A 72,089-nucleotide genomic window follows, 5' to 3' on the forward strand; every position below is an offset into this window, starting at 1 on the left:
ATATATATATATAATATATATATATATATATATATATATATACATATTGCTACTTTTATAGATCTCTTCGTCTACCCAGTAATTAATTAATTAGTTTGATTTGGCAAACGGCAGCCATTTCCTCCAAATATCAGCTGATTTTTAGTAAACTCCAGCCAGAGGTAGGGAGTTCCTAAGTTGGGGGAAAATAGATTCTTGTCAGCTTTAGGGACGTATCTTAAGGGAAGGATGTAGGCAGACTGGTACTTCTTAGGCCTATATCTTAAGCTCTTTTTCCTGTGAACCTCTGCTGGCTGTATGTTCTGTTTCCAGGATTTGCCCTGCTCATGGGGGGTTAAGCTGACCCCCAACACCCAGGCAAGACACCTGCGAACTGCCCCAGTCGTCTCGAGACGTGACCCCGGACGGATGTTCAGCCAGCCAGCCTCCAAAACTTAAGCCTAACGGCGTACTGGCGCGCCCGAGCCCAGACCTAAGACAAAGCCGGGCGCCACATTTTCTACAAAGGTCCACACTGAACATTGCATCCAGGTACGTCTTGTGAAACAGCATATTGCCAGTCCCTTACAACCTATTATCTATTTGATCCCCATTTTCCAATTCAAACTCCCTTGCATTCCAAAAAAGAACTCATCCTTTGTTTCCTCTCACTGCCTCATGGCTCCGCATGCTTCCCTTGTGTGATCGTCCCAGACAAATGAAGTCATTGCATACCTCAGTGAAACATTACAGTTCCTTTGCCCCAGTGTTAGAGAACTAAATTAATACTAATTTGGGCAAGAAATCCTTTTTTCTTTAATATTATTTAATCTGGGATCCTTTTTCCAGATTCCCTGAGTCACGTGCCAAGTCTCTCTGCCCGCTAGTGTTGCATTACCGCAAAATTATGAAACCAGCTTTTTATGAATGGACGTTTTAGCCAGCTATCATTTGTGAGAGATATATGGGTCCCAACGTGGGGACACGCTGCATTTACTTTTCTCCAGGTCCAGTACGAGCCTCTTGTATATAAATAGCTGTAAAGTATTTAGCTGAGTTTATGGCGACCTGTTCCTCTAGAGTAAATTATCACTATAAATCCGTTTCACGGTAAGTTCAAGTAAATTCACCTTGTTCTCCCTTAACTTTTCCTGTTTACGTATCGGAGCCTCTCTCAAGGCCAGGCTCATACTTAAAAAAAAATATATATATATATATATATATATATATATATATATATATATATATATATATATATATATATATATATATATATATATATATATATTATGAGTGCGTAAGTACTCTACATACAAATTTATTTCTATTCATGAACGTTTGAGCTTTGCAGACGAATAATGTTCAACCTGTAAATAAAGAGAAACAATGATATATTCTTGCGACATGCATGTTTAAAACACATTTTACGCTCTGGTTAGGAATTAACACTTGTAGATTAGTCCAGCCTTGTGCTTGGTTGAACTTTATATGATTAGTGGAGACATTTTTAAATTCCCGCTGCCTATTGATCGGCGATCGAAGCACCACCAAACGGGAATCGTAAGAAGTGTTAGACAGGGCTACTGCTGGCTTGTGTTCACCTTCGAATTTTAACTTTGAAAAATTGACGTGATGAAATTAACGATTCTGGAATTAACGATAATTAACATGAGAAGGGTATTGCACCAAAGTGAAGAACACGCTAATAACATTTGAGCTGTAAAATTTGGGGATTGAATGCGATCTACCAGGGATATGGGCTTCTCTACCTTTCATTTGATTGTCTTTGGGAAGATTCTTTCATTATTTTTCTGTCATACTTTTCTCCTTGATGGCCATTTTTGATTTCTATAAATGAAAGTTATGCATTGTAAAAAATGTGCTATCGGTCTGCTTGACCGAGATTTCTAAAATATTCATTATTTCCATTATTTAATTGTGGTTCATGGATTGTGTGCAGTGTGCGGCATGTTGTGTGCAAGTGAAGGGTGGTTGAGCATACTTACCTGGCACAGGGGACACCATGATCACGAAGGTGGTTCCCCCAAGGTGAGGCTCACCATTGCACTCCGGTGGTGCTGACCCTTGCGATTGACCCAAATGTGGTCAACTCGGGTGCGCAATTTTTGGTAGCGAGGGACTGCGTTCGCGCTATCCCTCTAATAACCCTCATTATTGAAATGTGCAGTGAATGTATTGTGGTAATTGCTACAGCCCAACAAATTATGAAAAACCTCCCTGTGACCACTTCTTCCTTTCCCTTTGAAATCATACCCATCCCAAGGAAAGCCATCCTTCATTAGGAATACTGAAATCAGTTCTTAAGCTGATCTAGTAAACCTGGGTTTAGCATTCCAACTTCCCATTATCATATTGGTTAAGCATGTTACTTGCATATGTACTATACATTGTCTATGGTGGTTGTTATTTCTCTTATGCAGATTTGCAATTTCATATAAAATTCAAAACTTTTATTATGTTTTTGAAGCCAAGCAATCAGCTGAGGATGGCCCTTTCCCTGATACTTGTCATCCAGAAAGTATTCTTACAAAATTTGCATTTTGTTGTAGGGTTGTTGAGAAAGTTCTTGATGAACTTAATTGATAGCTGAGGTGGAGAAGATCCGGATGGTTTCTTACCTTGTGTGTGTGTGTTTTTTTTTTAATTTTTTTTATTAAGGTTTCCAGTGTGTTGTCTCCTAAGATTAGTAGATTCTATAGATTTTGATGTGAAAGTAGTATCTTTGCAGATGGTCACAAAATTAGTAATACAGTGCCTGTTCCACATAATGTCTTAAATGCGAAATGAAGTAACCAGTCTCTACAGAACAATTTCTATTCTCCCTGTGCTCTCCAAAGATGCTGATAAACTTATAGATTTTAGTGCAGCTTTCGACTTGGTAAATCAGAAGGCACTTATTCATAAACTTTAGAATTTGGGAGTGGGTGGGTATGTTTTAGTATGACTTCAAGAGTTCCTTACAGGCAGGCAGCAGCGAGTTGATGTTGATGGAATGTTTAGTGAGCCAAAACTTATTGTGTCTTGGGTTCCACAGGGTAGTGTTCTTGGTCCACTGTTATTTTTACTGTATACAAATGATATGATTGTTTTTTCTGTAAAACAAGATTGTTCAGTATACCGATGATGTAACAGTAGTGGGTGTAGTAAAGTCTCCATTTATGAGATATGAAGCTGCCGTTAGTCTGAACGGTGACATAAAACAGATTAGTAAACAGAGTAGTCTGTTGGCTATAAGGTTGAACTCTAGTGAAACGAAAACATTATTGCTTAGCAGATCTCGTACAGATTTTAAACCCCATCCTTCCTTCAGGTTTAACTATTCTGGGACTAACTTTTAACTCAAATATCTTGAGAAACATCTAATGAAAGTGTCAGCAAATACTGCACAAAAGTTAGGTATTGTGCGTAAGGCCTCATATATTTATAACAGTGATATAAGCAATGCAACCCGTTTAGGTCATCTGTGTCTCCTTTACTAGAGTACTGTTCTCTGGTGTGGATGTCTTCATCTGTCTGAGATTTATCTCTTGAAGATAGAGTGGTTTGTTTCAGTAGTAGTGTTTGTTTCCTAATATTAGCAGTTATGAATTGGACCATGGACAGTTGGTCTTTTAATTATTTGTCAGTTTTTGTAGTTGTATTTTAACAGATCTTTCACATCCAGGATTGACCTCTGATCTGCTTTTCCTGTCGAGAGGAACCAGGTTTGCAAAACAGTAGCACCCAAGGTCTATAGAATGAATACCTTGGAAGCACCAATATGCATGGAATGTGCCTCGCTGTCGAGCTTATTAGTCATAGAGTTCCTTTATTCTTCACACCTTTGGACTGTGGAAGAATGTCCCTTCGGATGTTGTGCAACTTCAAAAGTTCATGCAGAGATGCAATGCATTTGCTACGCTAATTCAATTCTCCTTACATTTCTATAATTTACTTACACTTTTATCTATTTATTAATTTATTCTTTTTTAATTGATCTCTCTTTGTATGTCCCTTAACCTATCGCACCTCCATAGGGGGTTAGTGCCGACAGTGCACCTCCATGGTGCGTTGTAGGCATTACAAGGTTTTTTGCAGCGTTCCCTCGGCCCCTAGCTCCATCCCCTTTCATACCTTTAGTGTTCCTCTGTGCATGTCTCTTCCATTTTACTTTCCAAATCTCCTAACAATTGTTTTCATGGTACAGCTTCAAAGTTTACTCGTTACACCTTTACCTCATTTTTTTTTACTCAATTTCCCATTCAGCATTTGGCCTTTGGGCTAGATTTTAGTCAACCTAGGTCAGTGAACTCTCTTAATATGCTTCTGTAGTAGATGTTCAATATTTGGAGACTTCGTTTGAAAAATTACATAATACAGCAGAATCGATGTGTGACACGCTTTTTAACTGTTAATTTTAGTGCGTATTAGAGTTTTTAGAGCCTTAGATCGACTTCTCATAAATCTCATTTTTCAGTAACTTATGCTGAAATTTCTTATACAGGTTCGTATGATTACGAAATTGATTAAGTCGTTCTGTAATGCTTGGATGTGCTCTTTAGTTTGCTAAAATCTATTAAGCACCGCGGCTATGATATCTTGGGGATGTAATAAGGATGAATAGAAATATCAGCACGTGTACGTGCGAATTCATTTCATTTCATGAATGTTTCGACTTTTCAGATACCTAATTAGTTTTCAATCTGTGAATATAGAGAAACAACGATTTCGTGCAGCATGCGTGTTTTATATTCTATTTAGGAGTCAACAACTTGATTTAGATTAGGCCAGCCTTGTGCTTGGTTGAACCTATTTATGCGATTGGGGATATTTAAAATTCCCGTTGCCTATGCATCAGGCGATCGAAGCACCACCAAACTGGCTTGTGTTCAACTTTGAATTGTAACTGAAAATTGTTAGGATAAAAATTAGCGATTCTGAAATTGACGAGGATCGAAAGGACAAGAGCATTGTACAGAGGTATATTGCACGCTGGAATAAAAAAGCTTGGTTGTAATATTTTGTTGATTGTTACGATTTAACGGGCTAATTCATCGTCTTTGTTTCTAAAGATTTCGAATTTGCTTTGGTTTTACAATGGATAGATTTAAGTACACCTACTGTTTTGTCAGTTCTTTCAGTTGGTTATACACAGTAGAACTGTCTGCCATAGTTAAAACCCTAGATATAGCATATCATTCAAGAGAAGTGTGTTAAGTATTCTGATTGTAAAAGTGCTCTGAAAAGCCTGAACAATTATAATTCATCCCATCCTTGAGTATGGAAGGCTCAGGGCGTGGCTATTCGCATTATATAGGTGTAGAAGAGAATCTTTTCGTTGGATTCCTGGTCACGTTGGGATCCTGGGGAATGAAGTAGGAGACAAAGAAGCAAAGAATGCTAGTTTAAAACTCATTATTTATATTATCCATTTTCACTCATTGTCATCATAGCGCAGAATGGCCCTGTGGGTCCAAGTGCTTGGCTTTATGCCTAAATCACATATTCCAGTAAAATAACACTAATCACAGAAAAATAATTTTATTTTACTTTATTTGTATTGCAGTAAAGAGATGCATTCTGTCTATGAAAATCAGTTATACAAGTTTAAGTCTAAACTGGCGGAATTCTCATATGCCTCGAAAAATGTTTCATTACACACACACACACACACACACACACACACACACACACACACAAACCATAGCGTGAGAGTTCACAACCTACATTGACTGCTGTATTTAAGCGTTTCATGTTTACTGTCACTTACAGCCAATTCTTTTACTTGACTAGATCCCGAAGGTGGGGTTAATTACATGCTTTATCAAATGTCGGGCCGCTGTTTCCCAAAGTGTCTCTCGAATGCCGCCGGCGTTCGGGAGTTAGCGCCGAAGTGGGAAAAAAGTTTTAAAAAAGAAATCACAGCACGCTTGGTTTTATGATTTAAGAGTTCATTTTTGGCTCCTTTTTTTTTTGTCATTGCCTGAAGTTTAGTATGCAACCATCAGAAATGAAAAAAAATATCATATATAAATATTGGAATATATGACAGCGCGAAAAAACAATTTCATTTATAATTGTATACAAATTGCGCTGTGAGCAAAATAGTTAAAGCTAATGAGTTGATTTTTATTTCGTTTATTGTACACTAAATTGCGATGATTTTGGTATATAACGAATTGTAAAACGATCAAAATAACACCCAGAAAATATTATCACAAAATGATGCATGAATTCATAACGAGCGGATGTAAAAATTAAGTTTTTTTCAAAAATTCACCATAAATCAAAATATTGTGCTAGAGACTTCCCGTTTGTTGCAAAATGATTGAATATTACTAGAATATATGAGTTTTAGCTTACAATTGCAGTTTTCAACCATTTTGGTCGAGTTAAAGTTGACCAAAGGTCGAATTTTTTCTATTTATCATGATTTACATGAAAATAATTCAAAACTGATAAAAGCTACAACCATGAGTTATTTTTTGTTGTATATTACATGAAAATGTGCACATTTTCATGCATAACAATTTGTGTAAGGCCTAATATAAAATGGTGCAAAAATTACGACAAGGTGACTCAAGCATTTCTGAGATTTTCGGCCGAGTTACCGCACGCAGAGGGAAGGAAAAACTTTTTCAAAAAATCACTATAAATCAAAATATTGTGCTAGAGACTTCCCGTTTGTTGCAAAATAAAGGTAATTGATTGAATATTACTAGACTCTAAGAGGTTTAGTTTACAATTGCATTTTTCGACCATTTCGGTTGAGTTAAAGTTGACCGAAGGTCAAATTTTTTCTATTTATCGTTATTTATATAAAAATATTTCAAAACGGATAAAAGCTACTACAATGAGTTATTTTTTGTTGGATTCTACATGAAACTGTGCACATTTTCCTGTATAACAATTTATGTAAGGTCTAATATAAAATGGTGCGAAAATTACGACAAGGTGACTCGTATTTCTGAGATTTACGGCCGAGTTACTGCGCGGGTTGGGAAGGAAAAAGTTTTTTTTTTTTTAAATTCACCATAAATCGAAATGTTGTGCTAGAGACTTCCCGTTTGTTGCAAAATGAAAGTAAATGATTGAATATAACTAGAATGTTAGATTTTTTGCTTACCAAAAAATACCAATATATATATATATATGTATATATATGATATCTATATATAGTATATATATATATATATATGAATATATATATATATATATATATATATTATATATATGATATATATATATAATATGTAGTATTTTTATTCTGGTACGAATACATAACTAAAGGAATGCAGGTAAAAAACTTTTTAATTTGGCAGAAAACAATATAATATACAAAACACCAATAAATACAGATATATAAAAACTTTTAATAAATATAAAACTAATATAAAATCAATGCAGAATACTCACTCGTGATCCTGACTCTTTGTTCTATTCTTGTTTTCTCCCTCCTCCATTGAAGAGTCTTTCATTTTTTCCTCTACATGACAAGGTACAGGTGGAAGAGGGAGACGCGCGCCATTACTACCGACGGGCCGCCATTTGCCGGTCAGCTGCGCCCTCCAGTGTCCCTTGGGTCGGCGCATTCAAATATGTGACCGCAGTGGGGTATTTGTGGTCACACTCCCTGTACTTGCAGCAAGTGCTATCTTGCAGGTGCGGCAGACGTACCGGGTGTCTCTTCTTATGCCATTCATATGGCACACCCGGCACTGTCTCTGGCTGCAGGCGACACACAGGGTCCACTATCTGACGGGAAGTCGGAATCTGATAGAGGGCGGCATCATCAAGGACGGCGGCAGCAGGGGTAGCATCATCAAGGGCGGCGGCAGCAGCGGCAGGTGCAGGATGACCGAGGTTGGCCCTCCTAACATCTGTCCTTTCCTCTAGGGGCAGATCTGGAGCTTGGGTCAGGGGGGCGGTGATGGAAGGCCACTCATCGGGATTGAAGTTTATGAGGCCATTCCAGGCCACCTCAAGAAACTGCATGTGGGACAACCTCTGGGGGTTGGAATTGTACTGCATGTGGGACAACCTCCGGGGGTTGGAATTGTACCCATAGTAGAGGATGTGGGCATTCTGGAGGGCTAACTGAAGGATGTATTTGAGGAGCTTCTGTGTCCACCTCCTGGTTCTCTTAGCGAAGGGATAATACTGGATGAGTTGATCAAAGAGATTAACTCCTCCCATGTGCCTGTTGTAGTGCCCAATGGCAGTAGGCCGCTGGACACGAAACTCCTCATACGTAACTCGGCCCTGCTGACGTATCTTCTTCCGCTGCACGATCTCTTCTTGGATGGGCTCCTAACTTATCGTAATCATGGGCACGAGTCGGACCCCCTTCCAAGAGATGACGAAGACATCTCCCTTCCGCCGCCACTCTGTCTCTCCTCTTGCCAGATGTTGCAGCTGACTAGCAAACCTCTTGAGGACATTCGGGGCCCCACGCACCAACTGAACGGTACCATTGATGTGCACACTGCTTCATACAGTTCCTGGGCCAGGGATACCGAGTTAAAATATTTATCCATCAACAGGTGATATCCCCGGTTACAGAAACGATCCACAAGACTAAAGACAGTGTCACGCAGCGTGGAGAAGACGTCGGAATACACCGAGAAGTCTACAATGTATCCAGTGTTGGACTGTGTAATAAAAAATAATTTTACACCATATTTCTTTGGCTTCTTGGGGTTGTACACTTTTATACTGAGACGTCCTTTGTAAGGCATCATCCCCTCATCCAAAGAAAGGTTCTTGGCAGGAACCACGAGAAACTGGCACCGTTCACAAATGTACTCCAACACTGGGCGGACTAAGATGAGGCGGTTGGGGTTATTCCGGGGTATGGCCCTTCAGTTAAAGGCGTTTAAATACCTGTCCAATGCCAGGAAACTATCATGGGCCATGACGCCGGGCACATTGGGCATACTTAAAAAAAAATTCTGCCTCCAATATTGCCTGACATCGGCAGCAGTCATCATTCCAAAAAAAAATGTGGAGGCCCAAAAAATGCGCTATGTCTGTGAGGTTGCAGCCCCGCCAGTGATACGACAATGTCGTCCGCAGTTTGTCACGGCAGTACCGAGCGTAATCCGTCGTCTCTGCAACCACGTATTCCAGCAATTCCCCGCGTCAGGAACAGCTGAATGAACCCCAGTGCAGTGAGAGGAACAGGTACGGTCAGTCCAGGTGCTGTTGTGAGTAGGTGCATGTTAGGTGGGGTGGGATCCTCCAACCACCCCTCATCACTTTCGGACAAATGGCCTTCACACAGGCTGGCGCGATGTCGCGACCTTCTACGGGCCCGAGCGCGCACGGCTTCGCACTCCCCCCCACCTGGCCCATTTCCCTTACTTTCACCCTCGTTCTCTGTTTCGTCTCCAACAACAAAACTCGGTGCCTCCTTCTCCTCCTCCTCACTCTCTCCCTCATATGCACTAAAACCACTAAATTCGAGCTCACTTTCAGGCTGTGGCTCCCGTATGGATATTGGGGGCAAATATTTGTTATCACTGACATCGGGCGTGATGTCCTCGTCACTAGATGACGAACTGCCATCAAAATGAGGACTTTCGAGCTGCTCTCAATTGAGCTCCAACAAGTACTCATCAATGTCCTTTTGTTGGAGGCCTCCCAAATGTTTACGAATGCCCCTCATGACACCCTGATGCTTCCTAGGGGCTGTAAAAAGCACTGGATGTTGTTATTGGACACTTTCGACCACACGAGGCCGCACAACATGGCATTGGAAAGCTGGGTCACCTTGGGTGCTTGGTCCCTCTCCAGCATCCAAGTCTAAAACTCGCATCACACGATCACTACCGACAGGCAATACGCGCCATTCACACTCCTGATGACATTGAGACATCTCTGTGAACGTCCTGTTACATCACAAATACTTTAACACCTGCAAAAGTTCTGCAAAACACGAATGCGGCAAAAGATCGCTCTCCGACGACGCATCGCTGATGCTTGCTGGTGCGAGAAGAACGCAGTTTGCCTATGCTTGGCTGGGTAACGCTTGTAAACAAAACAACAGCTTGATCCGTGAACTCCCAGCATCCCTCAAGGCGCGTGATTTCAAATTATTGCAAACTGGGCCTATAACTTTTTCTGCGAATATTTAAAAAAAACTTGTAGTCGACGTATCGTACGTCAATTAAGCACCCGACAGACAATTTTCGTCGATGTATAATACGTCCAATAGGCGTTTAAGGGTTAAGGAACACCAATATAATAATCATAATAATAGTAATAATAATAATGAAAATAAACAAGGAAGGGACTTATTCAGCTAATTTTTCTCCTTGACAAGGGATGTTTACAAGGGTTTATTTGATTTTTTCTCCTGTTCTAGTGAGTGATTCCTTATATTTTGATGACTTGCCTTTTCAGATGTGTTTGATAAATGGATATCGGATGTGACGAAAATGCCAACTTTTGTAAGTTTTAATTAATTAAAAAATTTCGTAAATAGGTCGATAACGGTGCATTCATTGGACTGTGGAACAATCTCCCTTAGGATGTTGTACAACTTTGAACTTATAAAGTTCATGCGGAGATGCAATGCATTGCTACCCTAATTCAAATTTCCTTACATTTCTATAATTTACTTACACTTTTATCTATTTATTAATTTATTTTGTCTTTTTTAATTGATCTCTTTTTGTATGTCCCTTAGCCTATCTCAGCTCCATAGGGGTTCAGTGCTGTCAGTGCACCTCCATGGTGCACTGTAGGCATTACAAGGTTCTTTGTAGCGTTCCTTCGGCCCCTAGCTCCATCCCCTTTCATACCTCTAGTGTTCCTCTGTTCATGTCTCTGTCTTCCAGTTTACTTTCCAAATGTTCGGAAAAAATTATATGAAGGTTATAAAAAATGGTGAGAAAACAAACATCAAAGTGAACATTGAATTTATTATTGAACATACAGGAAATTTAAAGCATAATATTATGCAGAATATAGATTAATATTAACGACACTTGATGCTGCCCCGATATCTAAGTAACTCTGGCACTAGTTCCTAACCTCCACACTCTGAATCGCTTATAACCAGTGAAAAGTTTATAAGATGCATCGAGCAATACCATTACCATGATGCCACTGCGCATAGCCTATAAAAGATATGAAACGTCTATCAGAAAATTGTATGTGAAATTATTGTATATGCAAGTGACTTAAAAGTTCAGAATAAGATTCAATAAAAAGATCTCAAAAGATATGATAAATGGCAAAGCAGAATATTAACAAGAGTAAATTCTTCCTGGTTACAAGTTCTATTTTTTACGGGATTAATGACTCGGCGCTAAAATTATTCATTCAATAACTTTAAATCTCGTAAAGTTTGCCAACATTTACTGAGACCTACCTCAAAGTTATCAAGCGCCTGCTTGCTCGATATAAGTCCACGAAGTTGAATCCCTCGGAAGTAATCCAGCAGTATGTGGTGGATGCCAAAGACTATGGTAGGGAAATGGAATCCCCGTCTTGGCCTCTCTTCCATGCTGCTACACAATCCATTATAAGGTTCCTCCGAAAACACACTCCCCTGGAGAATCATGCCCTCGTCTCTCCACTGCACTTTGGTGAAACTGGTGGTACTTAGCACTTCATTATTTCACAGCAATAAAAGTCCTTCAAGTAAAAAGAGTTCATTAGTAATGATCACACATCAGTTGGCAAGTTTCTAACGAAGGTTGAGTTTATCCATTTTCCCTTTAGTCAGGAGAACTGGTTCCTTGGAGGGTTAGGCAGATACTGCTTGGTAAGAATTCTTACCATTACTCGTTAACTTTGTTAACTAATTCAGGAAGAGCTAAATACTTTGAAATGGTCTCAAATGCCAGCACACAAAGTATTTACAGGTATTAAATAATTATTAACGTTATTTAAAGTTACGTTTGAGATCTTTTTATTTTCCAAGAGAGTTGGAAACCAAGGATTATGAAAAAAGGCAAAGTACTTTTTTTGTACTAAAAATAAACAAGATAAAGAAAACGAGAATACAAGGATTCTGAAGTTGGAAAGAAAAGATAAAAGCAATATATTAACACACCAAATCTCCTGACAATTGTTTTCATAGTGCAACTTCGAAGTTTCCTCCTGTTACGCTTCAACCCTTTTTATTCTCAATTTCCCATTGAGCATTTGGCCTTTGTGCTAAATTTTATATTCTATTCCATTTCAGTCAACCTAGGTCAGTGAACTGTCTTCTATATGCTTCTGTAGTAGATTTACAATATTTGGAGATAATGTTGTTTAAAAAATTGCATAATACAGTAGAATTAAAGTGTGACAGGCTTTTTAACCGTAATTTTTAGTGCGTTTCAGAGTTTTGAGAGCCTTAGATCGACTTCTCACGAATCTCATTTTTCAGAAACTTATGATGAAATTTCTTATACAGGTTCGTATAATGTTACTAAATCGAGGTAAGTCTTTCCGTAATGCTTCGATGTTCTCTAATGCGGCTTTGATATCTCGGGGATTTGATGAGGATGAATAGAAAATTATATCAGCACTTGTATGTACACATTGCATTTCATGTATGTTTCGACTTCAGATACCTAATCAGTTTTCAATCTGTGAATAGTATAGAGAAACAATGATATTGTCTTGCAGCATGCGTGATTACGTTCTAGTTAGGAATCAACACTTGCTTTAGATTAGGCCAGCGTTGTGCTTGGTTGAACCTATTTATGCGATTGGGGATATTTAAAATTCCCGCTGCCTATTCATCGGGCGATCGAAGCACCACCAAACGGGGATCATAAGAAATATTAGACAGGGCTACTACTATTGGCTTGTGTTCAGCTTTGAATTGTAACATGAAAAATTGTTAGGATAAAATTAGCTATTCAGAAACTGACGATGATCGAAAGGGCGAGAGCATTGTACAGAGGTATATTCCACGCCGAATAAAGCTTGGATGTAATATTTTTGGATTGATTGCGATATGGGCGTGTCTTCTGACTACCTTTTATATCACTGTCTTCGAAAGTTTCTTTTATTTATTTATTTTTTTGGTCCCTCTCTTTAGGCATATTTCAGATTTTGGAAAATGGAAATTATGAAAGTGTACATCATATGCCATCAATCTGCAGAATCAATATTTCTGAATTACGTATAAATACCATTATTTATTTTCTTTTGAGGGATTTTATTCAGTGCGTGGCGTGTAGTGTTGAAGTGAAGGTTGGTTGAGCATACTTACCTGGCACAGGGGATACCTTGATCACGAAGGCGGTTCCCCCAAGGTGAGGCTCACCATTGCACTCCGGTGGTGCTGACCCTTGCGATTGACCCAAATGTGGTCAACTCGGGTGCGCAATTTATGGTAGCGAGGGACTGCGTTCGCGCTTTCCCTCTAATAATCTTCATATCCCAAATTAATTGCAAGCAGTCCAAGCAACTCATTTTGGTAGTTGACTTGATTGCCCTTCAGAGGATTTCTTGTGACTTTTAAGTACTGGAAATTATATCAACACACCTCCCAAAAGCTAATTTATCGTCTTGTTTCTAAAGATTTAGAATTAACTTTTGTTTTACAATGGATAGATTTAAGTACACCTACTTTTGTGTTTTTCAGTTCTTTCAGTTGGTTATAATCTAAGCTGAAAGATTATAGTACTAATCCTTTTACAGATAATTTTTGTGATGTAAAGCTGCTTCAGTATATATAGCAGAACTACCTGCCATAGTTAAACCCCCAGATATAGCATATCATTCAAAAGAGAAGTGGTGTGTCAAATATTCAGATTGTAAAAGTGCTCTGAAAAGCCTGAACAATTATAATTCATCCCATCCTTGAGTATGGAAGGCTCAGGCGTGGCTATTTTGCATTTATGTAGGTGTAGAAGAGAATCTTTTTGTTGGATTCCCGGTCACGTTGGAATCCCGGAGAATGAAGAAGCAGATAGAGCAGCAAAGAATGCTATTTTAAACTCATTATTTATATAATTTCTATTTTCATTTATTGTCATCATACCCCAGAATTTTATTGTATTGAAGATAACACTAATCACAGAAATAATTTTAAAAATGTTATTGTATTGCAGTAAAAAGATACGTTCTGTCAGTGAAAATCAGTTATACAATTTAAGTCTAAATGGCTGATCATCTGCCTCGAAAAATGTCTCATTACACACACACACGCACACATACACACCCACACACACATACACACGCACGCGCACACACACACACACACACACACCATAGCGTGAGAGTTCACAACATACATCGACTGCTACATTTCCTGTTTACTGTCACTTATGGCTAATTCTTGTACTTGACTAGATCCTGAAGGTGGAGTTAATTACATGGTTGATTAAATTATGATGGTTTTTTAAGGATGCCTGTGAAGTCTTATTACTCTGTTTTGGACTTAACCCCACCATCAGGATCAGGTCGAGTGAAACATAATTTTCCAATGAAGGACCACTAATAATAATAATAATAATAATAATAATAATAATAATAATAATAATAATAATAATAATAATAATAATAATAATAATACTGTCGAGGTTTATGAAGACTTATATTCTCATAAATTATCTGTTAAATTTTATAGAAAAGTTGGTGTTTATGATTTCCATTTTAATCGAAATTATTAATGATGATTTATATACTAAAATTTCAGTGAAAGAATATGTATTGCAATATTTGATACTGGACACGTATGGCACCAGGGCAGTGACCTAAAACAACGGCCCAAGTTTCTTCCAAAATATTACGAATCCAAGCTGACTTTCCTGGTTACCCTTAATTACTGTATAATAATACTTGTCAAAATGCTTTCATCTGGTGTATTATTTGGAGAGATTTAGAATTGGGTCTTATTTTCCAATAGCTAGAATTATGTTTTTGAGATTGATAGATTTTGTAATAAATTTATATCTTCAAATTGATATAGTATGTAATGAATTTATATTTAAGCTGATAAACTACCCGAATATTATCCAAGTGACTGATGGCCATTCAACAAAATAAACAAAGCCAGCATAACTTGGATCGAGAATTGTCTCTGCAAGGCGAGTAACGGAGACTTCCAATATCGTTGTTGGAAGTAGATCTGAAATTCTGCAAATTGTCAGTATCATCATGTTGTTTTTAGTGGTGTTTTAAGACATACTGAACGGATTTGGTTCTACACCGTTTATGGAATTGGTAGGGTGACCATTTATTTGAGATGTGAAAAGGGGACACCCTTATAAATTAACAAGTACGTATATGTTAGGCATTAGCATAACCAATATATATATATATATATATATATATATATATAATATATATATATATATATATATATATTATGTGTGTGTGTGTGTGTGTGTGTGGTGTGTGTGTGTGTGTGTGTGTGTGTGTGTGTGTGTAACTGGATCACGAAAGTTTGGAACCTGATAAATCCATAATAAAAGGTATAAGCCACGTGAGAAAATAAACAATGTTGTTTATTTTCCCTCGTGGCTTATACCTTTATCTATACGTTATATATGTGTGTGTGTTAGAGTGTGAGTCCTGTGCATACAAATTTATTTCTATTCATGAACGTTTGAGCTTTGCAGACGAATAATGTTCAACCTGTAAATATAGAGAAACAATGATATATTCTTGCGACATACATGTTTAAAACACATTTTACGCTCTGGTTAGGAATCAACACTTGTAGATTAATCCAGCCTTGTGCTTGGTTGAACTTTATATGATTATTGGCGAGATTTTAAATTCCCGCTGCCTATTGATCGGCGATCGAAGCACCACCAAACGGGAATCGTAAGAAATGTTAGACAGGGCTACTGCTGGCTGGTGTTCAACTTCGAATTTTAACTTGAAAAATTGAAGGGATGAAATTAACGATTCTGGAATTGACGATAATTAACATGAGAAGGGTATTGCACCAAAGTGTAGAACACGCTAATAACATTTGAGCTGTAAAATTGGGTGATTGAATGCGATCTACCAGGGGTATGGGCTTGTCTCGATCTTATATTTTAATTGTTTTTGGAAGATTCTTTCATTATTTTTCCGTCGTACTTTTCTCTTTGATGGACATCTTAGATTTCTTTAAATGAAAGTTATGCATTGTAAAAAAATGTGCCATCGGTCTGCATGACTGAGAGTTCCAAAATATTCATTATTTCCATTATTTGATTGTGGTTCATGGATTGTGTGCAGTGTGCGGCATGTTGTGTGCAAGTGAGGGGTGGTTTAGCATACTTACCTGGCACAGGGGACACCGTGATCACGAAGGCGGTTCCCCCAAGGTGAGGCTCACCATTGCACTCCGGTGGTGCTGACCCTTGCGATTGACCCAAATGTGGTCAACTCGGGTGCGCAATTTTTGGTAGCGAGGGACTGCGTTCGCGCTATCCCTCTAATAATCCTCATTATTGAAATATGCAGTGAATGTATTGTGATAATTGCTACAGCCCAACAAATTATGAAAAACCTCCCTGTGACCACTTCTTCCCTGTCCTTTGAAATCGTACCCATCCCAAGGAAAGCCATTCTTCGTTAGGAATACTGAAATCAGTTCTTAAACTGACCTAGTAAACCTGGGTTTAGCATTCCAACTTCCCATTTTCGTATTGGTTAAGCATGTTACTTGTGTATGTACTATAGATTGTCTATGGTGGTTTTTATTTCTCTTATGCAGGTTTGCAATTTCATATACAATTCAAAATGTTTCATTAAGCTTTTGAAGCGAAGCAATCAGCTGAGGATGACCCTTACCCTGATACTTGTCATCCAGAAAGTATTCTTACAAAATTTGCATTTTGTTGTAGGGTTGTTGAGAAAGTTCTTGGTGAACTTAAATGATAGCTGGGGTGGAGAAGATCTGGATGGTTTCTTCCCTTGTTATTTTTTTTCTAAAGGTTTCCAGTGTCTTGTCTCCCAAGATTAGTAGATTCTATAGATTTTTGTGGACGTAGTATCTTTGCAAATGGTCACAAAATTAGTAATACAGTGCCTGTTCCACATACTGGCTTATGTTTCTACAGAACAATTTCTATTCTCCCTGTGCTCTCCAAAGATGCTGAAAAACTTATAGGTTTTAGTGCTGCTTTTGACTTGGTTAATCAGAAGGCACTTCTTATTCATAAACTTTAGAGTTTTGGAGTGGGTGGGTATGTTTTAGTATTACTTCAAGAGTTCCTTACAGGTAGGCAGCAGCGAGTTGATGTTGATGGGATGTTTAGTGAACCAAAACCTATTGTGTCTTGGGTTCCACAGGGTAGTGTTCTTGGTCCACTGTTATTTTTACTGTATACAAATTATATGATTTTTTTTTCTGGAAAACAAGATTGTTCAGTATACCAATGATATAACACTAGTGGGTGTAGTGAAGTCTCCATTTTATGAGATATGAAGCTGCCGTTAGTCTGAACCGTGACATAAAACAGATTAGTAAACAGAGTAGTCTGTTAGCTATAAGGTTGAACTCTAGTGAAACGAAAACATTATTGCTTAGCAGATCTCGTACAGATTTTAAACCCCATCCTTCCCTCAGGTTTAACTATTCTGGGAGTAACTTTTAACTCAAATGTCTTGAGAAACATCTAATGAAAGTGTCAGCAAATACTGCACTAAAGTTAGGTGTTGTGCGTAAGGCCTCATATATTTATAACAGTGATATAAGCAATGCAACCTGTTTAGGTCATCTGTCTCTCCTTTACTAGAGTACTGTTCTCTTGTGTGGATGTCTTCATCTGTCTGAGATTTATCTCTTGAAGATAGAGTGGTTTGTTGTAGTAGTAGTGTTTGTTTCCTAATATTAGAAGTTATGAATTGGACCATGGACAGTTGGTCTTTTAATTGTTTGTCAATTTTATTAGTTGTATTTTAACAGATCTTTTACATCCAGGATTGACCCCTGATCTGCTTTTCCTGCCGAGAGGAACCAGGTTTGCAAAACAGTAGCACCCAAGGTCTTCAAAAGTTCATGCAGAGATGCAATGCATTTGCTACGCTAATTCAATTCTCCTTACATTTCTATAATTTACTTACACTTTTATCTATTTATTAATTTATTCTTTTTTAATTGATCTCTCTTTGTATGTCCCTTAACTTATCGCACCTCCATAGGGGGTTAGTGCCGTCAGTGCACCTCCATGGTGCGCTGTAGGCATTACAAGGTTTTTTGCAGCATTCCCTCGGCCCCTAGCTCCATCCCCTTTCATACCTTTAGTGTTCCTCTGTGCATGTCTCTTCCATTTTACTTTCCAAATCTCCTAACAATTGTTTTCATGGTACAGCTTCAAAGTTACCTCCAGTTACACCTTTACCTCATTTTTTTTACTCAATTTCCCATTCAGCATTTGGCCTTTGGGCTAGATTTTAGTCAACCTAGGTCAGTGAACTCTCTTAATATGCTTCTGTAGTAGATGTTCAATATTTGGAGACGTCGTTTGAAAAATTACATAATACAGCAGAATCGATGTGTGACACGCTTTTTAACTGTTAATTTTAGTGCGTATTAGAGTTTTTAGAGCCTTAGATCGACTTCTCATAAATCTCATTTTTCAGTAACTTATGCTGAAATTTCTTATACAGGTTCGTATGATTACGAAATTGATTAAGTCGTTCTGTAATGCTTCGATGTGCTCTTTAGTTTGCTAAAATCTATTAAGCACCGCGGCTATGATATCTTGGGGATGTAATAAGGATGAATAGAAATATCAGCACGTGTACGTGCGAATTCATTTCATTTCATGAATGTTTCGACTTTTCAGATACCTAATTAGTTTTCAATCTGTGAATATAGAGAAACAACGATTTCGTGCAGCATGCGTGTTTATATTCTATTTAGGAGTCAACACTTGATTTAGATTAGGCCAGCCTTGTGCTTGGTTGAACCTATTTATGCGATTGGGGATATTTAAAATTCCCGTTGCCTATGCATCAGGCGATCGAAGCACCACCAAACTGGCTTGTGTTCAACTTTGAATTGTAACTTGAAAAATTGTTAGGATAAAATTAGCGATTCTGAAATTGACGAGGATCGAAATGACAAGAGCATTGTACAGAGGTATATTGCACGCTGAATAAAGCTTGGTTGTAATATTTGTTGATTGGTTACGATTTAACGGGCTAATTCATCGTCTGTTGTTTCTAAAGATTTCGAATTTGCTTTGGTTTTACAATGGATAGATTTAAGTACACCTACTTTTGTGTTTGTCAGTTCTTTCAGTTGGTTATACACAGTAGAACTGTCTGCCATAGTTAAAACCCTAGATATAGCATATCATTCAAAAGAGAAGTGGTGTGTCAAGTATTCAGATTGTAAAAGTGCTCTGAAAAGCCTGAACAATTATAATTCATCCCATCCTTGAGTATGGAAGGCTCAGGCGTGGTTATTTCGCATTTATGTAGGTGTAAAACAGAATCTTTTCGTTGGATTCCTGGTCACGTTGGAATCCTGGGGAATGAAGTAGGAGACAAAGAAGCAAAGAATGCTAGTTTAAACTCATTATTTATATTATCCATTTTCACTCATTGTCATCATAGCGCAGAATGGCCCTGTGGGTCCAAATGCTTGGGTTTATGCCTAAATCACATATTCCAGTAAAATAACACTAATCACAGAAATAATTTTATTTTACTTTATTTGTATTGCAGTAAAGAGATGCATTCTGTCTATGAAAATCAGTTATACAAGTTTAAGTCTAAACTGGCGGAATTCTCATATGCCTCGAAAAATGTTTCATTACACACACACACACACACACACACACACACCATAGCGTGAGAGTTCACAACCTACATTGACTGCTGTATTTTAGCGTTTCATGTTTACTGTCACTTACAGCTAATTCTTTTACATGATTAGGTCCAGAAGGTGGGGTTAATTACATGCTTTATCAAATGATGATCGGTTTTGAGGATGCTTGTGAAGTCTTATTACTCAGTTTTGGACATAACCCCACCTTCAGGATCAGGTCGAGTAATACATAATTTTCCAATGAACCCTTAAACGCACAGCCGCTTTTTCCCAAAAATCGCAACACACTTGGATTTTAAGATTAAGAGTTCATTTTTGGCTCTTTTTTTTGTCATTGCCTGAAGTTTAGTATGCAACCATCAGAAATGAAAAAAATATCATTATCATATATAAATATTGGAATATATGACAGCGCGAAAAAACAATTTTATTTATAATTGTATACAAGTCGCGCTGTGAGTAAAACGGTTAAAGCTAATGAGTTAAAATTGTTCGTTGTATTGTACACTAAATTGCGATGATTTTGGTATATAACAAATTGTAAAACGATCAAGGGAACACCAAGAAAATATTATCACAATATGATGCATGAATTCATAACGCGCGGACGTAAAAGTAAGTTTTTTTTTTTTTTAAATTCACCATAAACCGAAGTATTGTGCTAGAGACTTCCCGTTTGTTGCAAAATGAAGATAATTGATTGAATATTACTAGAATGTAAGAGGTTTAGCTTACAGTTGCAGTTTTCAACCATTTCGGTCGAGTTAAAGTTGACCAAAGGTCAAATTTTTTCTATTTATGTGATTTATATGAAAATATTTCAAAACTGATAAAAGCTACAACCATGAGTTATTTTTTTTTGTATTCTACATGAAATTGCGCACATTTTCATGTATAACAATTTATGTAAGGCCTAATATAAAATTGTGCGAAAATTACAACAAGGTGACTCAAGCATTTCTGAGATTTTCGGCAGAGTTACCACGTGCGGAGGGAAGGGAAAAAAAAAAATCACCATAAATCAAAATATTGTGCTAGAGACTTCCCATTTGTTGCAAAATGAAGGTAATTGAGTGAATATTACTAGACTGTAAGAGTTTTAGGTTACAATTGGATTTTTCAACCATTTCGATTGAGTTAAAGGTGACCAAAGGTAAAATTTTTTCTATTTATCTTGATTTATATGAAAATATTTCAAAGCTGATAAAAGCTACAACAATGAGTTATTTTTTGTAGGATTCTACATGACTTTGCGCACATTTTCATGTATACCACTTTATGTAAGGCCCAATATAAAACGGTGGGAAAATTACGATAAGGTGACTCAAGTATTTCTGAGATTTTCGGCGAAGTTACACAGCGCGGTGGGAAGGAAAAAGTTTTTTTTTTCAAAAATTCACCATAAATCGAAATATTGTGCTAGAGACTTCCCGTTTGTTGCAAATGAAGGTAAATTATTGAATATAACTAGAATGTTAGATATTTTGCTTACCAAAAAATACCAGTATATATATATAGTATATATATATATATATATATATATATATCTATATATATATATATATATATATAGTATTATATAATATATATATAATTAATAGATATATATATATCTATATATATATATATATATATATATATATTATATATGTATGTTTTTATTCTGGGTACGAATACATAACTAAAGGAATGCAGGTGAAAAACTTTTTTTTTTTTTTTTTACAGAAAACGAAATAATATGCAAAACACCAATAAATACAGATAATTAAAAACTTTTAATAAATATAAAACTAATATAGAATCAATGCAGAATACTCACTCGTAATCCTGACTCTGTTCTGTTCTTGTTTTCTCCCTCCTCCATTGAAGAGTTTTGCAAATTTTTCCTCTACATGAAGAGGTACAGGTGGAGGAGGGAGACGCGTGCCCTTACTGCCAACAGGCCTCCCTTCAGCGATCAGCTGCGCCCTCCATTGTCCCTTGGGTCAGCGCATTCTAATATATGACAGCAGTGTGGCATTTGCGGTCACACTCCCCGTACTTGCAGCAAAGTCCTACTTTGCAGGTGTCTCTTCTTATGCCATTCATATGGCACACCCGGCACCGTCTCTGCCTGCGCCCTTCTAGGAGCTCCAGTGTGTGATCCCCTGGCTGCAGCCCACACACAGGGTCCACTATCTGACCAGAAGTCGGAATCTGATAGAGAGCGGCATCATCAAGGACGGCGGCAGCAGGGGAAGCATCATCAAGGGCGTCGGCAGCAGGGGTGGCGGCAGTATATGAAGGCATTTCCGGCCACCTCGAGAAACTGCATGTGGGACAACCTCCGGGGGTTGGAATTGTACCCATAGTAGAGGATGTAGGCATTCTGGAGGGCCAACTGAAGGATGTATTTGAGGAGCTTCTGTGTCCACCTCCTGGTTTTCTTGGCGAAGGGATAATACTGGATGAGTTGATCAAAGAGATCAACTCCTCCCATGTGCCTGTTGTAGTGCCCAATGACAGTAGGCCGCTGGACACGAAACTCCGCATACGTAACTCGGCCCTGCCGACGTGTCTTCTTTTGTTGCACGATCTCTTCTTGGATGGGCTCCTGACTCCTCGTAATCATGGGAACGAGTCGGACCCCCTTCCAACAGATGACGAAGACATCTCCCTTCCGACGCCACTCTGTCTCTCCTCTTGCCAGATGTTGTGGCTGGCTAGCAAACCTCTTGAGGACATTTGGGGCCCCATGCACCAACTGAAGGGTACCATTGACATGCAGACCTGCTTCATACAGTTCTTGGGCCAGGGATACTAAGTTATAATAATTATCCATAAACAGGTGGTATCCCTGTTTACGTAAACGATCCTCAAGACCGAAGACAGTGTCATGCAGCGTGGAGAAGACCCCAGAATACACCAAGAAGTCGACGATGTATCCAGTGTTGTACCCCGTAGTAAATAATAATTTTACACCATATTTCTTTGGCTTCTTGGGGTTGTACACTTTTATACTGAGACGTCCTTTGTAAGGCTTCATCCCCTCATCCAAAGAAAGGTTCTTGGCAGGAACCACGAGAAATTGGCACCGTTCACGAATGTACTCCAACACTGGGCGGACTAAGATGAGGCCGTCAAGGTTATTCCAGGGTATGGCCCTTCGGTTGAATGTGTTTAAATACCTGTCCAACGCCGGGCACATTGGGCGTACTTAAAAAAAATTCCACCCCTAATATTGCCTGACTCCGGCAGCAGGCATCATTCCAAAAAAAATGTGGAGCCCCAAAAAATGCGCCATGTCCATGAGGTTGCAGCCCCGCCAGCGATACGACAACGTCGTCCGCAGTTCGTCACGGCAGTACTGAGCGTAATCCGTCGTCTCTGCAACCAGGTACTCCAGCAATTCCCGCATCAGGAACAGCTGAATGAACCCCAGTGCAGTGAGAGGAATTGGTACGGTCAGTCCAGGTGCTGCCGTGAATGGGTGCATGTTAGGTGGGATGGGGTACTCCAACCACCCCTCATCACTTTCGGACAAATGGCCTTCACCTAGGGTGGCGACCTTCAACGGGCCCGTGAGCGCACGGCTTTGCCCACACCCCCCCCCCCCCCCCCCCCCCACTGGCCCATCTTCCTCACTTTCTCCCTCGCTATTTGTTTTGTCCCTAACAACAAAACTCGGTGGCTCCTCCTCCTCCTCAGATTCTCCCTCATACGCACTAAAACCACTAAATTCGAGCTCACTTTCAGGCTTTGGCTCCCGTATGGATATTGGGGGCAGATACTCGTCATCACTGACATTGGGCGTGATGTCCTCGTCACTAGATGACCAACTGCCATCAAAATGAGGACTTTCGAGGTGCTCTCAATCGAGCTCCAACAAGTACTCATCAATGTCCTTTTGTTGGAGGCCTCCCAAATGTTTACGACTGCCCCTCAGGACACCCTGATGCTTCCTAGGGGTCGTAAAAGGCACAGGATGTGGTCGTTGGACACTTTCGGCCACATGAGGCCGCACAACACTGCATTGGAAAGCTGGGTCACCTTGGGTGCTTGGTCACTCTCCAGCATCCAAGTCTAAAACTCGCCTCACATGATCACTACCGACAGGGAATACGCGCAATTCACACTCCTGACGACGTTGGGACATATCTGTGAACGTCCTGTTACGTCACAAATACTTTAACACTCGCAAAAGTTCTGGAAAACATGAATGCGTCAAGAGATCGCTCTTGGACGACGAGTTGCTGATGCTTGCTGGTGCAAGAACGCAATTTGCACATGCGCGGCTGGGTAACACTTGTAAACAAAACAGCTTGATCCGTGAACTCCCAGCATCCTTCAAGGCGCATGATTTCAAATTTTTTGCAAACTAGGCCTATAACTATTTTTCCACGAATATTTAAAAAAACTAGTCGTAGTCGATGTATCGTACGTCAATCAAGCACCTGACAGACAATTTTCGTCGACGTGTAATACGTCCAATAGGCGTTTAAGGGTTAAGGAACACCAATGTAATAATCATAATAATAATAGTAATAATAATAATAAAAATAAACAAGGAGGGGACTTATTCAGCTAATTTTTCTCCTTGACTGGGGATGTTGACAAGGGTTTATTTGATTTTTTCTCCTGTTCTAGTGTGGGGTTCCTTATATTTTGATGACTTGCCTTTTCAGATGTGTTTGATAAATGGATATCGGATGTGACAAAAATGCCAACTTTTGTAAGTTTTAATTAATTTAAATTTTTTATAAATAGGTCGATAACGGTGCATTCATTGGACTTTGGAACAATCTCCCGTAGGATGTTGTATAACTTTGAACTTGTAAAGTTCATGCGGAAATGCAATGCATTGCTACCCTAATTCAAATTTCCTTACATTTCTATAATTTACTTACACTTTTATCTATTTATTAATTTATTTTGTCTTTTTTAATTGATCTCTTTTTGTATGTCCCTTAGCCTATCGCAGCGCCATAGGGGGTCAGTGCCGTCAGTGCACCTCCATGGTGCACTGTAGGCCTTACAAGGTTCTTTGTAGCATTCCTTCGGCCCCTAGCTCCATCCCCTTTCATACCTCTAGTGTTCCTCTGTTCATGTCTCTGTCTTCCAGTTTACTTTGCAAATGTTCGGAAAAAATTATATGAAGGTTATAAAAATGGTGAGAAAACAAACATCAAAGTGAACATTGAATTTATTATTGAACATACAGGAAATTTAAAGCATAATATTATGCAGAATATAGATTAATATTAACGACACTTGATGCTGCCCCGATATCTAAGTAACTCTGGCACTAGTTACCTAACCTCCACACTCCGAATCGCTTATAACCAGTGAAAAGTTTATAAGATGCATCGAGCAATACCATTACCATGATGCCACTGTGCATAGCCTATAAAAGATATGATACGTCTATCAGAAAATTGTATGTGAAATTATTGCATATGCAAGTGACTTAAAGTTCAGAATAAGATTCAATAAAAAGATCTCAAAAGATATGATAAATGGCAAAGCAAAATATTAACAAGAGTAAATTCTTTCTGGTTACAAGTTCTATTTTTTACAGGATTAATGACTCAGCGCTAAAATTATTCATTCAATAACTTTAAATCTCGTAAAGTTTGCCAACATTTACCGAGACCTACCTCAAAGATATCAAGCGCCTGCTTGCTCTATATAAATCCACGAAGTTGAATCCCTCGGAAGTAATCCAACAGTATGTGGTGGATGCCAAAGACTATGGTAGGGAAATGGAATCCCCGTCTTGGCCTCTCTTCCATGCTGCTACACAATCCATTATAAGGTTCCTCCAAAAACACACTCCCCTGGAGAATCATGCCCTCGTCTCTCCATTGCACTTTGGTGAAACTGGTGGTACTTAGCACTTCATTATTTCACAGCAATAAAAGTCCTTCAAGTAAAAAGAGTTCATTAGTAATGATCCCACATCAGTTGGCAAGTTTCTAACGAAGGTTGAGTTTATCCATTTTCCCTTTAGTCAGGAGAACTGGTTCCTTGGAGGGTTAGGCAGATACCGCTTGGTAAGAATTCTTACCCTTACTGTTAACTTTGTTAACTAATTCAGGAAGAGCTAAATACTTTGAAATGGTCCCAAATGCCAGTACACAAAGTATTTACAGGTATTAAATAATTATTAATGTTATTTAAAGTTACGTTTGAGATCTTTTTATTTTCCAAGAGAGTTGGAAACCAAGGATTATGAAAAGATGCTTAAAAGCCAAGGATTGTGAAAAAAGGCAAAGTACTTTTTTTGTACTAAAAATAAACAAGATAAAGAAAACGAGAATACAAGGATTCTGAAGTTGGAAAGAAAAGATAAAAACAATATATTTAACACACCAAATCTCCTGACAATTGTTTTTATAGTGCAACTTCGAAGTTTCCTCCTGTTACGCTTCAACTCTTTTTATTCTCAATTTCCCATTGAGCATTTGGCCTTTGTGCTAAATTTTATATTCCATTCCATTTCAGTCAACCTAGGTCAGTGAACTCTTTTCTATATGCTTCTGTAGTAGATTTACAATAGTTGGAGACAACGTTGTTTAAAAAATTACATAATACAGTAGAATCAATGTGTGACAGGCTTTTTAACTGTTATTTTTAGTGCGTTTCAGAGTTTTGAGAGCCTTAGATCGACTTCTCAAGAATCTCATTTTTTAGAAACTTATTAAGAAATTTCTTATACAGGTTCGTATAATGTTACTAAATCGGGGTAAGTCTTTCCGTAATGTTTCGATGTTCTCTAATGCGGCTTTGATATCTCGGGGATTTGATAAGGATGAATAGAAAAATATATCGGCACTTGTATGTACAAATTCATTGCATTTCATGAATGTTTCGACTTTTCAGATACCTAAGCAGTTTTCAATCTGTGAATAGTATAGAGAAACAATGATATTGTCTTGCAGCATGCGTGATTACGTTCTATTTAGGAATCAACACTTGCTTTAGATTAGGGCAGCCTTGTGCTTGGTTGAACCTATTTATGCGATTGGGGATATTTAAAATTCCCGCTGCCTATTCATCTGGCGATCGAAGCACCACCAAACGGGAATCGTAAGAAATATTAGACAGGGGTACTACTATTGGCTTGTGTTCAACTTTGATTGTAACATGAAAAATTGTTAGGATAAAATTAGCGATTTGGAAGTTAACGATGATCGAAATGACAAGAGCATTGTACAGAGGTATATTACACACTGAATAAAGCTTAGTTGTAATATTTGTGGATTGATTGCGATTTAACGGGGCTATGGGAGTGTCTCCTGACTACCTTTTATATCACTGTTTTCGAAAGTTTCTTTTATTTATTTTTTTGGTCCCCCTCTTTATGGATATTTCAGATTTTGGAAAATGGAAATTATGTAGTGTACAACATATGCCATCAATTTGCAGAATCAATATTTCTGAATTACGTATAAATACCATTATTTATTTTCTTTTGAGGGATCTTATTCAGTGCGTGGCGCCTAGTGTTGAAGTGAAGGTTGGTTGAGCATACTTACCTGGCACAGGGGACACCTTGATCACGAAGGCGGTTCCCCCAAGGTGAGGCTCACCATTGCACTCCGGTGGTGCTGACCCTTGCGATTGACCCAAATGTGGTCAACTCGGGTGCGCAATTTATGGTAGCGAGGGACTGCGTTCGCGCTTTCCCTCTAATAATCCTCATATCACAAATTAATTGCCAGCAGACAAAGTAACATTGTATTTTGGTAGTTGACTTTATTGCCCGTCAGTGGATCTCTTGTGACTTTTAAGTACTGTACAGTATATCAACACACCTCCAAAAAGCTCATTCATCGTCTGTTGTTTCTAAAGATTTCGAATTTGCTTTCGTTTTACAATGGATAGATTTAAGTACACCTACATTTGTGTTTGTCAGTTCGTTCAGTTGGTTATATGCAGCAGAACTGTCTGCCATAGTTAAAACCCTAGATATAGCATATCATTCAAAAGAGAAGTGGTGTGTCAAATATTCAGATTGTAAAAGTGCTCTGAAAAGCCTGAACAATTATAATTCATCCCATCCTTGCGTATGGAAGGCTCAGGCGTGGCTATTTCGCATTTATGTAGGTGTAAAACAGAATCTTTTTGTTGGATTCCTGGTCACGTTGGAATCCTTGGGAATGAAGTAGGAGACCGAGAAGCAAATAATGCTATTTTATACTCATTATTTATACAATAAATATTTTCACTCATTGTCATCATAGCGCAGAATGGCCCTGTGGGTCCAAGTGCTTGGCTTTATGCCTAAATTACACATTCCAGTAAGATAACACTAATCACAGAAATTATTTTATTTTATTTTTATTGCAGTAAAGAGATGCGTTCTGTCTGTGAAAATTAGTTATACAATTCCAAGTCTAAATTGGCTTAATTCTCCTCTGCTCGAAAAGTGTTTCATTACACACACACACACACACACACCATAGCGTGAAAGTTCACAACCTACATCGTCTGCTATATTTCACCCGTTCATGTTTACTGTCACTTATGGCTAATTCTTGTACTTGACTAGGTCCTGAAGGTGGGGTTAATTACATGCTTTATCAAATTATGGTAGTTTTTGAGGATGCTTGTGAAGTCTTTAATATTACTCTGTTTTGGACATAACTCCGTCAGGATCAGGTCGAGTAAAGCATAATTTTTCAATTAAGGAACACTAATAATAATAATAATAATAATAATAATAATAATAACAATAATAATAATAATAATAATAAACAGGGGAAGGACTTATTCAGCTTATTTTTCTCCTTGACTGGGGATGTTTACAAGGGTTTATTTCATTTTTTCACCTGTTCTAGTGAGTGATTCCTTATCCTTTGATGACATGTCTTTTCAGATATGTTTAATAAATGGATATCGGATGTGACGAAAATGTTAACTTTTGTAAGTTTTGATTAATTCAGATTTTTATAAAGTAGGTCGATAACGGTGCAGTCACCAAAGAAAACGATCACTTGCAAGTCGAAAAGAGAATGAAGGTTTACTCACAAGGGATACTTAGTAATGTTCTCCCTAATATACAAAATATATACATATATATATATATATATATATATATATATATATATATATATATATATATATATATATTTATTTATTTATTTTACACACATACTCACATATATATATATATATATATATATATATATATATATATATATATCGAGCTACAATGTCCTTTAATATCTAATTCGCTCTACCTCGGAATTAATATATTTTCATATATGCTTAACCGAGGGGAGAATTTTTTTAATCGATAATAGACTTGCCCGGACCAAGGCGCGAACTCATGGATCCTTTCAAATCCAGGAACGTCAGTGAAGCTTTACCTACTACACCTCTCGCGGTGGTGGTGTAGTAGGTAAAGCTTCACTGACGTTCCTGGATTTGAAAGGATCCATGAGTTCGCGCCTTGGTCCGGGCAAGTCTATTATCGAGAAAAAAATTCCCCCTCGGTTAAGCATATATGAAAATATATTAATTCCGAGGTAGAGCGAATTAGATATTAAAGGACATTGTAGCTCGATATATGTATATGAATCACGGAAATGTGATATGACTTATATATATATATATATATATATATATATATATATATATATATATATATATGTAATTTGGTTAATCTTAGAAATCATTTAGGTCTTCTAAAATTTATTTACATAATTTGAATTACACTGAGGCTAATTTATTCATGACCATTACGCTACGTTGTAAAACTATGAGTTTGTGAACCTCACCAGTACTTACATAGTTATAGAAACTTGAAAACTTCATTACAGAAAACGTTACAATTGTGCCAGTTGATTTTATACGTAATCAATATTCTATATGTTTTTTAGTGTAAATATTTTCTAGATCTCTTCATCTTGTTCTCTAACCACTCCCAACTTCATTTCAGTGTCCTATGCTACAACTAGAAATGATAAGGGTAATGCCCAAAGGTTTAGAACGTGCCGAATAACGTTTATTTTGTAATGTTTGCGGATTCAATGTGATCAATCGAGGCTACGGGCTTGTCTCTTGCCCTTCTATATGTATCTCATAGGAAGTTTCTTATATTTTTTGAAGTCATTCTATACTCTTTTATGGATAATTCAGATTTGGAAATAGAAAATTATTTGCTGTAAAACATATGCTATCAGTTTGTAAGATCAGAAATCCGTAATTATTCGTTATTTCCATCATATTTTTTCGGTTCGTGGATTGTGTTCAGTATGCGGCATGTTGTGTGCAAGTGAAAGTTGGTTGAGCATACTTACCTGGCACAGGGGACACCGTGATCACGAAGGCGGTTCCCCCAAGGTGAGGCTCACCATTGCACTCCGGTGGTGCTGACCCTTGCGATTGACCCAAATGTGGTCAACTCGGGTGCGCAATTTTTGGTAGCGAGGGACTGCGTTCGCGCTATCCCTCTAATAATCCTCATATCACAAATTAATTGTCAGCAGCCAAGTAACGTTGCATTTTGGTAGTTGACTGTTGACCGTCAGAGTGAATGTCTTTTCTAAAACTTTTCAATTATGAATATAACACATCTGCAGAAAGCAATCTGTGGTCAGTTATCTCTGAAGATTTAGAAATGGATTTTGTTTTACAGTGGATAGAATGAAATGTAACTCATTTTATATTTGTCACTTCTTTCTGAGCGATCATATGAAGTTGATTATATTCTAAGTTGAACACGCTAACACACTGATCACTGAAGTAATTGCACTGTTACTATCCAACAGCATTTTTATTGTATATTTGAGTAAAAAGATATGTTTTGTATAGTTTCAAAAACAACTATGTGTTCGTTCATCTGTAAGTCAATAGGCTGAATTCTCGTCTGTCTCGAAAAGTAGTTTTTCAATATGCTCTTTCCATGTTGCCATAGTGCGAGAGGTCACAGTCTTTCATCAACTGCTATATATTTCACCCTTTCACATTTACTGTCACCTAAGGTTAAGTCTTTAGGGTTGTAGGGCTATTTACAAGGTTTATCAAATTATAATTTTTTTACATACGTATGAAGCGTTTATTTTTATGTTTTGTATTATCAATACGTTGAAGTCTATTCATAAATGAGTGTCGAATAGTCTTTCCCCGGCCTGGCACTAGGCCATAAATGGATGTTTTGATTCTCTTATTTTTGTAAGGGTTCTCATGTCCGTATATTTCAAGGATTCAGAGTTGTTATTTTCATTCATTTCATTTTACATTCTCTAATGCTTTTGGAAGAATCGGTGTATACTCCATCAGTTATTTCCTACCTTAATTGGTACACGATTGTGTAGTTGGTAGTATTGCACTAATTTTTTTTTCTCAGTATGTATATTTCATACAACTAGTCAAGCGTCTGTTAGTGGCAGTATATCATTTCTGATTAATTCTTTTATGCTCAGTTTCAAAAGTTTCTTTTCCCTTTGGCTGGGTGTCTACGAAGCGTAAATTTAATTTTTAGTTTTATCTCCGTGGTGGGTTTTGTTTATTTTTAAAAATCTTTGTGTTAGCTCGTATGTGTGTAGTATATATGAGACTGTGTTTCAAAGGACTTTTTAATACTAGTACAGTTTCCAATTGTTATGTTTTTGGCCTTAAAATCTTAGTTACTAATTGATTTAAAGCGTCTTTTTCCGTATCAGGAATACTGGTTTATTTCTTCTCCTACTCTTGTGAATGATTTCTCTCATCTTTTGATGATGTGACTTTTCAGTAGTGGTTGATAAGATGGATATCGTATCTGAAGAAAAAAAGCTAACTTTGATAAATGTAGTTAGATAACGGTACAATCACCAAAGAAAACGATCACTTACCAGTCTAAAAGAAAATGACGTTTTCCTTGCAAGGGATACATAGTAGTTACGTTCTTCCAAACCCTTTTTACGTACCTGTAAATATATGATTGTTAAGTAGAGTATATGAAGGCAAACTTCAATTATATGAACCATACCATTACTTAGTTTAGTTAATGGCATTTGAAAACCTGGGTACAGATAAATGTTACAATTGTTGCAGTTGATTTTATACGTAATTAGTATTCTGTATCTGTGTGTGTAAATATTTTCTAGATCTCCTCATCTTGTTTTCTAACCAATTCCAACTTCATTTTATTGGCCTATGCAAGAACTAGCAGAAAGTGGCCTCGTGACTGAATTTCAGGGTTCGGTCATTCATTGTGTTTTTGAGCAGGGATACCCTCGGCTCGCTACCAAGAGACCCGAGTTCGATTCAGCTGGTCTTGCTAGGAAATGAACATTTTAGGTTTTCGTAAACTTTCTTTTTACTGTATATAGCCGAATAGAGAATTATGTACCCGTCTCATTAAAGAAATCTCACTGTTCAGTAACTTAAAAATTTTATATAGGTTGGCATTATGTTTGTAGTTTAAATTTCTAACATTTTGGAATTACATGCAGGTATTGAGCTTTGGTAAAAAGCACAGATCGGTGTCAGTTTTTCTGTGTTACTTTTCTTCGATGTTCTCTTTAATTTGGTGAAATGTGAAGTGCTTGCCCCTCCATAGTGTGTATTGAGAACTGGCGATGCATAGATTTTTTTCTTAATTGGATAAGGATGAGTAGAAACATCAGCTCTTGTATATTAAATTGCATTGCATGAACGTTTCAGCTTTTTCAACAGATATAAGTAATTTTAATCCTGTAAATAAAGGAGAAGAATGAAATTGGCTTTAAGCGCACGTTTCAGATAAATACACCTTACTTTCTGTCTAGGAAACATCACTTGTTTTAAATTAAGCCAGTCTTTTGCTCGCTTCAACTTGATAAATGAAATTGGCAATATTTAAAATTCCCGCTGTTTATTCATCGGCAATCGAAGCACACCACCTAACGGGAGTCGTGAGAAATGTTGGAGCTGTAGCATACTTATCTTGCGTTCAACGTTGAATTTAATTTGAAAAATTAACAGGATAAAATGAGTGATTCCGAAATTGACGTTAACCTAAGTGATAAGAGTAATGTTCAAAGGTTTAGAACATTCTGAATAATGTTTAATTTGTAATATTTGTGAATTGAATGCAAGCAATTGATGCTATGGGCTTACCTACCTCTACCTTGTATATGTCATCAGACGCTTCTGTAATTTTTTTGAAATTGTTCTACTCTCTTTTATGGATAATTCAGACTTTTCAAATTGGAAATTTTCAACTGAAAAAGACATGCTATCAGTCTGTAGGGTTATTATTTCGTAATAATTCATTAATACCATCATATGTTTTCTATTCGTTGATTGTATGCAGTGTGCGACATGTTGTGTGCAAGTGAAGGGTGGTTGAGCATACTTACCTGGCACAGGGGACACCATGATCACGAAGGCGGTTCCCCCAAGGTGAGGCTCACCATTGCACTCCGGTGGTGCTGACCCTTGCGATTGACCCAAATGTGGTCAACTCGGGTGCGCAATTTATGGTAGCGAGGGACTGCGTTCGCGCTATCCCTCTAATAATCCTCATATCACAAATTAATTGCTAGCAGCTAAAGTAACGCATTTTGGTAGTTGACTGTTGACTGTCAGTCAATGTCTTTCCCAAAATTTTAAGTTATGAATGTTAACACATCTGGAGAAAGCTAATCTGTGGTCAGTTGTTTGACTGTTTCTAAAGATTTAGAAATGGATATTGTTTTACAGTGGATAGAATGAAATACAAATCATTTTATGTTTGTCACATTTCTTTTATGTTTGTCACTTATTTCAGATTGAGCATACAAAGTTGGTTATAATCTAAGCGGAACAGGCTAACACACTGATCACTGAAGTAATTGCACTATTACTAGTCATCAGCAGTTTTATTGCATTTGAGTAAAAAGTATGTTTGTTCATGAAACTTACCTGTCAGATATATATATAGCTGTATTTTCTGACGTCCGACAGAATTTCAAAACTCGCAGCACACGTAGTGGGCGGCCAGGTGGTAGTACCCATTCCCGCCGCTGGGAGGCGGATATCAGGAACCATTCCCATTTTCTATTCATATTTTTTCTGTCGCCGGTGCTGGAAACAACTGTTTGCAGTACCTCCGTCTAGGATTTTTGATTTATCTCGCTTTAAATTATCTGGATTGACTTTTGGTATCGACTTCTGGATTGTTGGATTGGCACGCGTAATAGTGGATTGGTTTTTGATTTTGGATTGGCTTTTCTGTGTACATGATGTCGGGATCAAGTACAGGGAGTTTCAGAGTGTGTGTGAGGAGTGAATGTAAGGTGAGGCTTCTTAAACCTTCAGTTGATCCTCACACAGTTTGTATGGAATGCAGGGGGCATGTTTGCTTGGTTGATGATCGGTGCAATGAATGCAAGGATTTGTCAGATGATAAATGGAAGATGTATGAGACCTATCGACGTAAATTGGAGCGCGATAGAGTCAGGAGGTCTTCCTCCAAGAGCAGTTCTACAAAAGGTAAGGAATGTAACATTTCTCCTCCTCTAACACCGGTAGATTTTGTTCAACCTAATCCTGTTTTGTTGCCTTCGGGCCCTATTGCTGTGTCTGGAGAAGGTAACACCCTTTCTCTGATTCTTGAGTCTATTCGCGCTCTTGAATCGAAAGTGTTGGCCTTAGAAACTGGCCCTGTGAAAGTTTGTGATAGTGCCCCTAGTGTTGTGGAGGGGGCGTCAGATCGGCCCCATAATGCCTCTAGGTCCTAGACCCTCTATGCGGACTCCCAGGACTCAGGGAGTGGGTATGTCGAAAGCCGCAAGAGGGTTACGGGGGCTCCCCACCGATCTGGCGTCCCTTCGGCAGGCCTTGTTGCTAAGTCCCAGGCTGCCAAGGAGCGCGCACGAGCGCGCGTCCTGAAGGATTGCTTTTCGTCCTCCGAAGCGTCCTCCCCGCGCAAGGGGTGGAGCGCTCGGAGAGACTCGCGTCCGTTGAAAAGGACTTTTCGTTTTGAGGACGCTTCACGTCCTATGTCACCACTTTCGTCAGAGGACGCGTATGACGCTTTTCCTCCTCAGAAGAGAGGTAGAGCCTCAACCGACGAGGACGTTGGTTTGCGCGCACAGGCGTGTTCACCTGAGATGCAGGTAGCTGTACCTGCTAGAAGGAAGGAGGCGTCCCCTCGCCCCTCGCCTTCTCGCAGGGTCAGTCCTGCCCCTTCTTCTGCTCCTTCGTCACCTACGAAGGATATCCTTGTGTCCCTTCAGGACCAGATTACGTCTCTCATGGCTCAAAGGACTCGCCCAGCAGCAGTCGAGCCTAAGCGGAGAAAGGACGTTAGGCTGCCCGTCAAGAGGACGAAGCAGTCTCATTCTCGTTCGTCTCTCTCTCCACCTCCGGATTGTCACCGTTCTCGTTCTCCGAGTAGATCTTTCGCACACGCTTTGGAGGACGCTCGTCGTTCGAAGCAGGACGCTTTGCGCTCTCGGCAGGACGCTCGCCGTTCGAAGCAGGACGCTTTGCGCTCTCGGCAGGACGCTTTTGAGGACGCTCGGCAGGACGCTCGCCGTTCGAAGCAGGACGCTTTTCGGACGAGGCAGGACGCTTTTGAGGACGCTCAGCAGGACGCTTGCTTGGCTAAGCAGGACGCTTTTGGCGCCTCTCGTCAGGAAGCTCGCGCTTCCTCTCGTAGGGACGTGTCTGGTAAGACAGTTCCCGTTGCTTCAAAGGACTCGCTACGTTCGCAGGATGTCCGTCCTTCAAAGGATCGTCGTAAGGGTGATTCCGTACCTGAAGCGGTGACTTCCAATCAACGGAAGTCTTTGTTCAGGCCTAAGACTGCTGGACTTACGCCCTCTCCGGATGGACGTTCTCCAGTTCCTCTTAGGGAGGAAGGGGAACTTAGTAGTCCAGGGAGTTCAGTTGAAGAAGAACCTCCTGTAGCTTCAGCTGTCTCGGACTATAAGGTTCTTGTGCGGCTGTTACGTTCATCCTTCGGGGATAAGTTTCAGCCGGCAGCCCCTAGGTCTCCTCCCTCTCAGCTTTCGTCTTCTAAGTCATTTAAGACCCCTGAGTTCGTTGAAATGAAGATGTCGCTTTCGACCAAGAGGGCTTTCAAGAAGCTACAAGATTTTATGTCTCGAAGGAAGGACCAGGGCAAGACCACTTTCGCCCTTCCTCCCTCTAGACTCTCCGGGAAAGGAGGAATTTGGTATGAAACCAAGGAGGACGTGGGAGTAAAGGTTCCTTCGTCCGCTCTTGGGGACTTCTCCAGTTTAGTGGACGCTCAGAGGAGGTCCCTCTTATCGTCTGCTAAGGTGTCCTGGACTCCTGTGGAGACGGACCACCATTGAAGGGACTGCTGCGCACTTTGAGTGTCTTTAATTTCTTAGACTGGTGCTTGGGAGTTTTGGACTTTCAGTCTAGAAGTCCTGATTCTCTCAGTCTGGGGGAGCTGTCCAGCGTGTTGTCGTTTATGGACAAGGCCGTCAGGGATGGTTCGGAAGAGCTAGTTTCTCATTTTGGAACGGCTTTCCTAAAGAAAAGAGCTCTGTTATGTAATTTTACCGCGAAGTCGGTTTCTCCCGCTCAGAAAGCGGAATTGCTCTTTGCGCCTCTTTCGGACCATCTCTTCCCCCAGGCTATGGTAAAGGATCTTGCAACGAGTTTGCAGGAGAAGGCGACCCAGGACCTCTTGGTACAGTCTTCAAGATGCCCAGCAGTTCCTTCCACATCTTCATTCGGTAAACCCCCGAAGAAAGTCAAACCCTTTCGCGGGGCACCCCCCTCGAGAGCAGCTCCTCGAGGGAGAGGTTTTTCGAGAGGAAGAGCTTCATTTAAACCGAAATCCACCAAATGATCTTGTCCTTCAGACGCCAGTCGGGGCCAGGCTGAAGTTCTTTGCGGAGGCATGGAGGCAGAGAGGGGCGGATTTTTGGACTCTCAAGATCGTAGAGCAGGGGTACAAGATCCCCTTTTTACATCCTCCTCCTTTAACATCAACTCCCAGAGACCTCTCTCCGTCTTATCAGGGAGAGAAGAAAAGTATCCTTTTCGATCTTTTAGACCAGATGGTCGAAAAAAGAGCGGTGGAGCAAGTCTTGGACCTGGGTCACCGGGCTTCTACAACAGGATTTTCCTGGTACCGAAGCAGTCGTCGGGTTGGCGCCCAGTCCTGGATGTGAGCAGGCTCAATCTTTTTGTGGAGAAGAACAAGTTCAAAATGGAGACGCCTCAGTCGGTGCTAGGAGCCTTGAGACCTGGCGACTGGATGGTGTCTCTGGACCTGCAGGACACGTACTTTCACGTCCCCGTCCACCCTCTTTCAAGGAAGTACCTGAGATTCGTCTTAGACAACAGGGTTTGGCAATTCAGAGCCCTTTGTTTTGGTCTCAGCACGGCCCCAATGGTTTTACAATGATAATGAGGAATGTAGCGAAGTGGCTCCATTCTTCAGGGATCAGGATATCCCTCGACCTCGACGATTGGCTGATCAGAGCGTCGTCGAGACGAAAATGTCTGAAGGACCTTCAGTTGACGTTAGCCCTAGCAAAATCTCTGGGTCTTTTGGTCAACTCCGAAAAGTCGCATCTGACCCCGACACAGTCCATCGTGTATCTGGGGATTCAGATGGATTCAGTGGCTTTTCGGGCGTTTCCATCCCAGGAACGTCAGCGGCTGGGTTTAGAGAAAGTCGCAGCCTTCCTAGGGAGAGAAGCTTGTTCGGCGAGGGAGTGGATGAGTCTGCTGGGCACCATTTCCTCGCTGGAAAAGTTTGTCTCGCTGGGAAGACTGCACCTCAGGCCTCTTCAATTTTTCCTTGCGGAAGAATGGAAGTCGAAGGAGGACCTGAATGCGATCCTAAGGATCTCAAACAAAGTAAAAGACCACTTAAGATGGTGGCTCGACCCTCAGAAGTTACGAGAGGGCTTCTCCCTAAATCTTCTGAGCCCCGACCTAGTGTTGTTCTCAGACGCTTCCATTTCCGGTTGGGGAGCAACACTAGGGGGGGAGGAAGTGTCAGGCTCCTGGAGAGGGGAACAGGTAGCCTGGCACATCAATGTAAAGGAACTGGCAGCGATATTCCTGTCGCTGCAGTTCTTCGAAGACAAACTGTCAGGCAAGGTTGTTCAAGTCAACTCAGACAGTACCACAGCCCTTGCATATCTAAAGAATCAGGGAGGAACTCGCTCCAGATCCCTTTTTCTCCTTGCTAGGGAAGTTCTGCTATGGGCAGACGCAAGGCACATCAAGATCCTGACGAGATTCGTGGCAGGGGTTCAGAATGTCAGGGCGGACCTTCTCAGTCGACGAAATCAGATTCTGCCAACAGAATGGACCTTGCACCAGGAAGTCTGTCAACAATTATGGAGATTGTGGGGACGTCCTCTTAGTCGACCTATTCGCTACGTCGAGGACGAAGAGGCTTCCTCTGTATTGCTCCCCGGTTCTGGATCCAGGGGCAATTGCGGTGGACGCGTTGCTCTGGAACTGGACAGACCTAGATCTTTACGCCTTTCCCCCATTCAAGATCATGGGGGAGGTCATGAGGAAGTTCGCAGCTTCAGAAGGGACAAGGTTGACTCTGATTGCCCCGATGTGGCCAGCAAGAGAGTGGTTCACAGAGGTCATGACTTTCCTTGTGGACTTCCCAAGAACGTTGCCCTGGAGGAGAGATCTACTCAGACAGCCTCACTTCAAAAGGTATCACCAAAACCTCTCCGCTCTGGCTCTGACTGCGTTCAGACTATCGAAAAGTTGGCCAGAGCGAGAGGCTTTTCAAAGGCAGCTGCGAGAGCAATCGCTAATGCTCGAAGAGCCTCTTCAAGAGCTGTCTACCAGTCTAAGTGGGCCTCCTTCAGGGCATGGTGCAGAAAGGAAGGAATTTCCTCTTCCACGACCTCTGTGAACCAGATAGCAGATTTCTTGCTCTATTTAAGAAATGTGCAGAAATTGGCAGTTCCTACAATTAAAGGTTATAGGAGTATGTTGTCTGCCGTTTTTCGCCACAGAGGACTGGACCTCTCTGACAATAAGGATCTACACGATCTCTTAAGGTCGTTCGAAACCTCCAAGATTCCACAGGCAAGACCACCCTCATGGAATCTCGATGTGGTTTTGAAACATCTAATGCTAAGTCCCTTTGAGCCTCTCCACGAAGCTTCTCTAAGGGACTTGACGAGGAAAACGCTTTTCCTAGCTTCTCTGGCGACGGCGAAGAGAGTTAGTGAAATCCAAGCGTTCAGTAGCCTAGTGGGCTTCAAGGGGGACAACGCTGTCTGCTCGTTGAGCCCGTCTTTTTTGGCAAAAAACGATAACCCGTCTAATCCTTGGCCGAGGAGCTTTGAAATCAAAGGTATGTCGGGTCTCGTGGGTCAAGAACCAGAGAGAGCCCTGTGCCCTGTCAGGGCTCTCAAGTTCTATGTTAATAGAACTAAAGAGATAAGAGGTCCCTCAGGTAATCTCTGGTGCTCGGTGAAGAGACCAGATTTGCCGTTGTCGAAGAATGCTGTGGCTTTCTTCTTGAGGGACGTCATTAAAGAGGCTCATTCATCTTGCCAGAAGACTGATTTGAGCCTCTTTAAAGTGAAAGCTCACGAAGTCAGAGCCGTAGCTACTTCTCTTGCCTTCCAAAGGAATATGTCTATCAAAGATATCCTTGATAGCACCTTTTGGAGGAGCAATTCCGTATTCGCCTCACATTACCTCCGGGATGTGAGAACGATCTACGAGAACTGTAGTTCTTTGGGGCCTTACATTTCGGCAGACACAGTTTTGGGGCTGAAGGTAGCTCTCTCCCTATCCATTAGCTTAGTTTAGGTTAGTTTTTTATTGTGTTTTTGGTTGATGGTGAGATCTTCTGTGGAAATCTCCCATTCTTTAGTTTAACTGTCAGGGGTTTTTTGGTTAGTTGGTCAGGTGGTGGTCGGTTGCTGTGTTACTGCCATATGTTTGGCTAGATGGTCTTGTCACATTGAGGTCACGTCCCCGTTGACAGAGCATCCAGAGTGCACCAGCACTACAGGTCTACACCTGGCTGGCAACTCTGATAAAAGCAGAAGCAGGCTTAAGTGACAGTAATCACAGAGTCTACTTTGCTATCAGGTAAGGAACCAAGAAGTAAATTTTTACTTAATTTAAGTTTCCTAAAAATCCTATTCTGTCTCTACCCACCATCCGAAGGTGGGATTCAGCTATATATATATCTGACAGGTAAGTTTCATGAACAAAATGTTATTGTTATAATACAATTAAGTTTGTTCATACTTACCTGGCAGATATATATAATTAGAGTGCCCACCCTCCTCCCCTCAGGAGACAAGGGTCATGAATAAAATATGAATAGAAAATGGGAATGGTTCCTGATATCCGCCTCCCAGCGGCGGGAATGGGTACTACCACCTGGCCGCCCACTACGTGTGCCGCGAGTTTTGAAATTCTGTCGGACGTCAGAAAATACAGCTATATATATATCTGCCAGGTAAGTATGAACAAACTTAATTGTATTATAACAATAACATTTTTGTATCATTTCAAAACCAAGTATGTGTTCGTTCATCTGTAAGTCAATAGGCTGAATTCTCGTCTATCTCAAAAAGTAATTTTTCAATCTGTATACACTTTCCATATTGCTATAGTGTAAGAGGTCACAACCTTTCATCAACTGCTATATATTTCACAGTTTCACATTTACTGTCTCCTAAATCTTTAGGGTTATAAAGTTATTTGCATGGTTTATCAAATTATCATTTTTTAGGATGTGTATGAAGCTTTATTGTTGTGTTTTGCATATTATTATCAATAAGTTGAAGCCTATATATAAAGGCAAATAGTCTTTCCATGCCTGGCACTGGGTCATACATGGATATTTTTTCATTTTCTTAGTTTTGTAAGGGTTTGTATAATTCAAGGATTCAGAGTTGTTATATTCATTCATTTATTATTACATTTTCTAATGCTTTTGGAAGAATAAATATATAATCCTTCAGTTATTTCTTACCTTGGTCCACGATTGTATGTATAGTTGGTTGTATTGGAATGAATTTTTCTCAAGCGTCTGCTAGTGGCAGTATATCATTTCTAAATATTTGTTTATACTGTGTTAGCTCGTATTTGTCTGCATATAAAACCATGTTTGAAAGGACTTTTAATGCTACAATAGTTTCCAATTGCTATGTTTTTGGCCATAAAAACTTATAATTGCTGGTACATTAGTAGTACAAGGAATGTGGAACCGTGTTGATTCGGAGTTGTTCCTTATGATTTAAAGCGTCTTTTGCCGGTTAAGGAATACTGGTTAAAAAAAAAAAAAAGCAGTAGGAGAGGGGCTTATGTTCTCCTTGACTTGATGTACTAGGGTTTTTTTTTTCTCCAGTTCTAGTGAGTGATGTCTCTGATCTTTTGATGCCGTGACTTTTCAGTCATGTTTGATAGGATGGATATCGGATCTGAAGAAGATTCTAACTTTTATAAGTTACAATTAATTTCAAATATATTAAATGCATAGTAAGGTAACGATGCAGTCACCAAAGAAAACGATAACTTACAAGTCGAAAAGAAAATGAAGGTTTACTCACATGGGATACTAAGTTACGTTTCTCCAGACCCTTTTTACATACCTGTAGATGTATGATGGTTGGTATATTTCCATATTTTGAATTATGTAGTGGCTTCGGGTTCGCGACCGTAATGCAATATCGTAAGTCTAGAGTATAAAAATGTAAACTTTCCAGTTATATATGAACCCTATCATTACTTACTTAGTTTATTTAATGGCATTTGAAAACCTGGTTACAATTATTGCAAGTGTGTGTAAATATTTTCGGGATATCTTTATCCTGTTGTCTAACCAATTCAAATTTCATTTCATTGGCCTGTACAGGAACCAGCAGAAAGTGGCCTAGTGCCTGAATGACACGGTTCGTTCCTTCATTGTTTTTAAGAAGGGATACCCTTGGCTCGCTACCAAGGGACTCGCGTTCGATAAAACGGGTCGAGCGCCTCAGTGGCGTGGTCGGTTTGGTGTTGGCGTGCCACCTCGGTGGCCGGGAGTTCGATTCTCGGGCATTCCACTGAGGAGTGAGAGATGTGTATTTCTTCGTGATAGAAGTTCACTCCCGACGTGGTTTGGAAGTCACGTTAAGCCGTTGGTCCCGTTGTTGAATAACTACTGGTTCCATGCAACGTAAAAACCACCATACCATACAAACAAACAAACAGATAAAACAGGTCTTGCTAGGAGATGAACGTTTCAGGTTTATTTTCGTTATTTTTTTTTATTACAGTAATAATTGAATAATTAAATATATAACTGTTTGATGAAAGAAAGCTCATTGTTCGGTAATTCATGCTAAAAATTCTTATACAAGCAGGTTCGCGTTATGTTTTGTAGAGTTTAAATTTCCAGCATTTTGGAATAGCATGCAGGTATTCCACCTGGGTACAAAGTACAGATCGAGATCCGCTTTTCTGTTGCTGGGAAGTTCTCTCTATTTTGGTAAAATATACAATGCTTCCCCTTCATAGTGTCTATTGAGAATTGTGGCAATGCGTACATTTGTTTAGTGGATTTGAATCGTAAGGATGAATAGAAGCATCAGTGTTTTTTACATTATTGCATTTCATGAACGTTTCAGCTTTTTAATCCTTTAAATAAAGAGATACAGTGAAATTGTCTTGCAGCATACAAGTTTCAAATATACACTTACTTTTCTGTTTAGGAACCAACACTATTGTTTCAAATCGGTGGTTCTGACTCTTTTTCACTGCATTCGTGGAATTCTCAACCTTTTCGTATGGCTCCAAATTTCTACACCCCACCCCCCAATAAAATAGAGGTAAAAAAAGGATAAAACTTATAAGTAAATAAGATTTTGATGACGAAAACACCGGTACTTTACAAGAAATAAATTAATTACAATCTTGACAGTTATATGATGCTCTTAGTTGATGAATTTCTGTAGTATGCTTAATGTCTACAATTAAATCACTATACTACAAGAGACTATGGTAGATTCACATCAACCGTGCGTTTGATGTCTAGTCCAGTCCCTTACGATGCTCCTGATTGGCTGTTGATAAGCCAATCACAGGGCTGGAAACTAAGAGTCTCTCGAGAGACTTCACATGGGTAAGATCTATGTTCCAGCTCTCCTGAGGGATACGTCTTTCAAAAGTATCCCTCAGGAGAGGTGAAACATACATCCTGCCTATATGAACTCTCGAAAGAGAGACAGTTTCCAGCCCCGTGATTGGCTTATCAACAGCCAATCAGGAGCGTTGTAAGGGACTGGCCTAGACATCAAATGCACGGTTGATGTGAATCTACTATAGCCGTCACTAGCGACACCATATAGCCTCAGAGGAAATATTAATTTATTGAGGAAAAAGCCCAATTATCTTTATATATTATGAACACTTCAGTGTGAAGCTTGAAATTGATAATTTCCAATCGGTTGATGAATCTGAGGTTGTCATTGACAAAGCTCATCTCATGTCGGGGTCCACATTTAATCGGTACTGGGTCGAATTCATAATTTGTAGAAGAGTGTAGAAACCAGACTCACATAAATAGGTATAGTAGTTCAATATGAAAAAGGAAAGCTTAGCCGAATTGCAATTTCACTAAATTTTGGGTATGTGATCGATGCATTGAACACCAGGATACATTCGGTGATTTTTCTTAGTATAGATTTTGGCAGCCGAATCATTTTTTTAAATTTAAAATATTTTTTTTTCTTCTGCCGGGACAGAGTGGTGCATTTTATATATATTCCGACTTCTAACAATATTTTATAATGAAATGTATAATTTGTAATTTTGTCACAGTCTGCTATGGCCTCCATAAATTCTTGTCATGACCCCCAAGTTGAGAACCCATGTTTTAAATTAAGCCTGCCTTTTGCTCGCTTCAACATATAATATGCGAATGACATATTTAAAATTCCCGCTGCCTGTTCATCGGCGATCGAAGCACCACCCAACGGGAATCGTGAGAAGTGTTAGACATGGCTATTGGCTACTGCATTCAACATTGAATTGTAATTTGATAAATTGAGTGGATAAAATTAGCGGTTCAGAAATTAACAATAGTGGTAATGATAAGGGTAATGGCCAAAGTTTTATAGAACGTGCTGAATAACTTTTATTTTGTAGCATTTGTTGATTAAATGCGATCAGTCGAGGCTGTGGGTTAGTCTATATCTATTATATGAATGTCATTGGACGTTTCTTTTATTTTTTAAAGTCTTTATTCTCCTTTATGGATAATTCAAACTTTTGCAATTGAAAATTATTAACTATAAAAGACATGCTATCAGTCTGTAGGATTGTTATATCGTAAATATGCATTAATACCATCATAAGTTTTCTGTTCATGGATTGTGTTCAGTTTGCGGCATGTTGTGTGCAAGTGAAGGGTGGTTGAGCATACTTACCTGGCACAGGGGACACCATGATCACGAAGGTGGTTCCCCCAAGGTGAGGCTCACCATTGCACTCCGGTGGTGCTGACCCTTGCGATTGACCCAAATGTGGTCAACTCGGGTGCGCAATTTTTGGTAGCGAGGGACTGCGTTCGCGCTATCCCTCTAATAATCCTCATATCACAAATTAATTGCCAACAGCCAAAGTAACATTGCATTATGGGAGTTAGTTGACTGTTGACCGTCAGTAAATGTCTTTTCTAAAACTTCTAAGTTATGAATACAACACATCTGCAGAAAGCTAATCTTTGGTCAGTTGTCTCTAAAGATTTAGAAAAGGATTTTGTTTACAGTGGATAGAATGAAATGTAACTCATTTTATATTTGTCACTTCTTTCTTAGCGATCATGTGAAGTTGATTATATTCTAAGTTGAACACGCTAACACACTGATCACTGAAGTAATTGCACTGTTACTATCCATCAGCATTTTTATTGTATATTTGAGTAAAACGACATGTTTTGTATAGTTTCAAAAACAACTATGTGTTTGTTCATCTGTAAGTTAATAGGCTGAATTCTCGTCTGTCTCGAAAAGTAATTTTTCAATATGCACTTTCCATGTTGCCATAGTGCGAGATGTTACAGTCTTTCGTCAACTGCTATATATTTCACCCTTTCACATTTACTGTCACCTAAGGTTAAGTCTTTAGGGTTGTAGGGCTATTTACAAGGTTTATCAAATTATAATTTTTTACATACGTATGAAGCTTTTATTTTTATGATTTGTATTATCAATACGTTGAAGTCTATTCATAAATGAGTGTCGAATAGTCTTTCCCCGGCCTGGCACTAGGCCATAAATGGATGTTTTGATTCTCTTATTTTTGTAAGGGTTCTCATGTCCGTATATTTCAAGGATTCAGAGTTGTTATTTTCATTCATTTCATTTTACATTCTCTAAAGCTTTTGGAAGAATAGGTGTATACTCCATCAGTTATTTCCTACCTCAATTAGTACACGATTGTGTAGTTGGTAGTGTTGCACTGATTTTTTCTTCAGTCTATATATTTCATCAAGCGTCTGTTAGTGGCAATATATGATTTCTGATTGTTTATTTTATGCTCTGTTTCGAAAGTTTCATTTCCCTTTGATTGGGTGTACATGAAGCGCAAATTTGATTTTTAGTGTTGTTGTTGTTGTTGTTGTTGTATTAAGCCAACACTTCTTGTTGGCACGGGCCTTTCCCTTGTTCGGCCCGTAGGTGATCTGAAAAGATTCTTTAGGTACATGGTTAGTTTTTTTTGAAATTGGAAATATCTTTAGTTGTAGAGATAGGAGTGGACAGGGGAAGGATGATGGTGTCAGTAAGAGAGGGCCATCATGTCATATTATAGAAGAAGTTTGAATGAGTGTAAGGCTTTCGAAAATCGAGAAGCGGTGCAGGTGGGGTTGTCCAACCCTTTACTCCCTTGGGTCCCTGCGGGAGGATTTTTAGTTGTAGGTAAAGTGTTTAAAAGAATGATAGTGGATGATGTGGATAGAGCCTTACAATGAGGGGATGTGATGAGGGTGATTGATTTTATTAGTTTGATTACCTTGGTGGAGGTAGGTTGTAGAGCACCTGGGCATGCTCTTCTAAGTTTCAATGATTGTCTTTGTGACTGTGGCAGCTGCATGCTCAGCATCTTGTGCAGGTATTGCATTTTGTGCTGCACCTCTTAGCTGTGCTGTTTCTCTGCATTCCAGCAGGTAGTGAAGGAGTGGTTGCTGTGTTTCTTCTTGACAGTGTTCACATGGTCTGACACTGTTTTCCACAATTTCCAGCAGGCTTTATATCCTAGCCTGAGTCTGTGGATGATCACAGCAAGTTTTCTTGGTGTGTGCCTGTCTATGGGAGGAGGCACTAGACCAGTCGATTTCTTATACCATCTGGCAGACGGTGAGTTCTTTTCTACCCACTCACGATGGTCATTTATCAATTTTTCTTTGCAGAGTGGTTTCATTGCATTTTTGACTTGTTGCAGTGCAGGTTGTATATGTACTTGCACTCTGTCAATGTGTTTTGTACTTTTGGCTAGCTCATCAGCCCTCTCATTGCCTGGAATTCCTATGTGACTGGGTATCCAGTTTAAGGTGACAGGTCTTCCTCTTTTCGCCGTGGCTGGGAGTAGCAGTGTTTTAATTCCAGCCAGCAGTGCCTTATTTTCTTTAATTTTCTGTTGTTGCAGGGCTTGCATTGAGGACTTTGAGTCTGTGTGGATGATTACAGGCCCTACTTCATTCTCCAGTGAGTACAGCAGTGCCTGTCTTATTGCTGTTAACTCTGTCTGCATAGTGGAGGCGTGGTTGGAGGTCCTCCAGCAGGCTGTGAAGTTTCTTGAATATACTGCAGCTCCCGTAGTTTGATTCTCAGGATCTACAGTGCCATCAGTGTAGTATGTTTGTGCCCCTATGGTCTCAGTGTTTCTGATTGCTTCATAGGCTGCCGCTCTTAGCTCTTCTCCTGTGCAGTCCTCTTTTGCTCTTGGCAGGCTTGTGTATTTGTATATTGTAGTGTCCTTCTTCCAGGGTGGTAGTTGTTGTGTGCCCTGTGGTTGTGTCTGGACCTAGTTGCAGCAGTGTTTCTGCCATGCCTAGACTTTTGATGTTGTTCACTTTGGTCCTTACCATAGGAACTCGAAGTTTGAATCGGGTGGGTGTTGGCAAGTTCCTCTCTTGCTCTTTTCTTAGAGATAGAGTCTCTTTCTGAGAGGAACATCTTGGCCATTGTGCTTACATTTCGCTGTGCAATCCTATCCTCTAGCTTTGGCAGGTTAGTTTCAAGCCTGAGGTTGCACAGCCTTGTCCATGTAGGTGCTCCTAGCATGAGTCTCATTGCATTGTTTTGAATGACCTCCAGTGATTCTTTCTGAGCCTCTGTCAGCCTTATCAGAGTGGGGGCAGCATAGTCCACCAATGTTCTAGTGCAGGCTAGGTAGTACTTCCTTTGTATGTGTTCATTTGCTCCCTCCTTCAGGGATGACATGTATCTCATGGCAGCAAGTCTTGCATTTGCTCTTTCTCTCAAGTACTTGATTTCTTCCTTGAAAGTTAGCTGCTGATCTATGACAACTCCTAGGTACATGTAGCTGTCTACCCATTCTATGGGCTCAGCTCCTATTGTTAGTGGTTGCAGCGGTCTGTGGGCTTTTATTGTCATGGCCTTTGTTTTATTTATGTTTATTTTTAGGCCTAGCTCATTTGATTTATTGTTGATGTCATTGAGTGCCCTTTGCATTCTGGGTACTCTAACAGCTCCCCTTGCTACTACACACACATCATTGGCATAGATGAAGAATTTCTACGCCTTCTGGAAGCTGCAGGGAGGCTATATTCTCCATTAGTATATTAAATAAAAATGGACTCAGAATTCCTCCCTGAGGGGTGCCATTTTCCAAGTCGTGGAATGTAGACATCACTCCTTGGAATTTTACTCTGGCCTGCCTTCTCAGCACGTAGTTTTTTGTCATGGCTAGTAAGTGTCCTTGGACTCCCTTCCTTACTACTGATTGTAGTATTGCTGCTGGACTGGCTAGTTCAAAAGCCTTTTCAAAATCTATGAAGACTACTGTGGCCTTCTTCTGATTTATATAGCTGAGAACATCTGTTATGCACTCTGTAGTTCCGACTCCTTCCTGATATGCATATAGCTGCTTGTGCAGTGGACCAATCTTGTACTTCATTCTATTTAGTACCATTTTTTCTCCAGTTTTCTCAATGCATGACACCAATGCGATTGGTCTTGGGTTCTCTGGATCTTTAGGTTTGGGGATTGGCTGCGTGTCTTGCTGCCGCCAGGTTTGTGGTCTTGTGTGCTCGATGTGTGTTTTGTTCAGGATTCTCAGAAAGGCTGTTTCTCCTGCAGGACCCATTTTGCTGATCATGGTGTATGTTATCCTGTCTGCTCCTGGTGCTGTGTCTCTGCCAACTTTAAAAACTGCTTTCAGTTCCTCTACTGTGTAAGGGATGTCAGTATCGTCTGGTCTGTGGCAGGCCGCATCGATCTCCTCCCATCGAATCGGTGCTAGTTGATCCTGAATTCTTCTTGTTTCAGGGGAGAGGTTACCTGAGCTAGTCCTATTGGCGAAGGATGTTGCCAGTCTTTCCGCTTCTTCTAGTGGGTGAGGGTGAGTTGCTACGGGTGTTCTCTTCTTTCCGGCTACTCTGTTCAGCCACTTCCATAGCTCCGAGAGAGATGTGTACTGTGATAGTTTTGTACACCATTCCATCCACTTTTCAATTCTTATCTCTTGCAGCTGCTGTTGAACATCATTTTTGACTGCTTGTAGTAGTTCCCTGTTTTCTGTTGTCCTTTTCCTATAAATTTTTGTTACCCTGTTCAGTAGGGTTTTCAGTCTTCTTACTTCTGGGCAGTAGTACCAGGAGTCTTTGTAGGTGTGGTCTCTTCTTCCTACTCTCATGGGCATTGCCCTGTTTGCAGCATTGTGTATAGCCTCAACTAGATCTTTTTCTAGCTGATCTATGTCTTCTGGAGGTGTGTATTGTGCTGCCCACTCTTCGAAACACAACCCAATCTGCTAGGTCTTGGTTCCATGTCGGAGGGGGTGGCGGTATTGGCGGTAGTTGCTGCATCTCCAGCTCTGTTACTGTGGCAAAGTGGTCGCTCACTAATGTCGTGTGTACTTGCCACCTTGTTAGGTGTCTGATTGTTGTTGTGGCAAATGTCAAATCTAATCTGCCTCCTCTTATGTGTGTAGGTTGCCCTGAGTTGAGTAGTGAGACTCCTTCAAACTCATCTAGAGAGAAGGCTATGTGCTCTCCAGGTTGGTTTGTGGCCGATGGGGATGATAGCAGAGGGTGATGCGCGTTGAAGTCCCCACATATAATTGTTGGTGAATCTGCTGCATGTGCGAAGAGCTGTGTGAGCTGTAGTTCTCCTGGTTCTTCTCTATGTATTTTTCTATATATGTTGTATATATCTATCCTCTGGTTTAGCAGTGTGATTCTCACGGCTAGGGTTTCCACATTGTTGCCACAGGGGATTGGGTTGTGTGTTCTTGCTGTTGGGATTGAATTCTTGACGAGAATTGCCAATCCTCTGTCTGTGCCTATGCATGGGGTTGTGTAGACATTATATCCAGTTATTCTGAATTTTGTCCCAGTTGTTAGCATGGTTTCTTGCAGTAGAATGATGTCCACATTTTCTGTTTTGCAGACTGCAATTAGTGTAGCTGCCTTTGTCCTTATTCCACCAGCGTTCCAATTGATGATGTTCAGCATGATTGGTACGTTGAGGAGAACTGTCTGGGGTCCCTTGGTGCGAATGTTATTCCAGTTTCCTCTGTCATGCCTTCAGTGGTTGATGGTGATGATGAGGGTGAGTTGGATGAGTTGAGGGTGTGGTTTATTTGGTCAGAGGATGTGGAAGGTGAGGGGTTGAGGGCGGATGTGGAAGGTAGAGGTGAGGGGGTTTGAGGAGTGGGTTTTGGTGCAGCTTGGGTCGCTGCCTCCTGCATAGTGGTAGAGGGGGAGGGGGACTTGGAAGCTCCTTTGATGAAGCTCTTAAGAAGTACATCTATGCACTCTTGGATAGTTTCTGCATTGATGTCTCCCTTTATGATGCGTTTTGAGAAGTCTGTCAATCTGTCCCTGAGATCGACTGTTTTGATGTATATAGACCTTGGCAATGGCTTAGGTGCCTGTGGATTTGTTTGCTGGGGGGAAGGTCTTCTTGATGCAGACCTGGAGCTGTTCCGTTTCCTGCTGAATCCTGCTTCCCTCCTGGATTCCTCCAGCTCCTCCCTGGTATAGAACCTTCTTCTGGGCTGAGGTTTTGGTGCCGCCCTTCCTCTTTTAGTGTTTTCTCTGGTAGGTTTTGTTTATTTATAAATCTGTGTTAGCTTGTATGTCTAGTATATATGAGACCGTGTTTCAAAGGACTTTTAAAACTAGTATAGTTTCCAATTGGTATGTTTTTGGTATAAAATTTTAGTTACTGATTGATTTAAAGCATCTTTTTAATTTTAAGAATAACAGTAAAAAAAACATTAAAAAAAGAGGGACTTGCAGTTTATTTTTTCTCCTCTTCTAGTGAGGAATGTCTCTCATCTTTTGAGGGTGTAACTTATCAGTAGTGGTTGATAAGATGAATATCAGATCGGAAGGAAAATGCTAAATTTTATAAGTTGTAATTAATTTAAAATTTATGTAATGTAGTTAGATAACGGTACAGTCACCAAAGAAAACGATCACTTCCAAGTCGAAAAGAAAATGAAGTTTTACTCACAAGGGATACTTAGTTACGTTCTTCCAATCCCCTTTTACGTACCTGTAGTCTGTAGATATATGATCGTTAATTGGAGTATATGAAGGTAAACTTCATATACATGTAGTTTAATTAATGGCATTTGAAAACCTGGGTACAGATAAATGTTACAATTATTGCAGTTAATTTTATACGTAATGAGCATTCTGTATCTCTGTGGAAATATTTTCTAGATTTCTTCATCCTATTATCTAACCACATCCAACTTCATTTCATTGGCTTATGGAAGAACTAGAAAAAAGTGGCCTCATGCCTGAATTTCACGGTTCGTTTATTCATTGTGAATGGGCACCCTCGGCTCGCAACCGAGTGATCCGAGTTCGATTCAACTGTTCTTACCAGGAAGTGAACATTTTAGGTTGTTTTCGTAAACATTCTTTTCACTGTATTTAGCCGAATAGAGAATTATGTATCTATCTCATTAAAGCAATCTCACTGTTCAGTAACTTAAAAATCTTACATAAGTTGGCATTATGTTTGTAGAGTTTAAATTTCTAACATTTTGGAATTACATGCAGGTATTGAGGTTTGGTACAAAGCACAGATCGAGGTCAGTTTTTCTGTTACTTTTCTTCGATGTTCTCTCTAATTTGGCAAAATGTGAAGTGCTTGCCCCTCCATAGTGTGTATTGAGAACTGGCGATGCATAGATTTTTTTCTTAATTTGATAAGGATGAGTAGAAACATCAGCTCTTGTATATTAAATTGCATTGCATGAACGTTTCAGCTTTTCAAAACAGATATAAGTAATTTTAATCCTGTAAATAAAGGAAAACAATGAAATTGGCTTTAAGCGCACGTTTCAAATAAATACTCCTTACTTTCTGTCTAGGAAACATCACTTGTTTTAAATTAAGCCAGTCTTTTGCTCGCTTCAACTTGATAAATGAAATTGGCACTATTTAAAATTCCCGCTGTTTATTCATCGGCGATCGAAGCACCACCTAACGGGAGTCGTGAGAAATGTTAGAGCTGTATCATACTTATCTTGCGTTCAATGTTGAATTTAATTTGAAAAATTAACAGGATAAAATGAGCGATTCCGAAATTGACGTTAACCTAAGTGATAAGAGTAATGTCCAAAGGTTTAGAACGTTCTGAATAATGTTTAATCTGTAATATTTGTGAATCTAATGCAAGCAATTGAGGCTTACTTACCTCTACCTTGTATTATGTCATCAGACGCTTCTGTAATTTTTTTGAAATTGTTCTACTCTCTTTTATGGATAATTCAGATTTTTCAAATTGGAAATTATCAATGAAAAAGACATGCTATCAGTCTGTAGGGTTATTATTTCGTAATAATTCATTAATACCATCATATGTTTTCTATTCGTTGATTGTATGCAGTGTGCGGCATGTTGTGTGCAAGTGCAGGGTGGTTGAGCATACTTACCTGGCACAGGGGACACCATGATCATGAAGGCGGTTCCCCCAAGGTGAGGCTCACCATTGCACTCCGGTGGTGCTGACCCTTGCGATTGACCCAAATGTGGTCAACTCGGGTGCGAAATTTATGGTAGCGAGGGACTGCGTTCGCGCTATCCCTCTAATAATCCTCATATCACAAATTAATTGCTAGCAGCTAAAGTAACGCATATTGGTAGTTGACTGTTGACCGTCAGTGAATGTATTTCCCAAAATTTTAAGTTATGAATGTTAACACATCTGCAGAAAGCTAATCTGTGGTCAGTTGTTTCTAAAGATTTAGAAATGGATATTGTTTTACAGTGATAGAATGAAATACAAATCATTTTATGTTTGTCACATTTCTTTTATGTTTGTCACTTATTTCAGATTGAGCATACAAAGTTGATTATATTCTAAGCGGAACAGGCTAACACACTGATCACTGAAGTAATTGCACTATTACTAGTCATCAGCAGTTTTATTGTATTTGAGTAAAAAGTATGTTTTGTATCATTTCAAAACCAAGTATGTGTTCGTTCATCTGTAAGTCTCAATAGGCTGAATTCTTCTGTCTCAAAAAGTAATTTTTCAATATACACTTTCTATCTTGCTATAGTCTGAGAGGTCACAACCTTTCATCAACTGCAATATATTTCACAGTTTCACATTTACTGTCACCTAAATCTTTATGGCTGTAAGGTTATTCCCCCTGATCCCAACTCCTTGACGAGGTGGGGGGCTTAGGGATCCACTGCAGAGAGAGTATGCCCCTTTATGCCTGCGCTCTCTGCTGTGGATCCAACTGAACATTGGGACCTTTAACTCCTTTACTCCTCCTCCTTTTAAATTTCCCCATTTCACTTCTCCTCCTTTCGTTGACGACCTTGGCATAGTTTTGGACTATTGAATTGACTGCTCTTTTAACTTGATGGAGGGTGGAGTTGGACGGCATGCCACTCCACCCGTAAAACTAGAGTACCTGACGTGGTTGAGCGAGGGGAAATTTTTATGTCAAGCCATGCCCGCAGTGCTGGGTCCGATCTCATGGGACTGACGACCCTTAAGGCATTGTGGGTATGGCGTATATCCAGGTGAGTGTCCCAGGGTAGTTACCACTGTGTAACAGTATTGCTCCTCCCCCTGTTGGGCCTCCCTGGTGAGAGGGACCTCATCCTGGACGAAGTTTACAAATTTATTATATGGAAAATTTAAAAAATATCCCTACGACTTCTGGCACGAATTTGGACCAATCTAACGGAAGCTCAAATCAAAAAGACCAGTTTGGTATTAAAACATTAATACCATATATTAAACCAAAGAAATATCAGTACCGTCATGACCCAACCTTGATTCACTTTGACTCCCTCTTTGGGAGTGGAAGTTGGTCAAGGTTTCTAACCATGGAAGCTGAACAAATATTTTCAGCCTTGAAATTAGAAAATTTTTTACTAAACAGACATCCAACGACAGAAATGTCTTTCAGAAAAATAAAAGAGAAGACTTGGCTTATAGAAGCCACAACAAAAAGCCAGTCAGAAGACTATTTGTCTTTAAAAATTATAGATACTATTAATGTTAAAGTGGAAAAACATGACAATATGAACAGCATTCAGGGTACCATTGTACTTCCAGACAATAATGATGAACCAATTAATAAGAAAATGCTTTTAGACTCTTTGAAAAAGAGATACCCCAATGTTGAAGATTGCGAGGTATATGATATTACAAGTAAAAGAGGCAGTAAACAAGTAGTAAAAATAGCAAAAATAAAATTTGAAGGTTCACAACTACCTCAAAAAATAAAAATTTTAGGACAAAATAGAGAGTTAAGACCCTATATACCAAAGCCACTGCACCGTGTCAAAATTGCAGTAAGTATGGACACACAAAGAGAAATTGCAGGAATGAACCGGTATGTGCTTACTGTGGATCTACAGAGAACACCACCAAATGGAAGTGCGGTGAGCCTAAATGTGTAAACTGTGATCAGAATCATCATGCAAGATCCAAAGAATGCATGTATTACATATACAATACGGAATTAAAAATGTTAAAAAGAAAGATCAGGCATGTCCATAGCAGAGGCTAAATTAGAATTGAAAGTGAGAGGAATTCAAGATCCCGCTAAGAAAACGTACGTATTCTACTATAACTGGAACCAGTATTGATACAAAAAATCATACAGATAGAAGTAGCAAGATGCAGCAAAGTGGGTCTCAAGAAGAAGTCAGTAATATGCAGGAAAAAACTGAGATAGTAAAGAATCTGGAAACAAGTACAAATAAATTGGATAATATTCTGTCAAATTCATTTGAAGTGTTAATGCATATAGAAGCACAAGAAGATACTACCACAGAGGTGGAAGGAGGAAGTTGTGATGTACCGAAAATTAAAGAAAAAAAAAGACCTTTAGAGAGAACACCACCAAAAACGAAGAAACCAACTATAATTAGAGAAATATCAGTTAAACCAAAAACCAAAGATATGAAGAAAGAAGAAAAACAAAATGAGAAAATACCTTTATCTCCTAAAATAATAATAAAACCTATGGATGCAGAGATCCAAAACACCAAAGAAGTGGAGGAGAACCATACCATGGATGAAGGTGACTATGTCAAGGGTGATAAGATTACTCCATCACCAATAATTGGTATAACAAGAACAAACAAAGCAGTAGATAAACATGACAACACATGTGGCTGCAATGATTGCTTCATTGCATTGTGCAATGAAAACAAAAATATAACAAAAGATTGGTTAACAAACATTATTAGAAATTTTATGAAATATAGAAAGAAAGAGGCCACCGATTTAAACACCCATGAAAAAGGATGTATGTGTATTGAGCACTTAAAATATTATAAAGATAAACAACTGAATGTGGTAAATAAAATTTTAGAAAAAATTCAAGTTGATGAAAATACAAAAAAAGAAAACAAAACACGACCGATATAACATAATATTTTTCAATAGTTTATATTATACAATGGAACGTAAATGGTCTACAGACCAGATTACACCTGGGAGAAGTACAAAGGTTATTAAAGGAATATGAATCTATGATATTATGCTCACAACATGTCAATAATACAATACCTACAATAGGTTAAATATACCTTAATATCAACATCACAGGAAGAAGAAGGAAATTTAGGTACAGCCATATATGTACATAACAAAGTATGTTATGACAAAGTACCAGTAAAAATTGCTGACCTCCAAATATCAGGTATTAGAATTCGAATTAAAAACGATAATTATAATATATAATTATTACAATCAACCAAATAAACATTACGATATTGATAAACTTGGAGAATTTATTAAAAATATCAAAGAACCTATAATAATATTAGGGGATTTTAATGCTCACAACCCAATATGGGATTGTAACTGTTCAAACTCAAATAGAACAGGAAGTAAAGTAGAACAACTTATAGATTCAAATGACATGTGTTGTATAAATGATGATGAAGTTAGCACATATTATTCAAAAACGCATGGAACATTTTCCTCTGTAGATTTAACTCTCTGTTCAACAAGTATAGTTGACAAATTAGATTGGAACACAATTGATGACTTGTACACCAGTGATCATTTCCCAATATTAATTTCCTTTTTACAAAATAATCCAGCAAAACATGTTCCTCACTATAACATTTATAAAGCAGATTGGGAGCAATATGAAATGCATACAAGAAGTATACCGCCATTTGAATATCTGAAAGATCATAATGAAACTAATAAGTTTCTTGTTAATTACATCAAAGATGCTGCTGATAAAGCAATACCAAAATCAAAACCCCATCCAACAAAACACAAAGTTCCGTGGTGGTCTGAAAAGCTAACAGGATTAATAATATACAAAACACACTATAGGGAGACGATTGGATAATTTGAATAGAAAGTTCAGTAAAATAAATAAAACATCAATATTAGAAGGTACTTTACAAAAAATGACAATATTGTTGCTAGAAATGATGCATTGAAGCCTATATACAACAAAGTATCTGCAAAATTCCGAAAGGAAGTAATTCAAGGAAGAATAATTTCATGGAGGAAATATGTTTCAGATCTCTCTAATAATACTCCCATACAAAAAATATGGGAAAAATTCAGAAAAATAAATGGTACCCATGTGAAACCTCCCAGACATGCCATATTAAAAGACGGAAAAAGAATACTCGATCCTAAAGAAATAAGTAAACATAATAGGAGAAAACTTAGCTAATGTAAGTTGTGATAGAAATTTAGATGACCACTTCCGCACAAAGAAAAATAATATAGAACTAATAGCAATAAATTTTGAAACAATAGAAGACATATATTATAATAGGAAATTTAATATGGAAGAGTTAGAATATGCTCTCACTAACAGCAATAAATCTGCTCCTGGAGGTGACAATATTTGTTTTGAGATGATCTGCCACTTAGCACCTCTGGCAAAGACATACTTGTTACAATTTTATAATCATTTATGGCTTAGAAATTTATTTCCTGATGAATGGCGTAAAGCAAAAATAATTCCTATCCCCAAACCTGGAAAAGATCCAAGTGATGCAAATACTACAGACCAATTTCTCTAACAAGTTGCTTATGCAAATTACTAGAAAAAAATGGTAAATGCTCGATTAACATGGCACATTCGAGAAAATAAAATCTTGACTCCCCCTCAATTCGGGTCACAGTGCAACAGATCTACGTTAGATTCTCTCTCTACCTCGAAGACCATATACGAAGAGGATTTGAGCGGAATCAAATAACTGTAGCAGTCTTTTTTGACATTGAAAAGGCTTACGATACTACCTGGAGGTACCCTATATTAAAAAGTTTACAAAAATAACAACGTCCGTGGACATTTACCTAGATTCATCCAAAATTTTTTAACAAATCGTAGTTTTCAAGTGAGAATTGATGATGTATTGTCAAGAACATTTCCACTTGAAAATGGTGTTCCACAGGGAAGTGTCCTTAGTGGCACACTGTTTACCCTTGCAATCAATGATATCAATAAAAATCTGCCTACTGGAATTAAAAGCAACCTATACTTGGATGATTTTTGCGATATATTATTCAGCCTCTCGTATTAAACATGCAGAAGACGCTATCATTAATAAAAGTATAATAAAAAATAAATGAATGGAACTCAATCTGTAGGATTTAAGTTATCCATACATAAGACTCAAGCAGTAGTGTTTTATAAAGATAAAAGGTGGATGAATGGTGAAGTGATAGATTTAAAAATCAGAAATCTTAGATACTACCAATTAGACAAACTGCAAAATTTTTAGGTTTAGTAATTTGCATACCGCATCTTGACACTGGAAACCTCACATAACATACTTGAAATCAAAATGTAAAAAAGCATTAATTCTAATTAGAAAATTATCAAACACCACTTGGGGAGCCGATAGACAAACCCTTACATTACTGTATAAAGCAACAGTCCTGTCTATAATTGATTACGGTAGCGAAGTATATGGCTCGGCGTCAGACGCAACACTGAAAGCATTGGACCCAGTTCATAATGAGGGCCTTAGAATATGTTCAGGAGCTTTAAATCATCACCGACATCTTCCTTACAGGTTGAATGTGGTGTAACTACCTCTCTCTACTCCATAGGAGAGCTTGTAATAATGAAGAGTGCTTTGAGAATCAAGACAAGCGATTCTCCAACAAAAAAATTATTTGAACAAAGAGATATTTTTATTAACAATCATCCACCCCCTTTTCCAATTAGAGCTAGAAGACTGTTTGAGTCACTAATGTAAATATACAAATTCCTCCAGTAATAAAATTACCTCCGCCTTGGACAATGAATAAAATGAAAACTTGCACACAATTGAAATATTTATCAAAAAAAAACTTATATACGCCATCACACCATAGACAACATACAATAGAGCATATAAACCGAAAAGGTCCACATTATGCAATATACACAGATGGATCTAAATCGGAACATGGAGTGGGATATGCTGCAGTGTCCCAGGACAGATCATATCAGTTCTCTCTACCCAATACAGCTTCAATATTCACAGCGGAGCTTTGCGCAATAGCCTCAGCCCCCCCCAGATGCTGAAGCCTTGCCGAGGATGGGGGGGCTTAGGGTTCAGCAGCTGGGCCCTGATGCAAGGTGGGAACTACTTTCTCGCTGGGCCTTGGTGCCCAGCTGTTGATCCAACTAAATAAGTCAGCTCTTTTCCTTTTACTAAAACTTTTCATCCTTCTGCTTCCTCCCCCTATAAGGTACAGATTTTATGTTGATGACTTTTGGATTGATTTTGGACATGATTTGGACTTATTCATTGGATTTGGTGGAGGGTGAGGATGGTTGGCATGCCACCTCACCCGTAGAACTCGAGTACCTAACGTGGTCGAGCGAGGGGAAAGTTTATATGTCAAACCCTGCTCTTAGTGCTGGGTCTGATCTCGACGGACATCATGACGCCTTAAGCACTGAGGGTGGGGTGTATATCTGGGGTGGTACCCCTAGGGCAGCCCTGTATGGGATAACACTGTCCTCTAAATGTGCTCCATGGTGGTGGGTGGGGGGGCTACCTGGACGAATCATAAATCCTTCGTCTTATGGCGACATCAATTAGACCTTCGGTTGACGACTTAGGCAAGGATAAGGACAAGGAAAAACCTGGTAATTCCTCCATTGTAACTTTGGAGCCTTTTTCAAATGAGCTCCTTGTTACAAACATTCTGCATGTGAAACCAGTCCCTTTAGACTGGAATTATGACACAATATTTAATGAATTTTGTAAATTTGGGAACATCAAAGAATTAAGGAATAAACTTGGCAAAAATTATGGTTATTTTGAATTCTGGATAATTTTCAACAATGAATCAGAAGCTCACAGAGCGTTTAGAGAATTTAGGTCGGATTCTATGAGTGTTGGACTTGTAGAGACAGAAGAGGTCCCTAGGTATCTTGACATTTATAAACCACCAAATGAAATAAAAGATGCTAGTAGAATAAGTTAAAATATCCAGATCACCAGACCCAAGCTAAGTGGTTAATTATCACTACACATGGTGAGAGAGGCAACCTCTTCAAGGTGAAAAGGTTGGTAAGCCAGAAGATCGGCAACGTTGGGAGCCCAGAAGTAACTCGCTTTGGGCGTAATAGTTTTTTAGTTCATACCAAGACAGATGTTCAATCGATAATGCTCCTAAATTTGAAAGCTTGATCCTGAGGGTATGGTAAAAGAGGTAAAACCTCATTATAATTTTAGTTACGCGAAGGGTGTCTTTAATGAAGATCTACATGAAATGGATGAGGAGGAAATTTTGGAAATGTGTCCAGACGTGGTTTGGAAGGTTTATAAAGTGCCCCGCTCATCAATGCTTATTTTAACTTTTATAAATTCTTTCCTGCCATCTGAAATTATTCTTGACAGTGAAATCATGAAAGTTCGTCCTTATAGACCGAGAGTGCTCCAGTGCTTTAAATGTTTTGGTTTTGGACACTCCGTCTATGTTTGTACCAGAAAATAAACTCTGTGAATCGTGTGGCCAGCCTGAGCACGACGAATGTTCTGGACCGGTAATGTGCATAAACTGTAAGGGTGAACATCGAGCCCGTGATAAGAAATGTAGTGAATTCAAAAAAAGAAAAAGAGGCATTACTAAAATCTATTGCTGAACACATCAGTGTGGGACAGGCCAAAAAGCTGTTGGGCAGGAAATCCTATTCGGATGCCTTGAAGGCACAACAGTTGAATACTGCTGTTTCTAGTGCCCCTTCTGGTGGGTCTCCCCGGTGCCCCGCTGGTGGGTTTTCCCACACCCCCTCTAGTGGGGGGCACCCCGTTGCCCTCCCTGTTGGGGCTTCCCCGTGCCCCCCCGGTGGGGCACTTCCATGCCCCCCCTGGTGGGGCCTCGCGCGGCCTGCCCCTGGTTGGGGCTTCGCCCATGCCCCCCCTGGTGGGGTTTCCCATGTTGCAGAGAGACTGGTTAAGCCAGGGGACCCTATTGATTCTAGGGTTCAAGCCAGATCTCGGTATGATGACGACTTCTCTGTGTCAGGGACATTGCCAGACATTGAGCCCTCACCTGATCCTGACATTACAGTGCACCGTGGAGATGACGGTCGGGAGATGGAGGCCCTCCTTATTCGTCAGAAGAGGTCCCTTTCTCCCTCTTCGCCTCATTCACGGTCATTCAGATATCACAAGAAAAACAAAAGCAAAGCTGAAAGGGCAAGTGAAGGCCCTTCATCAAAAAGATCTGTAACACCTAGATCTAGATCAAGTAGTACTGGTAAAGCTGATAAGATATCTCTCACCAGGACACAGATTCCTAAATTAGTAGAGAATTTTAAGATCCCTTCCTCTAAATAATGGCTCTCATGCAGTGGAACATCCGTGGCTTTATACCAAATAGAGAGCAAGTTCGGGTTCTGTTTAGGGAACATGATTTATCTGCGATGTGTCTACAAGAGACAAAGCTGGGAGAGCACACACCCAATGTGGGTTTTAATTATTCATTTCACAGGTCTTCACCCCTGATAGGTGTACGTGCTCAGGGAGGCACAGGCATCATAGTCTGCAAGTCTGTTAATCACAGGGTTGTTCAATTGAACACTGTGTTGCAGGCTTGTGCAGTCCAAATTTTTAATTATAAATGGATCACAATTTGCTCTCTCTACCTTGATCCATCATTAGAAAGTAGATTGCAGGATGCTCAGGGTAATCCCCGCCATCTAGAATTAAACGACCTACAGACACTGATAGACCAGCTTCCAAACCCTTCATTCTGATGGGGGATTTTAATGCCAAGCACACCCTCTGGGGAGAGCCAAACTGCGACCGGTGTGGGTTTAATAATAGAACAGCTGCTTGACTTGAATGACATCACTTTAATGAATGATGGTTCCCTACAAGACATGATGTTTTTCATAATACTGATTCAGCCATTGACCTCACTATCTGCTCTTCGTCTTTGAGGTTAGATTACCAGTGGGTAGTAGACCAGAATGATCATGGCAGTGATCATTGGCCCATTCACTTATATGAAAAATATTCCATCTCCATGTTTACCAAAATGGAAGGTAGGGGAGGCTGACTGGGGATTATTCAAAAAATCTACTGAAATTGATCAAGAGATAAACGATTTTCAGAGCCCAACATCTGCTTATGAGTATTTAATCAGTATATTGTTGTGTGGTGCCATGCTGTCTATTCCTCGAACTTCTGGTAAACCTCGGCGTCCTCTAGTACCTTGGTGGAGTGATGCATGCGCATTGAGCCGAAAGATAACAAGAACTTGCTACAAGAGATATTGTAGATATCCTTGCTTGGTAAATAAAATTATCTATAAAAGAGCTCTTGCTAAGCAAAAGACATTTAAGTAAGCAAAGAGGGAATCGTTTATCAGATATATAAATGAATTAAAATATGATTCGCCGATGTCATTAGTCTGGAACAGAATCCGAAAGCTGCAAGGGAAATTTTCTCCACCTCCCTTGCCTATATTGAAAATTGATGGTTCCTCATATCTGATTCTGGAGAAGTTGCAGAAACCTTTGGTAGGCATTTCTCCAATATATCTAGTGCCCTACATTACTCTCCTGCATTCAGGAATATCAGGGACAGTACCACGGTTGTTCCTGCTGTTAGTTTAAATTCAGAATCTTATAATCTTCCTTTCACCATAAAAGAATTAGATCATGCAATCTCGTTATCTTCACCAACATCTCCTGGGGAAGATGATATACTGTACTCAATGATTTTTAATTTGCCTAGAAGTACAAAACAATTTCTTTTAGACATTTTAAACAGTTTTTGGCTTTCAGGAACTTCACCAGAGTCTTGGAAGATATCGATTATTGTACCTGTTTTAAAACCTTTTAAAGATTCCTTCCTTCCTAAGAACTATAGGCCAATTGCTCTAACCAGTTGTGTTAGCAAGATTTATGAGAGGATGGTGAATGCTCGACTTGTGTGTATTTTGGATTCAAAGAATCTTTTATCTAATCGGCAGTTTGGCTTTAGGAAAAATAGAAGTACTTCTGACCCTTTGATGTTCCTTACTCGGGAGATACAGAATGCTTTTGCTGTGCAAAACCAGACTGTTGCAGTGTTCTTTGACCTAGAAAAAGCCTACGACACTACCTGGCGAGGGGGTATCCTTATGCAACTTGTTGAGTGGGTATTGTGGGTATTGTGGGTAATTTGTTTTATTGTCTTAAAGATATTTTATCAGAACGTTACCTGAAAGTAAGAGTGGGCTCTTACATTTCTTCTCGCTTACCTCAAGAAGAAGGGTTACCTCAGGGAAGTGTCCTTAGTCCAACACACTTTAATGTAGCTGTCAAGGTCTACTAGAACAAGTTTCCTGTCGGGGTGCATGGTCTGGCCTTTGCTGATGATTATGCAATAATCTGTAGTAAGTCCACAGCTGTTGAAGCTTGTCAAATGATCCAGACTGCTATTAATGCTTCAACATCATGGGCCAGTGCTAAAGGGTTCAAATTTTCACCAGAAAAAACCAAAGCTATACGATTTTGTCGATTAAGAAGAGTGGAAGAGATTCCTACGCTGTTTTTAAATGATTCGATTTTACCTTATGAAGATAGCATTAAGTATCTAGGTGTTACATTTGATAAAAAATTAACTTTTACTCAACATGTTAATGAAGTTGTATGTAACGTGAAGCTTCGAATTAATATTCTTAAAGTTGTTCTAATTTTAACTGGGGGGGCAGATCGAATCACCCTTTTGAGGATGTACCAGGTTTTATGCCTAAGCAAAATTGATTATGGTTGCCAAGTTTATGGTTGTGCGTGCAAGACAACACTGCAGAAATTAGATGTTGTCCATAATATGGCTTTATGTATTTGTACGGGAGCCTATAGAACTTCACCAGTTGAAAGCCTATATGTTGAGTCAGGTTTTCCCCCACTATTTATCCGTAGGGAGGAATTAGGCTTGAGAGTCATATCAAGAGTACTTACATCAAAGCTGAACCCCAACTATAAGTACGTTAGAGAACCAACTGATAGAGCCCCAGATAGACCTAGACTGCCAAAGCCACTTGAAGTTCGACTAGCAAGCTCTGCCAGGGAGGTGGGATTACTACCTCCTGCAGTAGCTGAAATTTCGCCCTCAAAGTTTCCTCCTTGGAATAGACCATGCCTAGAGATCTGCCCAATTAGGGACAGCAGGAGCATCAGTTCTGGTGATCAGTTGAGGGCAAGTTTCTTGGACCATGCCTCCGAACATGGTGACTCTCATCATATATATACTGATGGTTCGAAGGGTTCTGATGGTGTTGGTTGCTCTGTAGATACTAGTGATAATATTATTAAAAAGAAGCTTCCATCTAATTTTCTGTTTTTACAGCTGAACTGCTGGTAGTTTTGACTGCTCTTAAATATATTTTTATAGTTCTTGTACTAACAAGGTTTTTACCATTTTTACCGACTCTTTGAGTGTTTTATCTTCTCTTAAAAGCCTAGTCTCTTGCCACCCTCTAGTGCAAGAAGTACAAGATTGGTTTTATCTTTTAATTAATAGAAGAGGTTTTTCTGTTAGGTTTTGTTGGGCTCCGTCCCATGTTGGAATTGTTGGGAATGAGCGAGCCGACGCTGCTGCTAAGGCTGCAACTAGGCTTAGGCACATTTCCAACATGGGCGTCCCTGTTTGCGATTTTAAAAGTACCATTCGATTTTATTGTAGAGACTCATTCGTCATCACACCGAAAAAACACTTCAGTTCCAGAGCTTTGCCTCTGGCCTAGACATGGTTTTTTCAATTTTAATCTAATCCTTCGGGCCAGCCCTATGAGAGCTGAAAGTCAGCTCAGTGGTCTGGTTAAACTACTTTAATAATAATAATAATATCACATTTTAATTGCTAGCAGCCAAAGTAATGCATTTTGGTAGTTGACTATTGACCGTCAGTGAATGTCTTTCACAAAATTTTAAGTTATGAATGTTAGCACATCTGCAGAAAGCTAATCTGTGATCAGTTGTTTCTAAAGATTTAGAAATGGATATTGTTTTACAGTGGATAGAATGAAATACAAATCATTTTATGTTTGTCACATTTCTTTTATGTTTGTCACTTATTCCAGATTGAGCATACAAAATTGATTATATTCTAAGCGGAACCCCTCTTAATGAGAGATGCCTTATGAAGTCATTGGGCTTCCGCACGGCATATCATTCCCGTGCTGAAGCGTGGTGACGGGCAAGAGGGCTCTCGAACTGGGGAATTTTTTTTTTCCTCAGTTTGACTCTAAATTTCTCTCATCCTATTTCTATTACTTATAATTGTTTCATTCTTCTTCATATTTATCAACTTTCTCCAACCTTGGTGTCAAAACTCTTACCCATTTCACTGTCCAGATGTTTTTAGGGGACATCATATCCAGGATTGGAAATTTTTCAAAATCAATTGTGGGAGCTGTGGTGGTCTTGCCAACTACCCGATAATGTTTGGACACCTTGGAATGTCAGTATTTCCATACTGGCATGTGGGACTATTCTCGAACCAAAACTTGGCCTTCGGATTCCAGGGTTGGCCGGTTTCATAGAGATAGGACTCGGCATTTTGTCCGATTTGCCTGCCACTATGATTAAAGTGGGGATGATTGTATTCTTGTAATGCTCTCAGTCCCATCAAGCGTTTGGCATACACTTGAGCCACTCTAATCATAGTGGTACCATCCCTTGTGGTAGGGTAGGGAGCGGACATTTAGGAAGCAGCTCTCGCAGGTGTCATTGATGGAGAAATTAATTTCATGAAAGGATAATGGGTTCTCTTTTGGGATGTCAGACAGTCTAATTTTTTTTCTTATCCCCAACTAATTTAATGACTGAAATTAATGTTTCTTATACCCCTGGATCGAATGGCGAACCTCAGACACTGTTGACGACCTCTGCTAATTTAATTAGGGAAAACTGTTGATGACCTCCGAACTAGGAAGGACCATTCTATTGATATTCCAAAATTGAGTAATCTGGGTAACCAAGGAAACTTCGAATCCTTCATGTTACCCAAATTCCAATAGAGACAAATTAGGATAATATATATAAAGAATTTGAGTGTTATGGATCTATAACAGAAATAAGAATGAAACTGGAAGATACAAAATGGGATTCATGGATATCTTACAATAGTCATGACGAAGCATTTAATGCAGTATGTAATATTAATAATATCAAAATTAATAACTTGAATATAATGGCTGCTCTTTGCGACAAGGTACCAAAGGATTTGGATGTTTATAGACCTGCGGACTGGTTTGAAAAAGATGCTGATTTAGTTATGTCTTCCCAGAGGAAGCCAAAACCACCGATGTGGCTTGTAGCTGAATCTCAGGGGGTTACAGGGAACTATTTCAAAATATGCAAATTAATTCAGAAAAAAGTAGGAACTATTGCACCGGGAGATATATCTCGTTTTAGAAAAAATTGTTACCTTATCCATGCCAAATCATGCACACAATCTGTAATACTATCCAACCTTAAAACAACAATGATGATGATATTAATTTAGATGTCAAACCCCACCTAAATTTTAGGCTACGGAAGGGGAGTAGTTTTAACAAAGATCTGTATGAATTTACAGAGGAGGAGATACTGGCCATGTGTCCACTAATGTATGGAAAGTACACAAAGTCCCAGGTACATCAATGATTATCCTTACTTTCCAGGATGCTGATGTACCTTCCCGCATTATTATTGAAAATGAAATTATGAAGTTCGACCATTCAAGCAGAAACCACTGCAATGTTTTAATTGTTTTAAATTTCGACACCTGTCAAAAGTTTGCAAAAACGAAAAAAGAAAAAAATGTGGTATTTGCTCCAAATCTTACCATGGAGAATGTGCACTTGAGGCCAGGTGTTTAAATTGCAGCTCAAATCATAAATCCACTGACCGGAGCTGCGAGCTGTATAAGTCGGAATAAGCTGCCTTAACAAATCCAATTTAGAACATATAAGTGTGGGATATGCCAAAAGACTATTAGATAAATCAAGTAGTTATGCAAAGGCACTAAAATCAAACCCACCTAGCACTGCCAATAGTTCTAGAAAAAGAAATATACCATCTAATGATAAAATGCTGCATGATGAGGTAAGCATATTGCCTTCTGAGGCTTTGCCACAGTGTATTAACTGTGGGGCATTGCCCATCCCTGTACAACCTTAGTCCCCCATTACAATTAGTAGTACAAACCTCTCTCAGGCCATGTCCTGCCTGATTTGATGGAGGTTCCACTTAAAACCAACTTACCTGGTGCACCTGTTGTGGGGAAGGTGCAAAAACCTAGAAGCCCACCACCTATTAATCGAAAAACAGAGAGACCTCCATCTCTCTCACCCCCTTCCATCAGAAACATTAAAGCTATGACGTCAAATAAATTTGATGTTTTATCTATTGATGTTTCTGATCAACTGGAAGATAACTTGAATAAATCAGAAATTCAAGTTGAGGTCCACCATCCGCCTCAACAAATAGATCAAAAGGACACAAAGAAAAAGACAAACGTAAAACCCAATATATCAAGACCATCTCTAAAGAAACCTACAGGAAATAATGTTAGATTAAAAGTTGCCAATGGGAAGACCTCATCCAAGATGTCTTCCAGAAGTGATCCATAGTTTTCTCCTCCATTTTGCAATGGAATTGTCAGGGTTTAAGGGCCAAATATGAAGAACTTAAGCTACTAATTCATGAGCATTCCCCATAATTGTATGTCTACAGGAGAGCAGCTTGATGCTAATACTCCTTGTCCTCGAGAGTATATTAGCTATAGAACACCATATAATCAGCAAGCAGGGAGCCATGGCGGAAGTCTCATTTACGTTCGTCGAGATGTTCCCCAAATATCTTTGTCTATTCGTACACCTCTGCAGGCAGTGGTTGTACAGATTGATATAGGGAGAAAATATACAATATGCTCTCTGTACCTACCTCCAAATGATAATATTTTGTATGATAATTTAGTAGAGGTGATTCAACAACTCCCCCAACCTTTTCTCTTACTGGGAGATTTGAATGGTAGACATCCTTTATGGGGCGATGTTTTAGCAAACACAAGGGGCAATATTATATCGTCAATTGTGGAAAATGAGGATGTCGGACTCCTTAATACAGGAGAGCCCACACACTTTCATGTCCAGACAGGTACCTTGTCATGCATTGACCTATCAATCGCAAGCTCTAATTGCCTTCTCGATTTCGATTGGAGGACATTAGATGATTGGCATACTAGTGATCATGCACCAATCATTATAAACACCAACAATGGTCCACCTTTACAGAGATCGCCACGATGGAATCTTGACAAGGCAGACTGGGGTAGATTTCGTGAGCTAAGCGAAATTGAAGGGAATGCAGAACAGTTTGAAAATATTGATGATGCCATAGACATGCTGAATGGAACCCTTCATACAGCAGGAGTCAATTCAATTCCCAAAACAACAGGGTTATTCAAACGACGACCAGTCCCCTGGTGGTCTTCAGAACTAACTATCTTGCACAGAGCCACAAGAAGGTCTTTAACCCGATTGCGCAGACGCCGTACTGAGGAGAATTTAATTATATACAAGAAATGTAGAGCACAGGTCCATCGTGCCATGAAAGAAGCTAGGCGCCAGTCTTGGGTGTCTTTTGTTTCCTCCATTAACAGTAGAACACCACCATCTTCTGTGTGGAGGAAAGTGAAAAAGATAGCAGGCAAATTCACCCCCAACCCACCACCAGTGTTGAAGGTGAATGATCAGTATGTGACTGGAGCAACTGAGGTTAGCAATGCCCTGGCGGATCATTTCTCAAATGTATCATGCAAGTGTGAAGCAGCTCCTGGTCATCAGTTTAGGAGCATTGAAGAAAAGAAAATTTTAAATTTTGCAACAGGAAGGGAAGAGTCATACAACTCTCCTTTTACTAAAAGAGAATTTGACTCCGCACTTGCTACGTGTAATGATACAGCCCTAGACCCGATGGAATTCCATATGCAATGATTAAACATGTACCTGTTAATACCAAGTTGTTTATTTTAAGCATTATTAACAGAATATGGCATGATCATAGTTATCCAAGAGTTTGGGAACTAGCCATTATTTTAGCCTTTTTAAAACCTGGTAAGGATAAGTTTTTAGCTGCAACTATCGACCAATAGCATTGACATCTTGTTTATGTAAGATCATGGAGAAGATGGTCAATGTAAGACTGATATGGTACCTGGAAAAGAAGGGTATTTTATCACCTATCCAGTGTGGATTTAGAAAAATGCATTCAACGACTGATGTGTTGATACGACTGGAATCCTCTATTTGTGAAGCCTTTGCTTCCAAACAGCACCATGTAACAGTCTTTTTTGATCTTGAGAAGGCATATGATACTGCATGGAGATATGGTATACTTAAAACCATTCATGAATTGGGATTACGAGGAGAGTTACCATTGTTCATTCAATCATTTGTTTCACATAGATTTTTTCAAGTGAGAGTGGGGGAAACTCTATCAGAGGAGATGTCAGGAGAAGGAGTTCCCCAGGGTAGTGTGCTAAGTGTTACACTGTTTGCACTAGCCAATAATGGGATATCCTCTGTCATTCCCCAAGATATTCTCTCAACATTATTTGTAGATGATCTCTCCATATCATTTGCTGGATCTAGAATGTCGATGGTTGAAAGAAAACTACAACTCTCAATTGACAAAATTATTCAGTGGGCCGATAAGAATGGATTTAAGTTTTCGACAAGCAAAACTGTTGTTGTCCATTTCTGTCGTATTCGGGGAGTACATCCAGACCCTGATATATACATCAAAGGCCAACGGATCCCATGTGTAAGTGAAGCTAGATTTTTAGGTTTGATATTTGATTGCAGGTTGACATGGGTTCCTCACTTAAAGGGGTTGAAAGTTAAGTGCCTTGAGGCCCTAAATCTTTTAAAAGCATTGTCACATACATCATGGGGGGCAGACCGCAAAACTAAAATTATACAAAGCCTTAATTTTTTCAAAAATTAGTTATGGGTGTGAAATATACTCCTCAGCCCCCCCCCCAAGCCGATTAAAGGTATTAGATTCTATACACCATGCTGGTATTAGATTGTCTACAGGAGCGTTTAGAACTTCGCCTATTCCAAGTCTCCTTGTTGACGCTGGAGAATTAACTTTAGACCTTTACCGAAAGTCTTCTATTATTCGGTATTGGTTTAGGTTGCAAAGACTTCCCAATTCTTTAGCCTGTCAGACTGCAAACTTTGTAAGGCATTTAGATATTTTGATTTACACCCAAAATCTCCTCAACCTTATGGTTTTCGGGTAAAACAATTAATAAACGGTCTTGATATAGCAAGAAATAGAGTTCTTCCATTTAGGATATCACCAACCCCTCCATGGAAATTACCAGAGATATCTTTTTGTAAATATTTTATTGGTATAAAAAAGAACATGACTGAATTAGAAGCCAGGTCTCTCTTTCATGAACATGTCGAAGAACATAGGGAATCGACTTTTATATATACAGATGGCTCCAAATCTGATGCTGGCGTTGGATTTGGAGTATATAGTAGTTCTTTTAATTGTAGAGTTGCACTTCCTCTAGTATCTTCCATATCTACTGCAGAACTATATGGCATATTAACCGCTATTGAGAAAATAGCATTAAAAGATTAGGGCAATTTTTACCATTTTTAGTGATACAAGAAGTGTCCTTCAAACTGTAGAGATTTAGAGTGGCTTTTCATTATTGGTCTGAAAGGCATAACAGTTCGATTTTGTTGGGTTCCGGCACACGTAGGTGTGTGTGGAAATGAGGAGGCAGATTCACTGGCAAAGAATGCTGCAGCTGAGTTGCTACCAAGAAGATATCCCATTCCATGTAATGATTTTTTACCAAGAATTAAGAATTTTATTTATAATAATTGGCAAAAGCATTGGGATAGCTTAGCTGATAATAAGATGAGAGAAATAACAAATGTTATATCCCCTTGGAAATATAACGTGATGCCCCGAAAGTGGGAGACTACTCTTTGTTGTCTCCGAATTGGTCACACTCGGATGACACATGAGTTTCTGCTAGCTGGCCAACACCAACCATATTGTGACGACTGTTTGATACCCTTGACAGTGAGGCATTTGTTGACTGAATGCCCCACTGAATGCCCCACTTATAGCACGGAAAGAAATAGATATCTGTTTGAGGCTCGAGGTGAGGATGGCAGGTTCATCCTTGCCAAGATTTTTTGGACATGATGTGTCATACAATGCAAGTGGCATTTTTAGATTTATTTCAGAAGCAGGTCTTCTGAAAGCTATTTAACTTTTACAATGATATATTTGCTTTTATGGTTTTAATTGAATATACTTTTATTCAAATAATTTTATAATAAACGATATCGGCGTCAATGACCTTCGATGTCAGGATGCCAGAAAACTTCCAATCATTCATTCATTCTTCATTCATTCATTCTTCATTCTAAGCGGAACGGCTAACACACTGATCACTGAAGTAATTGCACTATTACTAGTCATCAGCAGTTTTGAGCAAAAAGTATGTTTTGTATAATTCAAAACCAAGTATGTGTTCGTTCATCTGTAAGTCTCAATAGGCTGAATTCTTTTCCGTCTCAAAAAGTAATTTTTCAATATACACTTTCCATGTTGCTATTATCTGAGAGGTCACAACCTTTCATCAACTGCTATATATTTTACAGTTTCACATTACTGTCACCTAAATCTTTAGGGTTGTAGGGTTATTTGCATGGTTTATCAAATTATCATTTTTAGGATGTGTATGAAGCTTTATTGTTGTGTTTTCATATCATTATCAATAAGTTGAAGCCTATATATAAAGGCTTGTCAGATAGTCTTTCATGCCTGGCACTGGGCCATACATGGATATTTTTTCATTCCCTTAGTATTGAAAGGGTTTTATGTCGTATAATTCAAGGATTCAGAGTTGTTATATTCATTCATTTATTACTACATTTTCTAATGCTTTTGGAAGAATAAGTATATATAATCTATCAGTTATTTCTTACCTTGGTACATGATTGTACGTACAGTTGGTATAATTGAAATTAAATTTTCTCAAGCGTCTTTTAGTGGCAGTATATAATTTCTGAATATTTGTTTTATACTGTTTCAATAGTTTCGTCTTCCATGAAGTGTAAATCTAATTCTTCGTTCTTTCTCTGTGGTAGGTTTTATTTTATTTATAAATCTCTGTGTTAGCTCGTATTTGTCTGCATATAAAACCATGTTTCAAAGGACTTTTAATACTACAATAGTTTCCAATTGCTATGTTTTTGGCCATCAAAACTTATAATTACTGATACTTTAGTAGTACAATTTTTGGGCAACCGTGTTGAGTCGGAGTTGTTCCCTATGATTTAAAGCGTCTTTTGCCGGTTAAGGAATAGTAGTTAAAAAAAAAAAAAAAAAAACTCATAGGAGATACTAAGTTACGTTCTTCCAGTCCCTTTTTACATACCTGTAGATATATGATCGTTAGTATATTTCCATATTTTGAATTATGTAGTGGCTTCGGGTTCGCGACCATAATGCAATATCGTAAATCTAGAGTATATGAATGTAAAGTCTCCAGTTATATGACCCATATCATTACTTACTTAGTTTAGTTAATGGCATTTGAAAACCTGGTTACAATTATTGCAAGTGTGTGTAAATATTTTCGGGATCTCTTTATCCTGTTGTCTAACCAATTCAAATTTCATTGCATTGGCCTATACAGGAACCAGCAGAAAGTGGCCTAGTGCCTGAATGACACGGTTCGTTCATTCATTGTTTTTGAGAAAGGATACCCTTGGCTCGCTACCAAGGGACTTGCGTTCGATAAAACTGGTCGAGCGCCTCAGTGGCGTGGTCGGTTTGGTGTTGGCGTGCCACCTCGGTGGCCGCGAGTTCGATTCTCGGGCATTCCACTGAGGAGTGAGAGATGTGTATTTCTTGGTGATAGAAGTTCACTCTCGACGTGGTTCGGAAGTCACGTTAAGCCGTTGGTCCCGTTGTTGAATAACCACTGGTTCCATGCAACGTAAAAACACCATACCATACAAACAAACAAACAGATAAAACAGGTCTTGCTAGGAGATGAACGTTTCAGGTTTATTTTCGTTATTTTTTTTACTACAGTAATAATCGAATAATTATATATATCATTGTTTGATGAAAGAAATCTCATTGTTCGGTAATTTATGCTAAAAATTCTTATACAAACAGGTTCGCGTTATGTTTGTAGAGTTTAAATTTCCAGCATTTTGGAATAGCATGCAGGTATTCCACCTGGGTACAAAGTACAGATCGAGGTCAGCTT

The 72,089-nt window shown here is 39.2% G+C and overlaps 8 non-coding genes across 8 annotated transcripts; all 8 read left to right on the plus strand.

The window, feature by feature from the left end:
• Positions 1 to 1,977: 1,977 nt before the first annotated feature.
• LOC135223363 (U1 spliceosomal RNA) lies at positions 1,978 to 2,140 on the plus strand. The gene has a single exon (XR_010316487.1). It is a non-coding gene; the product is annotated as a U1 spliceosomal RNA (small nuclear RNA).
• Positions 2,141 to 13,190: 11,050 nt separating this feature from the next.
• Positions 13,191 to 13,353, plus strand: LOC135223369 (U1 spliceosomal RNA). Its single transcript, XR_010316492.1, has one exon. It is a non-coding gene; the product is annotated as a U1 spliceosomal RNA (small nuclear RNA).
• A 2,849-nt stretch (positions 13,354 to 16,202) lies between these two features.
• LOC135223360 (U1 spliceosomal RNA) lies at positions 16,203 to 16,365 on the plus strand. Its single transcript, XR_010316484.1, has one exon. It is a non-coding gene; the product is annotated as a U1 spliceosomal RNA (small nuclear RNA).
• Positions 16,366 to 27,220: 10,855 nt separating this feature from the next.
• LOC135223373 (U1 spliceosomal RNA) lies at positions 27,221 to 27,383 on the plus strand. Its single transcript, XR_010316496.1, has one exon. It is a non-coding gene; the product is annotated as a U1 spliceosomal RNA (small nuclear RNA).
• Positions 27,384 to 29,989: 2,606 nt separating this feature from the next.
• On the plus strand, positions 29,990 to 30,152 carry LOC135223361 (U1 spliceosomal RNA). Its single transcript, XR_010316485.1, has one exon. It is a non-coding gene; the product is annotated as a U1 spliceosomal RNA (small nuclear RNA).
• Positions 30,153 to 33,016: 2,864 nt separating this feature from the next.
• On the plus strand, positions 33,017 to 33,179 carry LOC135223371 (U1 spliceosomal RNA). Its single transcript, XR_010316494.1, has one exon. It is a non-coding gene; the product is annotated as a U1 spliceosomal RNA (small nuclear RNA).
• A 10,865-nt stretch (positions 33,180 to 44,044) lies between these two features.
• Positions 44,045 to 44,207, plus strand: LOC135223364 (U1 spliceosomal RNA). Its single transcript, XR_010316488.1, has one exon. It is a non-coding gene; the product is annotated as a U1 spliceosomal RNA (small nuclear RNA).
• Positions 44,208 to 51,755: 7,548 nt separating this feature from the next.
• On the plus strand, positions 51,756 to 51,918 carry LOC135223370 (U1 spliceosomal RNA). The gene has a single exon (XR_010316493.1). It is a non-coding gene; the product is annotated as a U1 spliceosomal RNA (small nuclear RNA).
• Positions 51,919 to 72,089: the final 20,171 nt, after the last annotated feature.

The sequence above is a fragment of the Macrobrachium nipponense genome, chromosome 8, assembly GCF_015104395.2.
Source record: "Macrobrachium nipponense isolate FS-2020 chromosome 8, ASM1510439v2, whole genome shotgun sequence".
Classification (NCBI taxonomy): Eukaryota; Metazoa; Arthropoda; class Malacostraca; order Decapoda; family Palaemonidae; genus Macrobrachium; species Macrobrachium nipponense.